The following is a 72,089-nucleotide window of genomic DNA, read 5'->3' as shown; positions in this document are numbered from 1 at the left end:
AAACCATTTCCAAAATTCCCGCTTAGTTCATCACCTATGTTATGGAAACTGGTCACCCTTTGACACCTTTTGGTATGGGAGTTGGTGAAATTCGTTATTCTACAAACCAACTCATCTTGTTTTGAAATCACCCTTTCTTTAGGGAGTAGAGTTCCCTCCTCCTGGTGACATAGCATTTGATGTCAAAAACTTTTGTAAAAGATAAAATTTTAAATTTTACTTAAAAGCCTTTTAAAATTGTCTTCTCACACAATATTATGTCTTTGCTTTATCTTTAGTACCTCCCCGAGTGAAAGGAGAAAATTTCAAGTTCTAGTTACCAATCAATGGAAGAGGAAAAATGAAAAGTCTTGGATATGTGCAATAAAGAAAAATCCTATGAAGCTGAGGAAGTCAAGACTAGGAAATGCAATTGACTTTGGTGATTAAGCATCTAAAAGGATTTGGGCGGAAAATATCATGAGAGAGAAGCCACAATGCTCTATAAGATCTTGGCAGGTAGCAAAATGAGAGTTGAGAGATGGGCGTGGGGCTTGTGTAGTCGTTCCTCTAGGCCAGTAATCAAGAATACCGAGTAGACATATAGGTGATTTATGTCTATTCCGCGAAGATAGTGACTTATGAACCTTTTGCTCGTCGAACACCTATAAGTTGAAACGGGTGGGACACGTGATAAAGCTACACATATCCACCAAAGTGGTGGAGCTTCGTATTAGCCTTCCGGGCGGGGAGGTATTCTCTCAAAGGGTAAGGTCGGCTTAAAAAGAAAAGCACGAAAAAAAATCGAAATGCAAAAAGTCGAATGTAAAAAAAAAAAGAAGAAGCAAAAGGTGTCTGCCAAGAGATGAAAAGCATGAAGGCTGAACTCGCAGGAATTGAATGTGACAATCTTTCGTGGATGTGCAATTATAGGGTCTATATATTTTGCTCTTTTTGATTACCTAAGATGTTGAGGGTGATTCTTTTATGTTCATATTTTGGAAATTGAATGACATCCCTTCTAGAGATTCGATGGCAGGGATGCGAAATAAATCCTGGTGCTTGTACGGTACTATGGATAAATGAAGGGCATGTTATTTGCACAACACAAGCACTCAAAATTATGAGCTAAATTGATCATTTTGAACTATTTCAAATTTAAAACTTGACATCTCTTGTTTTGTTTTGATGCCTCCTAGGCATATGAGGAACTAACCAATCCCCTTGGACTTCAAAGGTGTTTGTCATTTCAATACCAAACCACTAGGCCATTCTTGGAATGGATGAAACTCCTCAAACACAGGCCAATTGTGCTGAATGTGACAATTTGTTCATCTTTTCCTCTATCTTGGGAGAGATCATTTGGGAACCTGATCCATTATTCCCTCTTAATTGAGTGTCTTCAACCTGGTTTTCAACAGTATAATCTAGACTTAGGGTTGAGACTGTCATAAAAAACCTCCTATCTCTTTTCAAAATAACTGGTCGATTTTTGAATTATAACATTTTTGTCAAAGTGTTATGAGTTTTGTCCATGGCTTCATTTATTATACAAGCTAAAAGGGGGGTGGAAAGCTCCATATCTCTTGCCTAACCCATCTCCACTGATCGACCTTTTTCTCCTCTACCCATCCTTTCTCCACCCTTCTTCCGCTTGGCTGGCATATGCTTTTTTCAATAACAAAAATGGGCAGCCAAGGGTGGAGGTATTCTTCATCACCATCAACTATCCAGCCGTGCCTTTGCTTTAGCAGGGTCCTTCATGCCTTTAGACCAGGTTAGTACTCAGTTTCTTCTTGTGTCATGTTAGTTGAGTAGATGCCTTAGGTATTGTACTTGTCCAGTATAGGTCAAGGTTATTGGTTCATTTATTTTCAGTAGGATCATATTCTTTCTTAGTTAGATTATTTTAGTTTTGCTGAGTTGGGCAAGTGTTGGATTGATTTATGGTAGTTCAATCGTTTTACTTTATGTTCTGCTTTAGTGGTTTTCCAGCATAGTGCTTGTCAAGTTAATTTTCACTTTCATTGTGGCATGGGTTGTTTAGAAGCTTTGTTCACATAGTTGCTTGGTTTTTTATTTTTTCTGTCTTTGCTCAATTCTTTTGATAAATAAAACTTGATCAAGTTCTTGGGTCTAGCGGTTGCGTCACATTCTTGATGTAGTCATTGAACTACATGTCTACATTGCTTAAGTTTGTATGTTGCTTGATAGAATTGTAAATCAGACCCAAATTAGGCAAATACTTCAAGAATATCACTCTTGAATCTCCCACTAGCTCAACAAGGCAATACACAAGAGTCCTCTAACAAGAGGATAAAGAAAATATATTGATCTTCAGCCAAACAAGGCAAAAACTACAAGATGTGGCTTAACAAGCCATACATTAAAAGGGGACAACAGTCCCTTATTTATAATACAAGGGAAGAAGAGAGGAGGAGAGGAAATGTCTGTTGGGCCATTTCCAATGGCTAGAATTCTAGCCATTGGAGAGAGGCCCAACAGCTAGTTCCTCTCTTAACTAATAATAAAGGTGTAAAAAGAAATAGAAAAATACATAAAAGAAAGTGAAAAATTACAAGTATGACCTAGGTACTCTCTTAACTAATAATAAAGGTGTAAAAAGAAATAGAAAAATACATAAAAGAAAATAAAAAATTACATGTATGACCTAGGTACCCTAAAATATACACATATCTATATATGTAAGACATATATTAGCACACTAATATATGTAATGTACATGCACATAGATATATATATATATATAGAGGAATACATACATTCTAACATCCCCCCTCAAACTTACGGTGTGATAACCGAAAGTTTGCCAAGGAGAAATTGAAACCTCGCAGCAGCAAGAGCCTTGGTAAAGAAATCTCCTAGTTGATATTCAGAGGGAACATAGGAGAGATCTATGTTTTTCTGAAGGAAGTCTTCACGAACATAATGACAATCCATCTCTATATGCTTTGTTCTTTCATGAAATGTGTGATTGCTAGCAATATAGATTGCGCTTTTGTTGTCGCAGCAAAGCTTGACAGGATTCATGATATGAATTCCCATGTCCTTCAATAAGCTTTTGAGCCACACTATCTCCATTGTTGTAGTTGCCATCGCACGATACTCAGCTTTTGTTGATGATAGTGAAACCTTATTTTGTTTCTTGCATCGCCAGGAGATTAAGGAATCACCTAAAAACACACAAAAACCAGTGGTGGAGTGCCTATTGTTGGGATCTCCACCCCAATCAGCATCTATATAAGCAACTAATTCTAATATAGAAGAGGAAGACGGAAATAGTCCTTTGTTGATAGTGTTTTTCACATAACGGACAATCCGCATTGCTGCTCCCATGTGCACTGAGGTGGGTCTTTATTGAAATTGGCTTATCACATGCACAGCATGAGCAATGTCAGGTCTGGTGATGGAAAGATACGAGAGAGCGCCAACTATTTGTCGAAAAGTAGTGGGATTCTCCAATATCTCTCCATCATCAATTTTCATTTTTACTCCCAGTACTTCTGGAGTATCCACAACTTTGTCATCTGAGATACTTGTTCTGTCAACTAATTCACTGGCAAACTTCATTTGAGAAAGAAGATAACCCTGTTTGCTATAAGCAACTTCAATTCCAAGAAAATAAGTTAGTCTTCCCAAATCAGTCATCTGAAAGCATTTGTTAAAAAAATCTTTTACCTCTATAATCCCTTTATCATCACTTCCAGTAATAACCATATCATCAACATACAATAATAAAACAATTACACATACGGAGGTGGTTTTTACAAACATGGCAGTGTCAGAGTAGCAAGATTGAAAACCTTGATTGAACATGACACTACTAAACTTATCAAACCAGGCCTTGGGAGCTTGTTTTAAACCATAAAGGGCTTTCTTAAGAAGTAAAACTTTGTTTTGAGGTAGATCAAAACCAGAGGGAGCACTCATGAAAACTTCTTCCTGTAGGTGACCATTTAAGAAAGCATTTTTAACATCCATTTGAAAAATAGTCCAATGTTTAACAGAAGCAATGGCAATAAGAGTTCTAACAGTCATGCGAGCAATAAGAGCAAAGGTTTCTTCATAATCAATCCCATATTCTTGAGCATATCCCTTGGCAACAAGTCTGGCCTTGTATCTTTCTAAGGTTCCATCACTTCTAGTTTTGATTTTATAGATCTATCTACATCCAATAGTCTTTTTCCCTGTTGGTAGAGGCACAATATCCCAAGTCTCATTGCTTTCAAGAGCTTTAAGTTCAAGATTCATGGCTTCAATCCAATTGGGATCTTCCTTAGCTTCAAGGTAAGAAGATGACTCATAAAAAGAATGATGTGCCATAAGACAAGCTCGAAATTTTGGGGAAAAAGACTCATAAGAGATAAATCTTTGAGGATGTCTAGTGTGCCTTTGGGATCTCCTAGGGAGAGATTGATTAGTTTCTTGATTTTGGGGATCTCTTCTTCTATAAACTAAGATCTTTTTTGGATGAATCAAATGAGTAGAATTGTCATTGTTGACTTCTTCAATTGGCACTTCTACAACTTTATCGGGTTCATTATGATCAATATCATCATCATCATCAATATCATTAGTCCAAAGAAAAGTATAATCTTCTAGTTTCTTGGGTTCATCTTTGAAACCATCTTCATCTTCTAGAAAGATCACATTTCTAGAAACATAAACTTTATCTCTTTCAATATCATAACATCTATAACCCTTTTGAGTTTTGGAATACCCAATAAAAACACAAGAAATGGCTTTGGAAGAAAGCTTGTCATCTTTGTCACTTAACACAAAACATTTGCAACCAAAGACTTTAAGTCTATTGTAATTAGGTTTAACATGATGAAGTTTTTCAAAAGGAGAAATATGTCTCAAAAGTTTGGTAGGCATTCTATTAATTAAATAGGTTGAAGTCAAAACAGCCTCAGCCCAAAAATTTTTGGAAACATTTTTAGATAAAAGAAGGGCTCTAGTAGTTTCAATAATGTGCCTATGTTTACGCTCGGCCACTCCGTTTTGTTGTGGAGTGTTAGGACAAGATCTTTGATGAACAATGCCTTTTTTTTTTAGAAATTTTTAAAATTTATTTGACATAAATTTTCCTCCCGAATCACTTCTAAAGACTTTGATGTTTGAGCCAAATTGGGTATAGGTCATATTGTAGAAATTCTTAAAGTTTATGAAAACCTCCGATTTGTGTTTGAGAAAGTAAACCCAAGTATGCCTAAAATAATCATCAATAAAAATCACATAGTACAATAATCCTCCTTTCGACATAATAGGAGCGGCCCCCCACACATCCGAATGCACTAAATCAAAAGATTTTTGGGCAATAAAGTTTCTATTATCAAAAGGTAAGGCTTTCATTTTAGCTTTGATACAATAATTACAACAAAAGTTCTTTTGACAAAAATTCTCCATGAAAGGAAGATGAGACATTTTTTCTATATTGGTATGTCCAAGTCTTTGATGTCAAGGTTGAATGTCACATTCTTTGGAGATATTGCAAGATGGTCTTGAAAGGTTCAAAAAGTCTATGTAGTAGAGATCTTTTGTTGTAAAACCTTCCCCAATCGTCTTCTTGGATACTCGGTCCTGTATCAAACATTTGGATTGTGAGAAGATTATAACAAAACCAAGGTCGGCTATTAAAGTTTTAGATCCAAAATCTAGGTCAAGATTTCCAATAAAATCAATTTCAAGAAATAAGAATCATTTTTAGTGCATTCGGTGAGAAGGGATCCACAAGGTGTCATATGAAAAATGCACCCGAATAAATAATCCAAGAATACTTACTTGAAGAAGTAGATGCCACGGTAGCTCCCAAAGTTGAAGGTGTGCCTCCTCCCTTTAGAAACGGTTGGAGAGCACTTATGAGTTGATCAAGTTGGAATGAGCTTGCTTCTTTTCTTTCTTCTTGAATTGGAGCCGCAACATTGCTTCTTTTGTCAAAAGTTCTAAGTTTTGGACATCTTGGCTTGGTATGTCCTTCTTCTTGACAATGATAGCAAATAACTTTTCTTCTTGCTCCTTCATTTGTACGATTGAAGTGAGGAGGTCTATAAGGTCTCAAATGGGCCCCCGGCCTAGATGTGGCAAGCACATTGTTGACTTTCTCTTTATCAAGACAAAGACGATTTTCCTCCATTTGAAGCTCCGCAATAGTCTCATTCATAGATGGTGTTTTAGAACGATGAAGTAAAGCGGTTTTGACACCATCAAATTCTGGTCTAAGACCTATGATAAACTTGTAAAACTTGTCATGTTGTATTTGCTTTTCTCTAAGAATAAGATCTTGTGTCCAATGTGGTTCAAAAATACTCAATTCATCATACAATTGATCCATTTCAGCCTCATAATCTTTAATAGGTCAATCTCCTTGTTGAAGATTGTAAATTTTGAGTTGAACATGATGCATATAAGCAACATCTCTCATGGTATGAGTTTTCTTTAGATATTCCCAAGCTTCTAGGGCAGAATTTAATTTAGAGATTTGCCCGCTAGTAGCATTGTCAATACAAGTCAAGATCCAAGTAATGATTTTGTGATGACCAACACTCCATTCTTCCCATTTCTTGTTGTATTCAGTCATTACCTTTTCTTTTTTGGTTGAATCCAATTCCATAGCCCTTCCATCAACAACTTTCGTAAGGACTAGTTGTGGTTCAAGTTTTGTCCCACCAACTAGTCCCCAAAGGCTTTTACTACGAATAAAGTGTTCCATAGTTCTAGCCCATTGTATGTAATTTGTTGATGAGAGTTTGGGAAATGGAAGAGAAGAGACTTTGTCATCCATGGGCACAATCAACAAGGTAGATCCACTTACAAGTTATGAAGAAGATGGCAGCCACGTGAAAAGAAGTCCACGGCAAGGATAAAAACTCAGCAACAATAGAAACCAGTCACCCTTCCAACAGCCACGAGCTCACCACCAAGAGAGCTAAATTCTGTCAAGAAATCACCAAAAAGAAGCCAGCAAAAACACTCTTATTCTTGTGAAAAACAGCAGCAAGCAATATCTCGAACACTTGGAGTGCTTCACAGCTCCAACGTGGGAGTAAAAACTGAACCTTCAATCTTGAATGGCAGCAAGACAAAGAGCCAAAAACCTGGCTCTGATACCATGTAAATCAGGCCCAAATTAGGCAAATACTTCAAGAATATCACTCTTGAATCTCCCACTAGCTCAACAAGGCAATACACAAGAGTCCTTTAACAAGAGGATAAAGAAAATATATGGATCTTCAGCCAAACAAGGCAAAAACTACAAGATGTGGCTTAACAAGCCATACATTAAAAGGGGACAACAGTCCCTTATTTATAATACAAGGGAAGAAGAGAGGAGGAGAGGAAATGGCTGTTGGGCCATTTCCAACGGCTAGAATTCTAGCCGTTGGAGAGAGGCCCAACAGCTAGTTCCTCTCTTAACTAATAATAAAGGTGTAAAAAGAAATAGAAAAATACGTAAAAGAAAATGAAAAATTACAAGTATGACATAGGTACCCTAAAATATACACATATCTATATATGTAAGACATATATTAGCACACTAATATATGTAATGTACATGCACATAGATATATATATATATAGAGGATATGGTTGCACAGGTGTGTGTGTGTGTCGCTAATATGTTTCTTTTTCATTCTTTTGTTATTTTATTGTGTATTTCATTCTTTTGGTTTAATGATAGTTAAGAGAAAGGTTAGGGAAGTAAAGATGAAAGAACTGCAAATTAGTCTTTCTTTTTTCATTTTAAATTATTTCTCAAGTTTTGTCTGACTTGTAAATGTAATGCTAGTGGTGCTCTTGTGTGTCGCTGTATTATAATAATGTGTGACATTCTTAGGTTTCAGACTTCATTGAGGAAAAAGGGGGCAGGTTTTTAGTTGGATGTCAATTGGACTTTCTTTGCCCATATTCATTTATTTAAAAGAAAATGAGTGGCTTTGGATCTTGCTTCTTAGTTGAGAGAGGCCCCTTTCATGGCGACTTGACTTTCCCACTGTTTCACTCAAAAGAATTTCCATAGGAGCATTAGCTAATGTAAGCAACACCATGATGGTTTTCTAGATGAAATGCTCCCTAGCGTGATGATAAGGGAATTGTGGCCACAGGGAAAGGTGCCAGATGCGGCCACCTTAACATGCATAGACCCCATCAAATGTGTTTCCAAAAGTGTTTGCTTGACGTGGACATGAGTGTATTTCACTTGAATTGCTTGGGCAAACAACGAAGAAGCATCTGCAGCTGTAAATAGAGAGGTACGTTCGATCACGAAGCTGAACCAGCAATATAGTGAACTGGCCTTCTCTGTCTTTTCTGTTACAGGTTGCAGAGGGACACACAGTGTGAGAGCAGGAGAAAGCTCTATTACTCATTCAATATGAGATACCAATGGCTACTCTGAACAACATTGCTCATAGTTTAGAGCATCTTAATCACCGGCTGCACTGGGTTTCCAGCAAGAGTAATGAGAGCAACATCTCTCTCTCTCTATCTCTCTCTCTCTCTCTCTCTCTCTGATATGTGTATATTCATGAGTAGTTCATGACATGGTGGGTGCAGTATTTATGGAGAAGATAATGGGTGCAACCATGGGTGAGGTGCTTGTACCTACTAATGCGTGCCGCTGATGTCAAATCTTCCAAACATGACTTCGACACCCAGGTAAGTGCTTGGAATGTAAATGGGTTTAGTTAGATCCAAAGCAATTGGAATAGACCAAGACAAAACCTTTCCCTTTATCAAACAAACCATATATATATATATATATGGGAAAGGTTTTGTCTTCGTTGTTCTGGGTGAAATGGGAATCATTAGTGATATTGTTGCCTCCAAATTTTTTTCCCCATTTTTTGTAATTAAAACATGGAATGTGATATATTGATTGCAAATGTTAGAAATTGTATATGTGATTATGGTTTTGTCCTACCAAGAGACTTGATGGATTGGTGCCCTGGTTTTGGCATGTTAGAAGTTAGAACTTATTAGTGGTACTCCTAATGTAGATGATTGGCATATGGAGTGTATGCCTTTGGGAACAGATGGGCAATCAGAGAAAGTGAACCTTATTGAACTTGGACCTGAACGTGGAACTCTCATGACTGATATTCCATGATGTCATGTTTTTGTGCTTGCCATGCCATATCCCTTGTAACCAGGCCTACGTGCTTTTTTTTGTGTTTTTGATATGCTTCTTTGTGGGATTTTATTTTTTATAATCATTTGATTGTTTATCTCACAGTGATTTCCTTTTAGAGATTCCTCCCCCTTTTAATTCCTCCAAGCAAACCTCGTAAGTGCTAAAAAAAAAGAATAAAAGAAAGGATACCTATCAAGAATTATAGAGTTATGGGGGCCAAAATCTCAAGTATCAAATGTGAAAATCTTTTGTCTTTTGCACATGCGAGATTCCAACCTCTATGTTCATATCCTAGGGATGTTAAGAGGTCCCTTCAAGAAGCTTGATAGCATCGGCTTGAGGTAGATTTTAATACTCATTAAATATTTTGGGTAAAAGAGAAATTGCTTGGGAAATGGAAGGGATCTCAATATTTAGGTGGTCAGTTTATTCCTGTTGGTGGTATTGCTTACCACTTACTGCACCATCAAGAAGATTATTTTGTTTATCCATTTCCATGCATTTAAATGATGTGTTTCAGTGCTGTTTTACCTATGCTTTTCCAAGCAATATTATTCAAATCTAATAACTTGAAGATGCATTGCAGCCTGGCAGATATGGCAGCCAATACATTCCATGTTCTTTTCTTTATTGTTTTTACGCTATCAGCATTTTCACTGTTCTGAAAGACTTGGATAGAAGTATCTGGCTCCTCTGCTAGGTTTGTTGGCAGGCAGTTGATGGTGAAGAGTTTTCTTTCTTTGATATTTCTCATTTATGCCAGCTTTTATATTAGTCTCCAATGAGCCTTTTCTTTTGTTTGTTTGTTTGTTTTTTTCTTGCTGTGTTTTTTTTCCTGGGATATAGACACACTGGGGTTAGGTACATATAGACTGAGGTTTGTTTGCTGAGGTTTTGCACTCTTGACTGCCTTCAACGTGAACGTCTCATGTCCAACATCTGATATGGTTGTCAAAACCTAAATGCCATTTCCCTCTGTTGAAATGGCACCTGCATATTTCCCTAGGGCAGTTGTCTTTTGTTGTGATCACCGTAAGACTTTCGTCTAGTAAGATTTGTTTTGAGCTTAAAGGTGGACCATAAACTACAGAGATACTAAAGAGATGACAATTCTTCAATTCAGATGGGAATCATAACGGGGTCCATGTTCATCAGTATCCATATTAGAAAAAAAAAGTGTGCAAGGAGAGAAAGACATGACAAAAGATCAAAAATCCTAACAATGGGCTTTTCCCATATTCCAAAAGATAGATGTTGTTTTATCAGTCTTGGTATAATGTTTGAACCTAAACAGGCCCAACACCAAGCTCATTAAGAAGGTAAACACTCCAGCTCCAACATGGTGGTACTGAACATGATCATTTAGGAAATAGAAGTTAAACGCTCACGAGCTCCACACCTTTTATTTCCCTAAATAATACCATGCTGGTGCACACGTTTGCTTAATGAGCTTGGTGTTCTGTCTTTCTGTCAAATGCATTAAAAAACTATAGGCATCTCTCTTTCAGAATATGGGAAGAGCCCATGGAGGGTTCCCTTGTTAGGATCAAAAATTGGGTTTTTCTCTCATGTCCACACTTCCTGCTGTTGGTTCAGCTAATGAAGGAGAAGGGAAGAAGACAATCCAAGGAAAATAAAAAGCTCATGGACAATGTGAATGCCTGGAAAAAGCCGCTTACTTGTCTTCTGCATCGTCCTACAACTTAAAGTCTCAACAGATCCCTATCTGATCATGCCAAGAGAGTGCGCTTCAGGGAATTGAACTCTATTCTTCAAGTCAGACTGGAATCATGCTCCAAGGGCACCTTTCTCTCAAGACTTCTCCAAGGGAACTGTTGTGATATGTCTGTGTGGTATTGTATGAGCAAAAAAATGGAAAAAAGGACGGAAAAAGAAAAACTATTTTTGTGATGCATTGTTGCTAAGAGATTGAGAGAGAGAGAGAGAAAGAGAGGCGGAGGAGGTCCTCCATCTTCAAAGCGTATACGTCATCCTTTCTTTATTTCTCTCCTTTACCACTACAAAAATTACACTAGATGTGCAATGGTGTTATATTGGCCATGCAATGTGCACTAGTGGTCTGCAAAAATTGACTTTTGTACATTTTTTTGTTTTTACTAAAAGTAACTCCGTGTTTCTAGTTTCTAGCGTTGCTTATGGTACTGCAGATGGCTTAAGGTAGCTTTTACATGTTTTGTAGTTGAGTTTTCCTCATGGGGTAGTGCTGGTTTTTCTTTACATGTTATTCAAAAATTGATGATAATTGGAGTGCTAGAACATGTTGTTAATAGCATCACTGGATTCTGGCATTTATGTTCTATAAGATATGGGATGATTTGATGTTTGTATTACTTCTTTCGTAATAACTTACAACTATAATTTCTGTTGTAAGTGCATCTATGGAGTTGGGCTAAATGATGGGTGATTCTTTCTGGATTGGCTGATTGACTCTCAACTCAGGCCATTCTACAAAAAAATTGGTGGATTTTTTGGACTCTTGGACTTGACCCTTGCATCTGATTGAGTTTTCTTCGCCAATTCATGCTGATTTGGACCAATTCTTATTGCAATGGGTGCCGCCATGTTGGTATAAATTGGGGGGTTCTGCCTAACTCTAATTTGCTAGCTAAAAAAAAGGAGAAGAGAGCCTTATTAATTTCCATGCACTTTTTCTGCACTTTCTGTGCATAGGATTTTTTTTGTGCACTTTTTGTGCACTTTCAGGTGCTCGAACACTAAATTTGTTTCAGCGTGTGATCTCTCTTTGACAATGGTAAGTGAGACAAAGTCTTGCTTTCTTACTCCATTTCATATGAAATTCGGATTAAGTGCAAGGGACAGGCGGGACGCCACAAATTGGCCTCTGTGGGCAACTGCCCACACAAACCCATTGGTGCTGAAGTAAGAATGAGGCCCGATGGGCAGGCCTGGTTCAGGCCGATGGGGCTAGATCCATAATATTAAAAACATACATTTTTAATTTAATAATATATATTTATTATTTAAAATACAATTTTTATTCAAAAAATATTTTATAATTTTTTTTTATTATAACCGAGATGGGCCAGTCAGGACCGGCCCAGACCCTCTACCTGAATATCATGCCCGGGCCACACACGGGAACAGGCCCGAATTTTGGGTTGTCGGGCTCGACCCGGCCCGACCCGATGCCCACCTCTAGTAACAAAGCCTTCAAAATCATTTAAGAATAATATTAAAAAGAAATAACGTATGACACCTGGAGCTAATACATTGGTTTATAAATTGAATTGATTTTTCACCATTCTCCGGTTTAAACGTGGCGGAATCACTTGTCAACTTAAATTACTTTTTTGTTTTGAAAGGACATATATATACATATATATATATATATATATATTGGTGCTTTACATATGAGTATTTCTATACGAGTGATTTTTCTCTCTCCACCACTGGATTTAACTCATTTTCTCTTTACACGGGCTGAAATATCGTTTTTTCAAAATTTTAATATACGACAAGTAAAATTTTATATGTAAATCTTTTTTTTTTTTTTTGAGGTGGGGTCAAGGCCCATGAGGGCCCCCCTTGGCTCCGCCCCTGTTTAATTCCTCACCTACTCAATGCACACTTTCTCACTCCTTTCATCCATTCATTGCTTTTCACCGAGGTGGGTAAGAATTTAGATGCCCGCATAAGGAGAAACACCAGAGTGCTATTTCTTCAAGTCCTAGTTAACTAATACAGGCCAACAGTAAGATTCTGTTCTCAGGAATAACAACAACAATAATGGGAACGGAATTACAACATTTTTGTACTCTAGTTACCCTCTCTCGTTCTAAGGAATTTTCATTTTTCTTTCTAAAACAACATGATTTTATCAGGATATATATGTTTGCATAAAGAAACTAAAATAGTTTGTAATTTTTTTCTTAAAAAAATAAAACTTATGTAGCCTTATTAAAAACATTGGTTATAGTAAATGTATTCCTTTTTTTTTTTTGATTAACAACAAATCATACAAGAACTCGGTCAAAGGCCTTGTGTTAATTCCCTTGTAATTTTTATTCTTACGGAGAGTGTTCTCCCCTTTTTTTTGCTCGAGCGCTCTCGAGCCCCATACATCGATTTCGTCTGATCATATTTACTTTTTTGTTCATATAGAGAGAGATTCCACTTTTTCTTGTTAAGTGGTATTTTGGGGGTTTAGGTCACCAGTAATAAGTATACTTAACCCGATCACCATTTAAAACGTATTCCCATGGCTTAATGTATCAAACCAGTTCTGTCCCACCTCCTAGTTCCCAATGCATGTTACTCCTAATTAACTGCTGGTATCTGAATCCCAATTCAACCTACCAGGCAAAATGACAAATATACCACTACAAGAACATGAGGTTTACTGACGGTATGAAAATGACCCGTCAATAAAAAGAAAGTTTCACCAACGAAGTTGAAGAGCTATTAGTGAATAACTTTTTAGCGATGGTGCTGGCAGGTCATTAGAAAACTTTTGATCTGTTTTCTTTACTCTAAATATGTGGTCAGGTTTATGCATTCTATTGCCGTGTTTGTTCATATCTAAAATTAAAAAAATTAAACTGAAGGTGTTCAATAAATGACTAAAATGGCAAGCTCTTATTCTTTTGCTGTAGGAAATATTTCCACCCTAGCACCATTCCAGCAATCTGTAAATGGTCCATATGGTTCTGCAGCTCATCACACACACCCAATATCAAATGACGGTAGTGGACCTTCCTTTGTGCCCCTTCCAAGTGTTGGAGAACTCCAGATGCCATGCACAAGCCTGAATCTGAGACCTGTAATGCCAGTGCCATCCTATCCATCGGCTTCAAATCCTGCTGCCCTTGTATACTTGTCTGATGGTGATTAATTTTCCATTAACTAATTTCATGTCCAAATGAAGGCTGACTGCTGGAGATACCTCGCGTTTTGGTCTTTGCCTGGTTGGTCTCATGCCATTGAAGGATTAGTGCGCTCTGTCGGGTGGACAGGCTGCTGCACTGAGGCGATGAAGGCTCTGTATATAGTGTACAATATTCAAATGTAATTTGTTAACCATATTTAGTGCAATTTTGATCCCTGGAGTCGAGGTTGGTGCAGCCGCTGTAGGTTTGATTTGTAGAATTTCAGGGGCCGAAATATCATTTTTCAAAATTTTTAACCAATTTCCAATTCTTGTGTTTTCCTTTCTCAATTTATGTGATAGGTTTTCTACGCAGGCTAAGATAAGCAAGAGATATCCGCACCCTTACTCGAGTTCAGCCCTCTTGAACCTGTTTGCAGCCATTCAATCTACATGTGTTGCCCCTATCACAGATCGGGATCCATCTGGATGGGAGCTTCGTTGGGATGTTAACCTTTTGACGATCATCTACACGGTACATGGTTCCAATTATATATATATATATATATATATATATATATAAGATTGGTTAGGTGGATCATGTTGTGATTAGTGGATTGGAGTATAAGTTCATTGATGTTATCGGTGTCATCACAACTAAGCCTCGGCACAGGCCGGGCCACCGGTAGGTACCCGATACTCAGCTCGACTCAGACCCATTCCCATGTACCATAAAACCATTTATCGGGCTGGTTTTATCAGTAATGGCCCAGCCCGGTACTAACGGATCGGGCTCGGGCTTGGAACTCTACCTATCAAGGTCCCAAGGAACCTGACGGTCATTAATTTTTTTCTTTTTTTTTCAAATAACATTAGGTTAGGATTTTGACAACTTTGAATGAACAGAGCATTCGTTCTCCTATGTGTTTGCAAACACACACACACACACAAATGACCAACCTTTATGTTGGATGGTGTTTTCATATTGTGTGATGCTAAAAACAGTCACAAATGGCGCATTCCATGATACCAGTTGATTGAGTACGGTTATATATATATATATATATATATATATATTGTTAACGCCCCAAATTTTTCAACATCAAAATTGAAGCAATATGAAAATTTCACAAAAGGATTGTGAAAATTTGCAATTTCAAAGCCAATTTCGAATCTAAAGAATAATTAGATTCAAATCGTGAATTTAACTCGGGACACGAATCCCCATGCAGGATTACAAGTCCAAATCCAATTGTAAAATTTAAATTTTGACTTAGATCCAAGAATTGAGTCTAGAATGCTACACGGGACCCACGTGTGGGCCCCACCTAGCCCGTGTGGTCAAGAGCCCCCAGGGGCCACGCGCCCCTCCATTTAAAAAAAAAATAAAATAAACAAATATTGAAGAAAAGTCATTTTCAAGAAGAAATAAAGGAGAAACCTAGGAAAAGAGAAACATTTATGTTTCTCTCTCTTCTTTAACCAGGTCCTCCTTAAAAAAAAAAAATCATTTTCAAGGAAGCAATTACTATACTGGTCAAACTCACCTAACCTACTTAATCCAAGTAGGTTTGACCCGGGTGCACCCAAAAGTGGTGCCAATTCCAGCTAGGTTTGGTCAGCACGGACTCAACATAGTCAAAACCTAAGTCTGTCTCATGATCCAATTAATAGACGAAAATAGACTTTGACCGAACCAAACCCACTTTGACTAAACTCAGTCAAAGTACAATTTAGCTCAATGAAGAGCTTTCTAGAACCAAATTTATCAAATTACCTCAAACAAAGTCAAACTACTCGCAAATGAGCTTTGACTTTGGTCAATTGGTCGAAATTGATCAATTTGAACAATTTTGCCCTTCTGCGGTCAAATTGAGATTAAAAAGCCCAAATTGGTTTAAGAAAGACAAATAAACAATTTAATTTGTCAAATGCATGAATCAAATACCAAATTTAAATTGAATTTCTCAAGTGAAAGTTTGATTCAGTTGAAATCCATTTTCAATCAAGTTTTGGACGAAAGTAACCTTTTCGAACCAAATTTGATAAAATTTTCAAATTTTATTAAAATTTAAATTTAATTATCATAATTCAATGGCGTTTGGAGCTTAGTAACTAGGTTTTAACCTTACAAGCTCGATTTCAAACAAAAAATAAATAAATAGTACAAAATAAGGGCAAAACCCAATGCAATGGCATTTTCGTCTAAAATTTTGGTCAAGTTGGTCACCTAGGTCTGAACCCATGTTGACCAAACCTAGCCCAGCCCACCTAGCTCATGGAAATGGGCTGAGAAATGGTCAATTAGAGTCTTTAAAGCCTATTTAACTCATTTTACAAGTCCCCAAGGTCTTAAGCAAGTTCCCAAGGTGAGTTAAGAAGGTGGTTGAACTCACCTCCTCCTTTATATAACCTTCCCCTTGGCCACCAAGGAGGGGGACGAATTTTTGGAATATTTCATCAAGTGTTGCAGCCAAGGAGCTTGGAGAGAGAAGCCAAGGAGGAGCAAGAAGATTCCTCCAAGCTTTCTTCTCCCCTTTCTCTCATTTTCTTCTTCATTCTCTCTATCGAGTTTGCTAAGTTATGGTGCTTAAGTGAACCCTTACTTAGGATTTTCGTGGAGAGAAGCTCTCTCATTCTCCATTCTAAATTCCAGCAAGCAAGCTATTTCTTATTCTAGCTTTGCTAAGCTTGAATCCACAGTTGGGTTCTTGTTTAGGATTGCTCGATTTAGAAAACAAGTGAAGACGAAGGACAAGCATCAAGACCGACCGCAAGGTAGGTGATTTTAACTCACTTCTCTTCTACTTTAGCTTATTGTTGATTTATTTCAATTCCAGCAATTCGTGGGAGGGTTTATTTTCATTTGCTTATGGCTGAGAATGATGTCCAGCTAATGGAAACCTACGCTTCAATGTACATGTTAATGCATAATGCATGCATATGTCGGTTTTTCTTAAATATGAACCCACGTATCAAATTTTGAAATAGGCCCCAAGGCCACGTCCCATTCAAAGGAATCAACTTAATATCATTTTGAACTCCCTACCATGAGAGAATCCGACGGTGAGAGAGTGATTTTGCTGCATCATGTATGATGAAAATGCCTATAAGGGATTGATACGTTCTTATGAATGTGATCCACCCTTGCACGGCGAAATGCTGGATGAATACGCTTGAGCATTGTTTTATTTTATTTCTTATTCACAGTCATTTTGATTCATGTCTTTCAATTTAATTAATCAGGGGTAGTAGGGGAGATGTGAAACAAGTTTTCAATCTTCCTACATGAAAGAACCCAACCATGAATCCTCATGATTCATGAATCATGCGGTCCCTTGATAAAATTTTATTTTGAAAAGTAAGGTACGTATATGTATACATGTTATATATGTACATATATGTATCTGATTTCTTGTAAAAAATTACATTCCTCTCTTAAAATCAGGTTGGAACATGTTTTCAAATCGGTTTTTAAGGAAATGGGCTATTTTTATTGATTTTCCTAGTGCAAGGCTATGAATCATTTTCATTTCATTTTTACTTAATTTCAGCAAATCCATACGTAAGATGTATGTATGTTATTGAAATCAGACCATGTTTCATAGTAATTGGTTTAAGAATGTCAAAGTTTACATATTTGAAATACCAAGTATCCTAGAATCATCCAAAAGAGTTGACGATCTCATTTCTATCAAATCTGGAATTTGAATCTATTTGAAAGACTTCTTATTTCTATCTAAGAAACAAGCCCTTCATTGGAATCATTGTCTACAATTTTCAGCTATCTAAATCAACACAAGGTCTGATTTTTAGCTATTTTGAGACAAAAGTGGATGTCATCCACGTCTCCCATCCATTTCAAAGATTGAACTTGGCATCATTTATATATTTTCATCATTTTGATAAATTTTATGTCAAGCCTCAAGCTTATGGACTACATCTCTAATTCGTGTGCTTAATCATATAATAAGTACATATAGAGAAAGTCCTACATTTTAATCAATCTTTATGCATAGATTGTATGACGTGCAATATGGACTTTGAGAGATTATGAGAGGGAGAAGAATGAATATTCCATATAGTTTTCCTTCCCGTTTCATGCATTCACCTTCACTCAAAATCAATAGCACCACATGCACATTCTCAAGACGTTAAGTGATTCAAATTTGTGTTGCAAAAAGTGACCAAGTCATATTGTAATGAGAGTTTGTAAGCCTCACTTAACTTCAAAAGAAAACACAAGCAATGCATTCATAATCTTTTGGCCAAAGTGCGTTTGAAAAACAACATGCTTTCTAATGATTTGGAACCCATGTTCTTTCAAAAGAATGAATTCTACAAATCACATGATTTGACAAGAGTTCAAAATCAATTTTGATCATAAGATGATCATCATCACCTAGAGTTCACAACGAAGAACTCAATTCCAAATCTTCAAAATCATCAAGAATTATGTATTTCAAATCGAATACAAAGGTTCTAAACCAATTTGAAGACCCCCCAATATTCAAATTCATTTATTCAAAAATGAATTTCGGTTCTTGAATCGAAAACCTCAATGCACAAGCACCTAGGATTTGCATCAATAACTCGTATATGATCCAAATGATCCTTAGTCTTTGGTCTAATTACTCCTGTTAAAGGCGGCAGGAACGGTTGGAGCTCGTACCGATGGGCGGATCCATTTCTCTTGAAAATTTTCTCAAAATCTTAATTTTAAAAGAAGTTTGCTGACTCGCATTTCGACCTCCTTAAAAAAAGAGAGGGGTGCAAACAGATGGCACACCCGGTGGGACCCGTCATTGTTTGTCTAAGGACTTATTTGGATCATATATGAGACATCAATTGCATAAAAAAAATTCGCAAAAATGCATACCGACATCATGTAGTGTACATTGAGGAGATTTCATGAACCTCTTTCATTTCAATTTATCCTACCCCTCCTCAATTTAGGGATTGTATACAGCCCATGTATGCTCTCAAAATTTCAAATCTATCTCTTAGGAATGTATGCAATAGAGCCATCTATTTCACATCTTCTCATGAATTTTGAAAAACAAATCCTTACCTATATCATATCACGGTCATCATGTTGCTAGGCTATTTCTAGGACATTAGTCCAAGATATAGCCTTACAACTGGACCACCCAATTGGACTGAGAAGTCCCCCCATTAGTACCGAAACGGACAATAGTCCCGGTATATCAATGGGTGAACAAGGAGAAATGGAGAGCCCAAATCTAGAAAACCCTTGGAGGAGTCTATGTCAGTACCATAAACTTGGTATATAGGCATACCATAAATTTTGGATAAATAAAGAACCATTTACCCATTTATTCTCCATAGGTTCCAAGACCAATTTTCAAAACAATGCATACAGCCAAGAGTCCTAGGGATTGCATTATCAATTTTTCATTAATTGCTTGGATGCATATGATGTTTTACTTTGCCTCTAAACCCATGTCCAAACCCAATGTCAAAGCCTTTTTTGAGTCTCTATTGGGTCAATCCATGTCAAAGTCCAATACTTTCTCTTCTCTAGATGGACACAGAAAGCATTTTCTCATATGATCACATCCTATTTGGGTCATGTCAAGGCCGATCCGGACTTCGCATCATCCCAAGTGGAGTCTACCTACCTCAGTGGTATCTTTCATGGTACCCAACTTTTCGGTGCATGTACCCGGACCACTTAGAGGATTGCAGTCTTGAAGAAGCAGTCAGTCTTGCCATGCAACCTTTCAATGGCAATCTAATCCACGCAATTGCTGAAAGATGGAACCCAAGAACCAACACATTCTGGTTTCCATGGGGTGAAATGGCAATCACTCTTGATGAGTTCTCCAACATTATGGGTTTGCCAGAGCCAAAAGGTGATCCAAGAGGTCCAATTGAAGACCAGTTCCTTGTAAACCAAGGTCAAGTCAAAACTCTAGAAGTGATTCGTAAACTCACAGGGAAACGAAGTTGGCATTTTCTAGAGAAAGATGGACATCAATATCTTCAACACTAATAGCCAGTTATCCAGTATGGAGTACTACCGTAGGAAGATGGAGGAAGTGGATGACTCCACCATCATTTGGGACTTCTTTGATTGGGAAGTCATCAAGTCAAGATACACCTACAACCCAGTCAGAGGAAGTCTTCTATTGGGGCCATTCTTCATAGTCGAATGTCATCCAGAGCGTTGCCTCAGGCAATTCTCACTGCGTCAAAGGAAGGCATATCTAATTGAGTCGGAAGGAGCCATCGTGGAGTGTGAACTAGACACTGAAGAGTGGTCCGGGATATACACCTATGCCCAACAACGTTGGGAATCATTTGCTCACTTGTATCTTGTCCTTGGTCCAGGAATGGGTCCCGAATATGTAAAATGGTGGGATGAAGTCCGCCCATCTATCCTTCTGTCTTAGATTGTCATGTCTAGTTCAATGTTGTCAAGCCAAAATTTGTCAAGTTTTGTCAAGTTATGTTGAACTTTGTCAAGTTTTGTCATTCTCAACTTTCTTTCAATATGCAATCAAAATTTGTCATCTCTCATCAATTCACATCCTAACATTTTTTAATTTTTCTTCTTGCAAGGTGAATATCCGCTTTATGGTCGAAACCAAAAGGCAACAAAGAAGAAGGATTGAAATGGAGCTAGAGCAAACTTTTATGGGAGACAAGAGAGAAGAATCCTCCTCAGAAACACCTCCCAAGCTAGAAATGAATGATCCAGAATTTGAAGAATATAGAAGATTTCTGAGATACATGATTATGTTCAATGAAGAACAAGCTCAGGCAGAAAAGGCCAAAAATAAAAGGAAGAAGACAAAGAAGTATTCATCAAGTAGTTCCGACTCTTCTGAAGATACTACAACAGAATCCAGCAGTGAGAAAGAACCAAAAACTCCCAAGAAAAAGAAGAAGGGAGAATCCTGGAAAACAAAAATTCAGGAAGTTGAAAAGAAGTTGAACGCAGTTCAACTCAAAGGCAAGAATAAAAGGAATTTTACGTGCGAAGATTTCAACGAAAGCTTCGAAAATGACAAGCACATAAAAAACTTGCCCAAGAAATTTATCAAATTTGATGGTCATGGAGACCCAAAGGCACATTTGGCTATGTTCTTTGTTGAATGCTACAAATTCCGCCACAATTACAGGGCCCTCTTTCGATGTTTCCCCAGAAGCCTAGAATGAATTGCAGCACAGTGGTATCAGGAACACATCTACCCAGTGGAATTGAAGAATTTTGATAAGTTAATCAACCTTTTCATTGAAAGGTTCATTCAAAACGTCAAAACTGCACCAACGATCACCACACTATGCTATCTGAAGCAGAGACCAGGTGAAAATGTGAGAGATTTTATTCAAAGATGGAGGTTTTCTTGCAAGAAGATGAGAGACCCAATCTCTCAATCCCATGCATTGGGACACATCGTAAACAATTTGACACAACCATTAAGGTGCCTCATTTCCAATGCTCCAATAAAGTCTTTCATCGATCTCACCAAAAGGGCAGAATGCATTGAAGCAGGAATTGAAAATGGAGCTTTTGATGTTGTCATCCAGGTAAAGGTTAGAGAAGATACAAAGAAGAATAGTAGGAGTCAAAATGCTCCAGCCAACGTCGTAGCCAACGCCGCCACCTTCAAGAAAGAGAGGCCAGAATATCCCAAGAATAAAGGGCTAATGGACAGAGCTAGTGGCAGTAGCAGTGGCACTAAAAATAAACATCATGGATGGGGATACGATAGGAAATTCACCCCATTACAACAGAGTTATGAAGAGGTCATGCACATGTTGATCGAAAGAGGTACTCTGTTTCTCCAAAAAGTCTCCAACCCCCCACCGATTATGGAAGAGCAATTTTGCAAATTTCATCGTGCTCCAGGACACGAACAGAAGACTGTCTTGTACTTAAAAATATTGTGCAAGATGCAGTAGATAAAGAAATCATCAAAGAAGTCAGCGAACAACCAGACATTCTCAAAAACCATTTTCTTAAACATGGAAAATGAATAGTTTCGATGGTCAGATTTTCAACAGGTCGTCAAATTATGGTGACAAACAAAAGGGATATAGCGTCCCTGGATTTCTTTGGATTACTTTTCAAACATGATAAATGATCCATCAATGCACAAACCGGACTGGTTAAACAAGACCATCTGATAGAGATTGATCAGAAGTCACAAGTGTGCGACCCTGAATCATTGGAATCCATTTTCAAGGAATTAGACCCCTTACCCGAAGTCAGGAAGGGAGGATTTAGCTTTAACCAAGGAAATAGATGGGCATTTGAATTATGTGAAAATGGTCTGATCATGTTCTCTGATAAAGATCTACCAATTGGAGGTGCATTGCATAATGATGCCTTGCAGATAGTAGTAGAAACAAGGGGAACCAGAGTTTCTCATGTTTTAATTGATGGTGGAGCAAGCCTGAACATTTGTCCACAACAAACAGCTCGTGAGTTAGGCATAAGACAGGCTGACTATACACCATTGTTGATTTTCATCCATGGATATGATGGAACAGGACAACCATGCCTAGGATGTATATGTCTAGATCTGAATATCTCTGAGACGTATCATCGGGTTTTATTTCATGTGGTGGATATAGAACCCTCATTCAACCTATTGCTTGGCAGACCGTGGATCCATGCTACCAATGCAGTTCCTCCCACTCTACATCAATGCATCAAATAGACTCACAATAGGAATACTATAACCATCTATGCAGAGGATAGAGAGAGTCGGCTTGTGCACCCAATGATTCTAGTACCAACATATACAATTGAGGTACCTAGTATTCGAGTCTGCAAAGAAAAAGAAATATCTCAAAGTCTTAGCAGATTGGCCATTTAGAAACCAAAGAAACAGGTGTGGGTGAAAAACGGTACCAAACCTGAAACAAGTTACAAAAGTCATCCGTTATTCAAGAAATTTTGCCAGAATGAGAAAGGATTGGATTTATTCATACGTCATGGCTACCAGCCATTTACTGGTCTTGGCAAACATGAAAATGGAATCTTGGAACCAGTTACCTTGACAGGACAACGAGGCACTCAAGCCTTAGGATGCCAAAGCTATGAAAAAGTGGATACCGAGGAAGAATTCAAGCCAATACCTTTTGTCAAGAGCAATACCATAGGCAGATGTTCACCATCAAACTGAATCAATAAATTTGCTATCATTTTGTCATCTAGTCATCATTTTGTTATTTTGTTATCATTGTACTCCAAATAGGCGAAGTGTCTTCATTTTGTAATACCTTCAAAGATGCAATGACATATGCAATTTACTTTCATGTACAATATCTCAAATCTCATCTAACTTCTTTATATTCTTTAGGATGGCATCTGAGGATCAAACAACAAAAGTCTTTAAGGAGGTAAATCCAGAATTCACTGAGACAGTGTCCAGAGTTCATCCAAATAAGAAAGCAAGATCAACCGTCACCTTTGATGAATGATCCAATTGAGGAAATTAATATTGGCATGGAAGAGAACCCAAAGATTTTGCAAATCGGAACAAGTCTTTCAGCCGGTGAAAGAAAAGAGTTGATAGACTTCCTCAAAGAGCATCAAGAAGCCTTTGCATGGACTTATGATGACATGTCAGGACTCGATACAAAATTAGTCGAGCATCGACTACCATTGAAACCATAATGCAAGCCAATCAAACATAAGTTTTGAAAACTAGACCCTCGTCTTGAGGGGCAAGTTAAGGAAGGCCTAGAAGACCTACTAAAGGCAGGGTTCATCCGAGCAATCGACTATCCTGAATGGTTAGCAAACATTGTGGTGGTCCAAAAGAAAAATGGCAAAATTCGGCTCTGCATCGATTTAAGAGATTTAAATAAGGCTACACCAAAGGATGACTACCCACTTCCAAACATCGACTTGTTGGTCGATAGTACTGCAGGCCACGCTTTGTTCTCCTTTATGGATGGATATTCTGACTATAACCAAATTAAACTGGCTGCTCAAGATCAAGCCAAAACATCGTTTACAATCCATGAGGCACTTTTTGCTATACGGTAATGCCGTTTGATTTGAAGAACGCTGGGGCAACATATCAAAGAGCCATGACAGCTATTTTTCATGATCAAATGCATCAGATCATGGATGCATATGTAGATGATCTACTAATTAAGTCAAAAACAAGGGAAAATCACATCAATATTCTTTCTCAAATTTTTGATAGACTCTTACAGTATAAGCTTAGGTTGAATCCACAAAAATGTGTATTTGGTGTGGAATCTAGTAAGCTTTTGGGATTTATGGTTAGCAAAAAGGGAATCGAAAAGGATCCCTCCATAGCAAAGGCGATCATCGAAATGCTGCCACCAACAAATCTCAAGGAGCTACGTAGCTTGCAAGGCAGAGTTCAGTCAATTAGAAGGTTTATATCTAATCTTGCCATGAGATGTGAATCCTTCAACCATTTACTACGGAAAGGAGTCAAGTTTGAATGAGGACATGAATGTCGAGTCTCATTTGAAAAGATCAAGCAGTGTCTTCTTTGTCCACCAATTTTAAAACCACCAATTCTGGGGAAACCTCTACTTCTTTACGTCACAGTCAACAATTCAGTTTGTGGTGATTTTTGGCTCAATATAAAGAAGGATGTCGAATAGAACATGCCATTTATTTATTACATCAGTAAGACATTTGTGCAATATGAAAAGAACTACTCGCACATGGAAAAAACTTGCTTGGCCTTGGTATGGATGTGTCAAAAATTAAGACATTACCTATTGGCATGCGAAGTTAAAATTTTATCCAAACTTAATCCACTCAAATATATCCTTGAACAGCCATTTCTGAATGGAAGGATAGTAAAGAGGCAGGTTTTGCTGATGCAATATGATTTAGAATATGTGTCACAAAAATCAATCAAGGGGCAAGCCATTGCAGACCAATTGGCAGATTTTCCTCTACATGAAGAAATTAGAACAAATGATGATTTTCCAAATGAGCAAATCCTAACAACTGAACCAGAGCCGATTTGGGAGATGTACTTTGATGGATCTAAGAGCACAGCTGGGGCAGGCATTGGGATACTTTTCATTACACCAGAAAGGGAAATGATTCATTACTCTCTCAAATTGAATTTTTTATGCACGCATAATATGGCAGAGTACGAGGCCCTAATCCAAGGACTCAAAATGTTCCTCAAATTTAGAGTGCAGAGAGTTCACATTTTTGGAGATTCTCTCTTAGCTGTCAGTTAGGTCAATGGAGATTGGCAAGTCAAAGATCAGAAATTGATCCCATATCAAGAGTTAGGAGCTTCCCTCTTAAGACAGTTCAAGGAATATCAACTCTTACATATCAAAAGAGAATTTAACCCAATAGCAGACGGTTTAGCCAGTTTAGGCTCTACCATTGCCTTCAAACCTGGAGAATCTATCAGATCTTTTGAAGTTGGAAGACTCGAACAACCATCTTTTGTCATACCAGAATAGGTATTGCAAGCAGAAAGTAGAGAAACACCACGGTATCAGAACATCAAGGATTTTCTCCAAACTGGAACACTTCCACCAGAAATATCTCGAAAGGAGCAAAGAGTTTTGAGACACATGTCTTCAAGATATTTCATTTTAGTCGACATCCTATACAGAAGAGGATTCAGCACAGAATATGCTAGATGTCTCGATGCAAATGAGGCACTAGAAGTCATTCAAAAAGCCCATGGAGGAATTTGTGGGGGACATGTAGGGTATCAGACCCTCGTCAAGCAGATAGTCAAAGCAGGGTACTATTGGCCCACAATGCAAAGAGACTGTCACCAATTTGTCAAGAAATGCATCAAATGTCAGTTGCATGCACCATCAATTCATGCTCTTGCAGCGTACCTTCATCCGGTCAGCTCACCATGGCCATTCTCCATGTGGGCCTTCGACGTGGTCGGACCAGTCAATCCGCCTGCCTCAAATAGACACAGGTATTTTCTTGCAGCTACAGATTATTTCACCAAATGGGTCGAAGCAATCACCTTAGAAACAGTCGAAGGACAACATGTAGTGTCCTTCCATTACATGTCAAAAAACCAGCAACGAAATTTGCTGCTCTCATTGAACTCCCAATTAGCAAGTATAAAAAAAAGAGACTTGCTCAATTAGACCTCTTAGACGAGAAAAGACTACAAGCGACAGAGCATGCCGAAGTCTATCATAAGAAAGTCGCCCGACATTATGCCAAATCAGTCATTGAAAGAAAATTTCAGGTAAATGATCTTGTTTTAAGATCCATAGTTCCACTCAGGAGTAGACCTAAAGGAAAATGGGCACCGAACTAGGAAGGACCTTATGTCGTCAAGGAGGTTCTACCTCACAATTCTTATCGGCTGATTGACGCCGATGGAGTCGAAATCCCTGATCCGATTAATGCTTTGCATCTCAAGAAATTCTATACTTGAATTTGCAAACCAATGATTTCGAAACAATTGTGCTTTAAACACATTTTTGCCAATTTTCAAACCAACTAAGGGGCATAGTATCCCTCAGTTTCAAAAAAAAAAAAAACGTCAAAATTTCCAAACTCAGCCCATGTCTTGAAGACAATGGCGAAGGCATTGGCTTGAAATATGCAAGAAATTTCAATGAAATTGAGGGATTAATGTAGAAAAATTAATGTTGGTCTCGACAATTGGCACTTGTAAGGGTCTAGCATGAGATGCCACAAGAAAAAGTCCTTGTGAGCTAAAAGACCTTGGCAAGATGCAAGAAAAAGCTATCAAGCAAAATGAATTGAGCGATGAGCTCGGGGTGAGTGTAGTTGTTCCTCTGGTTCAAAGCTCTGTAGGCACGGGTGGGCATATGACCTATGCTTACCCCGTGAAGCTAAAAAGTAATCCATGAACGTTTTGCTTATATGAAGTCTCCTAAAGCCTTTTGAATTCGAGCAAGTAAGTCCGATGAGTGTTTACACTTGGTACCCTAAGGCCAACTGGTCTAGGAGTTACCGGTCCAAAGCTTGTTACAAGGGTTCAGAAGAAAGCCCGATAGACTTGATATTACACAAAGCAAACTACACAAAACCGCCAAAGCGGTGGAACTCCGTAGTAGCTTTTGGGGTGGTGAGGAATTTCTCCCAAGAGTGAAGGGTGGCTCAAAAAGAAAATCAAAATTCAAAAGCAAAAGCGAGTATGTGAAAAACTAAGTAAAAGGAGAGAAAAAGCACTTGCCAATGGTCTAGAAGCCATCAAGAGCTAAGTTCTCTAAGCATCAAATGCAAAAACTTTCACAATTGCAAAATTTTTCAACCAACATTAATTCATCTACAAAGTCTCCAATGAGATGGAGAAAAATCTTCTTATTTCAGGTCTATGCCTAGCATTTCCCCTCGAGCGAGCATGGTTCAACATCATTTAAAAATAGATTTTCCAAACGATTTGCAAAAATTTGGTTCGTGAATCTTTGCTATTAAGCAAATTATTCAACTTGCTTAACAGCAAAGAGGGGCATCTGTTAACACCCCAAATTTTTCCACATCAAAATTGAAGCAATATGAAAATTTCACAAAAAAATTGTGAAAATTTGCAATTTCAAAGCCAATTTTCGGATCTAAAGAACAATTAGATTCAAATCATGAATTTAACCCGGGACACGGATCCCCATGCAGGATTACAATTCCAAATCCAATTGCAACATTTAAATTTTGACTTAGATCCAAGAATTGAGTCTAGAATACTACACGGGACCCGCTTGTGGGCCCCACCAAGCCCGTGTGGTCAAGAGCCCCCCAGGGGCCACGCGCCCCTCCATTTAAAACAAAATAATAATAAATAAATAAATATTGAAGAAAAGTCATTTTCAAGAAGAAATAAAGGAGAAACCTAGGAAAAGAGAGACATTTATGTCTCTCTCTCTTCTTTAACGAGGTCAATCATTTTCAAGGAAACAATTACTAGACTGGTCAAACTCACCTAACCTACTTAATCCAAGTAGGTTTGACCTGGGTGCACCCAAAAGTGGTTCCAATTCCAGCTAGGTTTGGTCAGCATGGACTCAACACAGTCAAAGCGTAAGTCTGTCTCATGATCCAATTAATGGACGAAAATAAACTTTGACCGAACCAAACCTACTTTGACTAAAATCAGTCAAAGTACAATTTAGCTCAATAAAGAGCTTTCTTGACCCAAATTTATCAAATTACCTCAAACAAAGTCAAACTACTCGCAAATGAGCTTTGACTTTGGTCAATTGGTCGACATTGATCAATTTGGACAATTTTACCCTTCGACGGACAAACTGAGATTAAAAAGCCTAAATTGGTTTATGAAAGACAAATAAACATTTGAATTTGTCAAATGCATGAATCAAATACCAAATTTAAATTGAATTTCTCAAGTGAAAGTTTGATTCAGTTGAAATCCATTTTCAATCAAGTTTTGGACGAAAATACCCTTTTCGAACCAAATTTGATAAAATTTTCGAATTTTATTAAAATTTAAATTGAATTATCATAATTCAATGGCATTTGGAGCTTAGTAACTAGGTTTTAACCTTACAAGCTCGATTTCAAACAAAAAATAAATAAATAGTACAAAATAAGGGTAAAACCCAGTGCAAGGGCATTTTCGTCTAAAATTTTGGTCAAGTTGGTCACCTAGGTCTGAACCCATGTTGACCAAACCTAGCCCAGCCCACCTAGCTCATGGAAATGGGCTGAGAAAAGGTCAATTAGAGTCTTTAAAGCCTATTTAACTCATTTTACAAGTCCCCAAGGTCTTAAGCAAGTTCCCAAGGTGAGTTAAGAAGGTGGTTGAACCCACCTCCTCCTCTATATAAACCTCCCCTTGGCCACCAAGGAAGGGGACGAATTTTTGGAGTATTCCATCAAGTGTTGCGGCCAAGGAGCTTGGAGAGAGAAGCCAAGGAGGAGCAAGAAGATTCGTCCAAGCTTTCTTCTCCCCTTTCTCTCATTTTCTTCTTCATTCTCTCTATCGAGTTTGCTAAGTTAGGGTGCTTAAGTGAACCCTTACTTAGGATTTTTGTGGAGAGAAGCTCTCTCATTCTCCATTCTAAATTCCAGCATGCAAGCTATTTCTTATTCTAGCTTTGCTAAGCTTGAATCCACGGTTGGGTTCTTGTTTAGGATTGCTCGATTTAGAAAACAAGTAAAGACGAAGGACAAGCATCAAGACCGACTGCAAGGTAGGTGATTTTAACTCACTTCTCTTCTACTTTAGCTTATTCTTGATTTATTTTAATTCCAGCAATTCGTGGGAGGGTTTATTTTCATTTGCTTATGGCTGAGAATGATGTCCAGCTAATGGAAACCTACGCTTCAATGTACATGTTAATGCATAATGCATGCATATGTCGGTTTTTCTTAAATATGAACTCACGTATCAAATTTTGAAATGGGCTCCAAGGCCACGTCCCTTTCAAAGGAATCAACTTAATACCATTTTGAACTCCCTACCATGAGAGAATCCCATGGTGAGAGAGTGATTTTGCTGCATCATGTATGATGAAAATGCCTATAAGGGATGGATACGTTCTTGTGAATGTGATCCACACTTGTACGGCGAAATGATGGGCGAATAAGCTTGAGCATTGTTTTATTTTATTTCTTATTCACAGTCATTTTGATTCATGTCTTTCAATTTAATTAATCAAGGGTAGTAGGGGAGATGTGAAACAAGTTTTCAATCTTCCTACATGAAAGAACCCAACCATGAATCCTCATGATTCATGAATCATGCGGTCCCTTGATAAAATTTCATTTTGAAAAGTAAGGTACGTATATGTATACATTGTTATATATGTACATATATGTATCCGATTTCTTGTCAAAAATTACATTCATCTCTTAAAATCAGGTTGGAACATGTTTTCAAATCGGTTTTTAAGGAAATGTTCCATTTTTATTGATTTTCATAGTGCAAGGCTATGAATCATTTTCATTTTATTTTTACTTAATTTCAGCAAATCCATACGTAAGATATATGTATGTTGTTGAAATCAGACCATGTTTCATAGGAATTGGTTTAAGAATGTTAAAGTTCACATATTTGAAATACCAACTATCCTAAAATGATCCAAAAGAGTTGACGATCTCATTACTATCAAATCTGGAATTTGAATCTACTTGAAAGACTTCTTATTTCTATCTAAGAAACAAGCCCTTCATTGGAATCATTGTCTACAATTTTCAGCTATCTAAATCAACACAAGGTCTGATTTTTAGCTATTTTGAGACAAAAGTGGATGTCATCCACGTCTCCCTTCCATTTCAAAGATTGAACTTGGCATCATTTATATATTTTCATCATTTTGATAAATTTTATGTCAAGCCTCAAGCTTATGGACTACATCTCTAATTCATGTGCTTAATCATATAATAAGCACATATAGAGAAAGTCCTACATTTTAGTCAATCTTCATGCATAGATTGTATGATGTGCAATAAGGACTTTGAGAGATTATGAGAGAGAGAAGAATGAATGTTCCATATAGTTTCTCTTCCCGTTTCATGCATTCACCTTCACTCAAAATCAATAGCACCACATGCACATTCTCAAGACGTTAAGTGATTCAAATTTGAGTTGCAAAAAGTGACCAAGTCATTGCAATGAGAATTTGTAAACCTCACTTAACTTCAAAAGAAAACATAAGCAATGCATTCATAATCTTTTGGCCAAAGTGCGTTTGAAAAACAACATGCTTTCTAACGATTTGGAACCATGTTTTTTCAAAAGAATGAATTCTACAAATCACATGATTTGACAAAAGAAGAGTTCAAAATCAATTTTGATCGTAAGATGATCATCATCACCTAGATTTCACAACGAATAACTCAATTCCAAAACTTCAAAATCCTCAAGGATTATGTATTTCAAATCTAAAACAAAGGTTTTAAACCAATATGAATTATGTATTTTATCAACACTCACATTAACATCGGTAAACATTTTTATCAGACATTCTAGTGGACGTGGGTTAAACATTTTATGGACATGTTCCCGAACACTAGATCAAATGCCCCATTGAGTATTGTCTAGAATGAGGACATGGTAATGAAGTTTGATCTCTAATATTTGTAGGCCAAGATGAACGAGAGGTATCCACATCCTTACTCCAGCACAGCCCTCATGTGCCTGTTTTCAGCCATTCAGTACACATGTATTGCAGGCGTTGTCGATAGGACTCTATCTGCATGGAGGCTCAGCTGGGATGTCAAGCTCTTGACTACCATTTACGGGGTATTTGTTCTCTCTCTTAATTGTCAATGTTGAAAAGATCAAATTGTTCCCTATGGGTCTAACAAGTAATTAAGGAGGCGTTTATATACACAGAATCATGGAATTTTACCATCAAAATGCTTATTTTTCAAAAAGTTAGAATTATTAAACAAATTGGGTATTTTGTTTCTGGAATTAGGATCACATAAGTTTGAAGCATGTGACTTAAGAAAGCACTTGGAATTTGATTGAGTCAGTTCTTTCATCTCAATTTTCTCTCTTCGGGTTATGTAGGCCATGTTCGTCTCAGCGATGGTGTTGTCTCTCATGTCATGGGCCGTAAAGAAAAGAGGGCCAGTGTTCGTCTTTGTGTTCAGTCCTCTCTCACTTGTTATCACTGCCATCTTGGGATCCATATTTCTTGATGAGACTCTCACTTAGGAAGGTAAAAATTTGGAACCACTTCATTTTTCAGATCCTATTTATACAAAAATGGTTCTTTTCCTTAAGAATAGTCTCTTTGTCGAGCGGTTCTGCAATTTTTTCTGTTTTTCGTATTGTTGTTTTAAGTTTTGGTCTCAAAGGATGGTTCTTAGTTCTCAAAGGATGCATGGCTCTCCAAACTGAGGATCTCAAATCAAAGGCCAGACCTATGATCAACATGAAAATGCCTGATTTCTGACATTAAATCCATGGATCTCAAAGTCTTAAGATATTCATGTTGGCGCACTCCTTTGATTCACACTCAATCACCTCCCTTTTGGTAATGGCAAAATGAGGAAAGGTGACCGTAGGCTGCAACACACCAAGGAGACGGATGCAGAGTGCAACAGGGCAAAGAGTACACGGCAGGGGAGAGAGAGAGTAACGAGACAGTTGGAGAGAGAGAGTGGAGAACGAGAGGGGACTTCACGAGTAGAGGGAAGAGGTTTAAGGAAAAAAAAAATCTTTCTTCTTTTGGGCATACTTCCTTCAACTTTCTCTAACAACTATATACAGAAAAACAAAAACTTGACCATCATGCTAATAACCGTTGGTCATTCCATGATCTCCTCCATTTCAGCCCTCAACTTAGTAACCGCTGGTCACTCCCATGATCTCCTTCTTTTCTGCCATCAAGTCTCGCACCATTTTCTCCATCACCCAATATCTTGGGAACCGCACACACATTCACAAGTTTTCCTCACGTCTTCACTTTTCACTCCCACCAATTTCTCCATTTTTTTAACTACTCATGATTTGGAACCGATGGAACTCACGTACCCACGAGCTCCTTCACGCACTCACACTTACACACGTTTCCACAAGCTACAATCACCTCTTCTTCTCTTCCTCTAGTTGTTTGCATCTCAAAATTTTCATTGGTTTTGTAATGCTTCAGAAAAATGAGGTTTGTTTTGAAATAGGAAAGAAAATGGACTAACCCGTCGGTATGAGGATTGACCATTCTCGGCGCCTTTACCGGGAGCAATCAATCCAAGGGCTATGTTCATCATTGATGCATTTCATTTTTACTTAAACATCATTTTGATTCTATATGCGGTGTAGAAAATATTGAAAGTTTGATGTTTCAAACTTTTGAAAAGACTCTTGAAGAGTTGCTTGAAAATGTAAAATATTTTGAGGAAAAAGTGGAATTAATAAATATCATTTGAAAAGCTTGCGAAATTATTTTGAAATCGCTTTAGTGTTCTTTTAAGACTTTAAGTAGGTTTAAGATTTTGCTATAATTCGGTTACCACCTAGTTACAGCTTCATCCCCTCTTGCTTAAGTTCTTTTGGAGATGTGCTTGTGATCATAAGTGAAATAAACTGGGTGAGAATGCATGGATGCATTTATCCTATATGAGTGGAAGAATGTAAAACATTCCTACCACAACATTCATCTAATGTCATTCCTATCACAACATACATCTAAGATTTTTGTTTTTGTAAATATCATATATATGAAAGAAAAGTTTTCAAATGGACTGGGATTGTAGACCTATCAAGCATGAATCCAATATTGGGTCATTACTTGGTTTGTGGTCTTGATGAAGTCGGCAAATGAAAAATTAAAATCTCAAATGGTAAGATATTGAAAGAACGGAAAATATGAAAGACTACATCTCAAGAGAGATATAGAGAAAGAGATCTTGAAAATCATAAAATCAAAGATTTAAAAGAAAGAGAGATATGTATTCATATACATATATATATGTACATATATATGTATATATATATGTATAGATACGTATATGAAAGCTTGTAAAAAATGATGTTTAAATCAAATAGAGAAGAAAAGATCATTTTCGAAAGAGAGAGAGATTTAAAAATGGAATACACGTATATATATTTATATATACGTATATGAGAGTTTGTAAAAAAATATGTTTAATCATAAAAAGAGAATGACAAAAAGAAATAGTCATGTATACATATACATATATAACATGTATATACGTACTTGTCTTCATGATAACTAAAATCAAGAAATGAATTAAAAATAGCCAACTTCAATTTTTGATATAGGCCGGAGGGGAACTTAGGCTCATGTAAGAACCTAAGTTAAGTCTCCAAGGCCGCATTAGAGAAGTTTCTTTTGAAAGTGTTTTGGAAAATATGATTCATATCTAAACATGGAATGTTATGATTTGGTTTGCCACAAGGGATATATTTCTTCCACCGTTGGGTATAGAAGAAAATCAAGCAATATAACGAGTAACTCTTTAGGGTTCATAATGGGGTGATTTGGAAAGAAACTAGCGCAAAATTACATGCAAAATTAGAGCCAAAATTCAAAATTCAAATTCAAGATTTAATTCAAGAGGGAAGAGTTTTGGAGCCAAAATTCGAAATTCGAATTCAATATTTGTATTTAAGAGGGACAAATTTTAGAGCCAAAATTCAAAATTCGAATTTAGGATTTGAATTCAAGAGGGAAGAGTTTTAGAGCTAAAATTTGAAATTTGAATTCAAGATTTGAATCCAAGAGGAAGGAGTTTTGGGGCCAAAATTCAAAATTTGAATTCGGCATTGGAATTTGAGTTTGGAATTCTCGATTTGGATCTAAACTTGGATTTAAAATTTGGGGTGATTACACTAGTGTATACAAGACCAAAGTGGATTGTGCCGTTTAAATATCACAAAATCTGCTACACTGCCTTGTGGTGCATCACTGTCGGTCTCTCTACGAATCTACTAGCTACACCGACGGCATACAAAAGATCTGGTCTTGTGTGGAGAAGGTACCTCAGACATCCGATGACTCGTCGATGCTCTGTTGCATCCACCCGCTGTCCTTCGGGATCCTTGTGCAGTCGCGACCTTGGTTCCATGGGAAGTTTTGTGGGATTACAATCAAGCATACCAAATTGCATTAACACCTTCTTGGCATAGGCTGTCTGCTTGATCTGAATACCTTCTTCGCCTTGTGCCACCTCAATCCCAAGGTAATTGGTGAGTAGGCCGAGGTCGCTCATCTCGAACTCAGCTATCATCTGCTGCTTGAATGCAGCGATCGCCTTCGAATCCTCCCCTGTTACAATTAGATCATTAACATAAACTCCAACGATGATGCCGGCGCGGTCTCTTCCCCTCGTATACATGGGTTGTTCCAGCGTGCACTTTGAGAACCAAAGGTGCTTCAGGCTTCGATCCAGCCACGTGTTCCAAGCACGAGGTGCTTGTCGGAGACCGTACAATGCCTTGCTTAGTTTGAGCACCATATGCTCCTTGTTTTTCACCGTGAAACCTTCTGGCTGGGGTACATAGACCTCCTCCTCAAGTTCTCCATTGAGGAATGCTGATTTGACGTCAAGGTGATAGACTTGCCACCCACGGCCGGCTGCGACGGCAAGGATGACTCGTATCATGTCGAGCCTGGCGACTGGCGCAAACACCTCCTCGAAGTGGATCCCTTGCCACTAGACATAGCCTTTCACGACTAATCTAGCCTTGTGCTTGATCACCTCTCCGTCTGAGTTTTTCTTCAATTTAAACACCCATTTGAGTCTGAGCTTTGGTTTCGGCTGGTAGGGTTGTCAGCGTCCAGGTCGAGTTTTTTTCAATGGACTCAATCTCCTTGGCCATCGCTTCCACCCATGCCGGCTGACCAGATACCTCTTGGTAACACGACGACTCCTCTGTTGCCGCAAGCATGGCCTCTTCTTCGATGTCTTCATCGTCGAGCTCGACGCACTGAGCGTCCCTCATGATATCTTCGATATGTCTATATCAAACGGGTCCGTCATTGCTGTCCTCCATTTCTGAGGCTGCGGCATTTTCATTTGCTAGCAATCTCCGAGCCAACGTCATCGTTGGTGTTGCTTCACCACCCATCGGTGTCGATGAAGAAGCCGATTTTCCTAGCTCCATGGACACCAACCTTCCTGCTTGTGCGCCTATAATTGAGTTGCCTACTACCGAATCAGTATTAGACTCCTCCTCAACAGTGAAATTCGACGATTCACTGCCTCCTGCATCCATGTTCGAATTCCACTTTAGTTTTTCTTCAAATTTAGCATCACGACTTACATGGCTTTTTTCACGCCGTAGATTGAATAGTCGGTGTGCCTTGCAGCCATCCTCGATGCCGAGATACACCATTGGCTGGCTGCGATCATCAAGCTTCTTGGGGTGTGGCGTCGTCACCATGGCATGCGCCATGTAGTCGAACAATCGAAGATGTGCAAGATCCGGCTTCATACGGGGTGTGCTCGCCCATGGCCTTCGTAGGCAAGCGGTTTAGTATGTAGACTGCGTGTCGTACCTCCTCCCCCCAAAATCTTCCCGTCATGCTCATGCTCTTGAGGAGAGATCTTGCCATTGCCATCACTGTCCTGTTGCTCCTCCACCACAACATTTTGCTGTGGTGAGTATGGCGCAGTGAGGTGCCGCACAATGTCTGCCTGTTCACACACATTGGCAAACTCGAGAGAGAGGAACTCGCCACCCCGATCGGTCCAGAGCGTCTTGACGTGATGCCCGCACGCTTTCTCGGCCAGCGCCTTGATCCTCATAAACGCTGAGCATGCCTGGTCTTTTGCTCTGATCACGCACAACCACATCCAACGAGTGAAGTCATCAACGATTAATAAGAAATAGCTATTACCGGCAGGGGTGGGTGGCGTGATCGGGCCGCAAAGATCAGCGTGCAAGAGTTCAAGTGGCTCCTTCGCTCGATAGTTGGCTGTCGACGGGAACCGCTGTCTCATCTGCTTCACCACCAAACACTCCTGGCATAATTGAGCGGGATGAGTGATCGGCCATCTTCTTGTTTAAAAGCATCTTTATTCGTTGAAAGTTGACATGGCCGAGACGAGCATGCCACAACCATGCCGGATCCTCGAGGTTTGCCAGGGGACACACTGGCCTTGCAGTCTGTAGCTCGATGCGATAGAGACGATTTGGCATGCGGTCTCACCTTCATGATCAGCTGCCAGGGATTTTTGATGAACACCTTCAGTTCGTCCTCATCCATAACCACCTTGTGGCCTACCTTAGTGAGTTGCCCGAGACTCACGATGTTGCTGCGAAGCCTTGGAATATAATATACTTCCTGAAGCAGCCATTGATCATCATTTTTACATCTAAATAGAATTGAACCCTTACCCATGATCTGCACTGATGAGCCGTCGCCGAACTTCACCTCCGGTGATTGCCTCGACCAACTCCCGAAACTTGACCTTGTCTCCGGTCATGTGGTTGATGGTGCCGTTATCTAGGTACCAGACATCAGTAGTTTTCATGCCCTACTCGGTCCCGTGCAGTTCCGGCCATACCTGCTCATCATTCAGCAGAATGACATCCTGTCGATCTTGCCATTCTAGTGGTTCAAGTGCTGCGGAGACCACTTCTTCCAACTCTGAAGCAATAGGGCTGGTTCGGTGTCGTCAGCTTGTGTAAGATGCGCCTCCTCCTTCCTTTTGAGAGCCTTCCACCGGTTCGCATAATGCCCCAATTCGTTGCAATTGAAGCAACGGATGTGACTTTTGTCACGACCACCACCCCCAGAGCTGCCTGCTCTATCATTGAGTGGGAAGTCACCGCGTCCACCTCTCCTGCGCCCTCTGCCGTGTCTGTGTCCACCCCGACTGCGAACCGCTCCTTCCCCGTGAGTCCTCTCCTTTCGGGTCAATGATGGGTCGCCGCCGCTTCTCTTATGTCGTGCCTCCCACTCGGCCTGAGTGAGAAGTAGTTGAGCATCACCGTTGCCACCGGTACCGAATGCTCGAGGACGCGACCGTTCTTCGTAGGTCTTGAGTTGTCCCAAAGCCTCTTCAAACAACATAGTGTCGAGGTCGCAAAACGGCTCTATGCCGGCGATTACGCTGAGAAACCGATTTGGAACAGTGTCAATCAGCTTCTTCACCAGGGCGGCGTCGCTCAGGGTTCCCCCCAAGTTGGCATACTTGATAGGCATGCTGGTGAGTCTACCCGCATACTGATCTAACATCTCTCCTTCCTGCATTCTCATGGCATCAAAGTCACTCTTCAAGGTTCGCAAGTGCGCATTCCTCACGCGATCTGTCCCGACGAATCTCTTCTTGAGGCAATCCCAAACCTCCTTCGCCGTCGCCTTCTTTTCCACTTGCATTAGGAGATCCTCTGGGAGGGCTTGGAGAAGATGCGACCTCGCCTTCTTGTCCTTCCTCATGTCGACAGCCATAGGCCGTTGGCTCGATTGCCTCCAAGACGCCTTGATCTTCCATCGTGGCTTGGACCCTAATCACCCAGCTGGTGTAGTTGGTCGCCGTGAGCAGCGGATACTGGAACGTCCCACTGACACTCTCCCGCGCTGCCTTGTTTGTGATGATCGACATTGACTTGAATCGAGGGAGCTTTGGCATACAACCTGGAAGCTCTGATACCAAATGTTGGCGCACTCCCTTGATTCACGCTCAATCACCTCCCTTTTGGTAACGGCAAAATGAGGAGAGGTGACCGTAGGCTGCAACACACCAAGGAGAGGGATGCAGAGTGCGACACGGCAGAGAGTACACGGCAGGGGAGAGAGAGAGAGTAAGGAGACAGTAGGAGAGAGAGAGTAAAGAACGAGAGGGGACTTCACGGGTAGAGGGAAGAGGTTTATGGAAAAAAAATTTCTTTCTTCTTTTGGGAGTACTTCATTCAACTTTCTCTAACAACTATATATAGAAAAACAAAAACTTGATCCTCACGCTAATAACCGCTGGTCATTCCATGATCTCCTTCATTTCAGCCCTCAAGTCTCGCACCATTTTCTCCATAACCCATGATCTTGGGAACCACACACACATTCACAAGTTCTCCTCACATCTCCACTTTTCACTCCCACCAATTTCTCCATTTTTTAACTACCCATGATTTGGAACCGATGGAACTCACGTACCCATGAGCACCTTCACGCACTCACACTTACACATGTTTCCACGAGCTCCTCCACAACAGGAGTTAGAGCAACAATTCATACCTGATAACATCTGACATGACCCACCAAACTTTTTAATGAACGATCTAATTGTGGTTTCAGTGTGGCTTGCTGGTGGATTTATCATCTTGGGACAGTACATCGTGTTGTGGGGGAAAGGAAAAGAGATGGAGCAACTTATTGCTGAGCTTCCTACTCAATTGTCATCTGGAGATCCCGCTAAAGCTTCGTTTGGAGGCATGCTTCAGGAGTCTCTGGCCTCACATGATGAAGGAGAGACAAAGTGCAAAGGAAAAAAGGAAAATTCAGTTGGTGTTCAAGTTGGTTGAGTCGAGAGAGCATGGCTCCCTGCTGCAACTCTGTTCAACCAAAAAATCGCTCTTGATATGTATTAGCAAATTAAATCAGCACACATTCATGAAGCAACACTGCCGTAGGCTGACTCATTCCCACGACACTTAATTCTAAGAGATGGAAACTAACATGAGCTTGTGCATGGTGAAACACTTCATCGTAGAAACGTTTAGAAGTGTAAACGTTGCCGGTGAATGGATGAGCCAATTTGCTTGGGTTCATTCAGAGTTGTGTGTAATACTGATAATCGAACAAGTTCTTGTCGATTGATGAGGAGCATAGTTGGTAGTGAATGATTTTCATTATACAGTAAATTATTGTCTATGTGATTATGATTATGATAATGGCAACAGATCTTATGCATGAATGATTGACACCTAAATCCTAATCAGGATCAAGAAAAGCTCATATATGCAAGCCAATGTGTAAGCTATAAATTCTGATAGATACAAGTTCTATTAACTTAAACTAATTAATCATGTAGTTCAGTTCAGATACGCATGCAGATTGATTTCATTAGGATTAATTCTTACATGCAATATGCTGGAACTTTACTTGCTTATAGGATTTTCAGGTGATTAAAAAATGGATGGTTGTGAAATGCGGCATCCAAAATAGACATTAAAAATCTCCAAGTAGCTGCCACAAGTTCTCTGAACTTCTGCACTTATTTACCTCTAGCACAGAGGACATGAGTAATCACTAAAACTCAGCAGCTTTGTTGGGATTTGCATATAAGAATGTGAGCCAAATACTTGGAGATTAGATGAGAATTGTCAGTGCTTAGCAGCTGGATGAGAAGTACTACTTGAATCTTCTTCATTTCTAGTTTTCTTCATTATCCGTTGGCTTATTAGACATTCTTGCATTTTCCTAGAAAATCCAGCACAGAAAAACAAGTTGGGATGTTAATCTTTCAAGTTTGTGTAAGAGCAGAATCATCTCCTTTTTCAAGTTGGCAGGAGTACAATTCTGTTCTCTGAACATCTGACTTTTTTAATGTGGAACCACCAGTTGCTACGGTCACATAGTTTCTTGTTAGTCTCCAATCAGCAATCTGGCAAGTGGATGTGAACCACCAGTTGCTACGGTCACATAGTTTCTTGTTAGTCTCTAATCAGCAATAGACTGTTCATTCTTGTTAGTCTCCAATTAGATAATTTGGAACTACAAACATGTAAAATCTTAATTATCCATACGACTGACAATGAGATGGAAATGCTGGCATCCTTAATGTTTAGTTCAAGAACAAATCCAACAAGTGTATATATGTAGATTGGATAGGTATAAATGTTTAAACAATGTGGTGCCTAGTATGAGAAGCTGATAGGATGAGTCCGAATCCCAATTGGATTCCCATTTGGTAGAAATTTGGCGAATCTGGTATGAAGCTTCACTTACTTAGAACGGGGAACTTTCTTCTGACATTGTTCACTTTCACTTCCCCTTTTGTCATTTCATTTTTTTCTTTGTTGTATCCTTTTTTCTTAATGTACCTTGCGATTTTTTACAGTATCATAAATGACATATAATAACATATGGTTTCAAATTACAGATATAGATGAAGCAGAAGTTTAACAGCTTTTAATTACTTTAAACTTATAACTTAACTACAAAATTCTTGAAAGAATTACATTTTTCTCTCGACCTTCGACAACTGTCCTAGGCAACCTCCTCAGCACATTCAGTTCTTGATACTTCAGGGTCGCACATATAACCATCCGATTGAAAGACACTCTTTTTGGATTACACGGGATGAATTTCTTGTCATTCATTTGAATTGGTTTGAAACAAATTTTCTCACATCCACTTCTATCAAATATTTTAACATCAAATTCCATATCACCATCATATCAGAAAACAAGAAAGTCCCCGAAATGTAAAGAATGATGCTCAACAAATGCATGCCAACCATTGTGAAGAAACATGCAATAACTGTCGTCTAAATGCCCTCAAAGTGGGTTTGAAACACAAACCCTATTACAGGTATAGAAATTGCCCCTAAATGTTTTTCTCTTGGAGCTGTTGGCATTTGCCACATGAATGTAGAACATGAGGAACTTCAAAAAATTCAGGGAAGCCATCTTCTTTGTCTTAAACATTCATAGATACCTGAATTCAGATTTACTGCGACAAGTAAATTATTGAGACAAACTTTACCATTGTATAACTGAAACATTTTATATCGCAATAGCTTTTCCATTGCAAACTGAGTCACTTACAAATGTCATACTTTAACATCTAAGTGTTGAAACTGTTAGTGCTATAGTTATTACCCATGCTGTATGTTGTTATTTTTTTATTGTTCTCGTAGAAAAGATTAAAAGTGAAAGGTGGAACCGATGAGTGACACGGATATAGTAAAATTAATGCCCCAAATAGAAAGACAGTAGGCCAAACCAAATTAGAGTCAGTTTACAAAAAAGAAAACCTACAGCCTTTCCTTTCTAAGCAACCGTCTAAACAATGTGGTGCCTAGAGGGATTCCTATTTCTACAACTGCCATGTGAGTGTTGCAAGCCTTTTTAGCAATTTAGCAATGGCGATGAGTCTTTCTCTCTCTCTCAATTATCTTCAACAGGGATGTTGTCCTGCTAAGAGTTGGGGAACCAGAAAGAAGTTGGTAAAAATAGTTTTTAACAGCCTTTTTGCTTAGCACGAGAACATCCCTGTTGAAGATAATTGAGAGAGAGAGAGAGAGAGAGATTTGTAGACACTAGGAGTTTTAATCTTGATGTTTATGTCTTTTTTTTGCAATTTAATTGCACTGATATGATCTCAAAAATCGGTTGATGCAAAACATATGTTAAGTTGATCATTTGTTAGGCTGTAAGTATGTTCTTATAATAAAAAAAAAATGAATGGCCCTCATAACATCAACATTTTGACCACAAATAGAATCTACATTTTTCCTAAAGCAACTTAAATCAAAGCATGTTTTTATAAATATATTAATATGTTTATATTTTATATAAAAATCATTTTTAACAAAAAAATAAAAGGTCTGGTTATCCCTGACCTAAGCATCTAGTTTCTACTAGTCTCTCTCTCTCTCTCTCTCTATATATATATATATATATATATACATATATATATATATATACATATTAAGAGAGAGAAAGAGATATGGCGACTGAAGTTTTTATTAAAATGTATTTAAACAAAATATGGACATCCTAACATTTCTGTAAATACTAATTAGTCATAAAAGAAGTCTTAATAGAAGTTGTTTTTCCAAAAAATATTAGTTTTTCTACTAGTAAAATTTTGATGTTATAAAAGTAATTGTTTTTTCAATTGCTATGAAAACACTATTTGACTCAAAAGAATAATTAACTTAATATGCATATTTCATTAAAGCCTTCTTTAGATCATATCAATATGGTTGGTGCAAAAGTTGTAAACCATCTGTTCTGAGTGGTTTAGTTTTAGTTTTATTCCTACCCTAGTTTTCTGGCTTTCACCCGTTTTGTCCCGAACCGGATCCGACGGTGCCGACATTCTGCGTGAGGCCGATGGACGGCCAGCAAAACTTTCTAAAATTACTGTTATTTTTCATTTTGGGCTCTTCGGTTCTTACCCCTGTACTTTAGTCAACATTGGCCGGAAATCTTCAGCCATTTTTCAAGTGAAATTTCAATAAGAACCCGTATCAATTTGTCCATGATCGTTTATCATGGTTGTTTTTCTGGCTTTTAACCATAATCTTTTTACTGAAATATTTGGCAGTATTTTTTCCGTAATGGAAATCTGTTCCTAGTGACACTCGTACTTTCGTACCTGGCAATAACCTCTCGCATTTGTCCTTTAACCATATGGTTGTGTTTTGGATTCTGTTTAAAAATCAGATTCAGGTTTAGTCTTGTGAATTTCAACACCAGATTCATACATCGTAAACTCAGATCTGGATATGGTACTATAAAATTTTTCTTTATTCATATTCAAATTTCAATCCAAATCCTAATAATGTGAATACTCACATTGAAAACATACATGATATGTATTCAATTTAAACCTGATCCGTTGACATCCCTGTTTTTTTGGGTGGGCTAGCGATCTGTAGGCATTTAGTGACTTAGGTTAAAGCTCTATGAGTGTCGGTACAGCGGATGCCCACACTGGCCCCACAATTCATGGATTTATTAATAGTGCCTTTCAGCCAAAAATTTCTTAGTCACTAGTGTCAGTGATGGTGCAAGCATCTTCCAGGGAGTGTCATATAGCTGGATTAGAAGTCATCTACCCAGGTGGACCTTGCACGACGGTTCAGTTGGCAGGTTTTCATTATCAACAATATTAATGCAAAAATAATTGATCGTTTTCTGGTCAATCTTTGATATATTTCATTGTATCCCAGTTTGCATCACTAAAATTTTTACAAACCAGTAGATTTCAATCATTTATTTGAGGTTAAATGATGAGTTTTAGCCGAAGTAACTTATTATCATAAGCCAAAAATTAAGAAGGCTCATCAATTTTCCTTGATTTTTGCTTGTGCCTAAATCCTAATCAAGTTAAATGATGATCGATCCCACGGTTTAAAGGGATTTTCAGCTTCAGATTAAGAAACCAAATGGAGATCAAGAGGAGAAGGCTCATACTTGCCTCTGTTTCCAGTTGCTGCCAAATCTTAGAAAAAAAAACACGAATAGTTCATGGCTCTGATAATAAGCATCCAGAATAAAATTCGGAGCGAAATTTGAGAAGTAAGACCACGTATTCGAATTATCTGATTGTTAAAACTCATGATTCCAATCCAAGGATGGGCTTCGATGGTGGATTCGATACATCGAGAAACATGCATTTGGTAATGAAGTTGAGATCGATAGTTGTATCAGATATATATATATATATATATATATATATATATATATATATAACGAAAGATACTAACTAAGGTGGTGTTTGATAGCCTCAAGGTTTCATTAAAGGTGTATATTATACGATCTTCAATTTAATTAGACTAAGAATTTTAGTAGTGTGGACCTCAAATTCATGTTACATATAAAAAAACCATAGATTTGAAGTCAAAGAGGGGGAGGGAGAAGTATCGATCCTTAAATCTTCTGATCTGAGGTTAAACAAACACACCTTAAGCATATCACGTTCAAGGTGGTACCGTTTTCAGATTGATACTTCTGAAACTAAATCCGAATCCAAATTTGAATATTACATCTCTTTTTCTAAATCTGAATTTTGGCTTTCTATTTTATTTTGAAACTATTTTCCATATCCGACTGATTTAATGTGGTCTGATCAGGCATTTAAGTATCCCTATCTTGTTCGTTGACATCCTTATCACATTGACTCGAGCATAACTACTCTTACGTATAATTTAATCATTTATTCTATTTCAAAGAAATAACTATACACGCAATAGGATTTCTCTTTGCCATCACCAAAATTAGATCACAATTGTTTGACAAATTTATTGAACTCGTAGATCAATCTGCATAGAAATGAGCAGAAGCGTCTATCATTTTCTTCGTCTTCCTCGTACCACCAACCCTTCAAGGCTTTACCTCTTGCCGACCTGCCACACTCATCATCCACACAGTGCCATGATTGAGGCTGCAGGAGTCCATCTGCAATCCACAAGTCCCTTATCATTTGCAAAGCCATCTTCCTGCTCTTGACCAGGCCAGCAGCTCCGCCACCGCTGGCTTTAGTGGCTCTCTCCAGCCATTCCATGCCTGCAGCTGTTGATGGCCATTTTTTTGGAAAGATAAAAATTCCAAGAGCATACATGGCTTCCATGCAGCCTTCCTCTGCAGCTGTTGCTAGGTGTAACTTACCCTTTTTCCTTTCTCTTCTTATTATAGCATTCAACCTATAGCTCCACCAACACAGAAAGCATATTAATGTCAACTTATCATTATATAAATTAGAATGCAAAAACATATTATACATACACCACACATTTATGAAAAAGGAGAGAGAGATGCAAAATTGATTTGATATGGTTTTAAAGAGTTTCTCATCTTTGACATAAGAATAAAAGGCGTGGAAAGTTTCATATATTGCTAAAATTTAGTAAAGTAATTATTCTTTTCCTTAATTCAGGGACGCAATGCAGTACTTGCTGATAGCTTATAAAACATTGTTTCAAATTTGGCGTGTGTTGCAACCTATTAAGATAAGAGAAGAACATTATCGCATAAAAAGATTTAAACTTGTGATATGGAAAAAAGAACCACAAATTCATACCATGCCTAGAACACATGATGCTAGTTGATTTCCCGCCTCTGCACAATCTAATGCCAATGGCCATAAGCCCTGTCGATACAGCCACCAGCATAGCCTTCGATATTTGTCCACAATGGTGGCCCGTCTGAGCATCCATCTATCCCTTGCAGCTTCACACAGCATCTTGCACCTGCACACCCCATTTGAATCAAACCCTTTAGAGAATCCATGCAGAGTGCTTGAAAGTTGAATCAGTTGGAGATGACAGAAAACTTACGTGATCTTTATTCTGGCTAGGTCAAGAACTGACGACATGGCCGGCGACGACAAAACAATGTGTGCTACAATGTCTGGATCGACTTCTCCTTGAAGGGCATCAAGAGTCACTGGTCTCTTCATGGCAGTCTTATTCATGATCTTGCCCATGGTGCTCCTCCTCCCCTTTCCTACTCAATTCCTCAAACGCATAAGAACCAGTCTCTCTTTATCTCTCTCTCTTTCTTCTATATTTATGAAGAGGTGGTTTCTTCGGTTTGGAAGCATTGAAGGTGTCTATAAATAGGCAGGTCCACAATGCTTCCTATTTACTATCAACCTTAATTTGAACTCCAAGTTGACGATTTTTTGCTTGAAGTTTTTTGACACGTGGAACGAATGGAACACGCGTGTTTCACTTAAACCATTTTTTCACATCAATCACCAGTAATAGGTACAGCTTATGGAATGTGGAATCTCTTTCAGTCTTGTGAGTTAATGGCACTAACAATCTCTTGCCTCAGTGGCTTGTGGATAGTTATGAGGAAGGGCCAAACACGAAGTTACTGTGTTGCCATAGTTGTTCCTCCCATTCTTCTTCGGTGTTTTGGTTTCTTCATTTACGTAGTGGCACTGTCCAATCTCTAGTGGGTGAGAAAATCATAAATATTTGCAGATATCATATTTATCTGGTTCAATTTTTAAGATGTAAATTTCACATACAAGTACATATACAGAACTGGACTTGCTGTATATGTATATACACATATACGCCTCTGCATGTGTGGATGAACTCACATGTGTTTGCCCGGGCTTGTCCACTATAGGGATGTCCACAGACAGGATCTAGATTGGTTATCCAATAAAACACATTAAATTAGTGCTATGGGAAAAGTTTTCAGATCTGAATAGAAAACTAAAACGGATTTGGATTTGGACTCGGATTTGCTTTCATGTAGCTGGATTATGAATATCATCTTGAATGTGATACACTTAACCTCCTGCATGTATAACCATATCTAATTTACCTTGTACTCGATCCACCACCAAAGTCACATTTCAAATCCAATTGGTTGCAATTTCACTTAGAAGTTTCACAATCATTCTAGAATTTCTCCAGCCTCTAGATGGTTCCCTCACTACTTTTATGACACATTAGGAAAAGAGGTATGTGTGCGCAAATAAAAACAAAATGATTTCTACACCTTGTAGCACAAAAAAGAATATCAGTTACTAGTTACACCATATGACCAGAAAAATGTTATTTGTTACTAGGTACACCACATAAATGAGGCAAGTCCATACGATTGTTCATGTTCATCCTGTAATGAACAGACTAGTAGGATTTTCCAAGTTGAACAGTGGGAAGTGTTGCTATATTCATAATGCGAACAGCTTGGCTGCTGAATAGAGTACGAAGTCAAGTTGAAATCACATCTGGTTCCATATAAAGCAATAAAGGCCTTGCTATTCGCAACCTTAGTTTTTTTATGTGTGTGTGTTATTTCTTGTTGGGTTTTAACTTAACATTTCAAAACTATGGCAAGTATACAAGAGCAGCCGGACTTGAAGCCGATGGCTGGGATGGCACCGGCTTTACAGGTCCCAGATTCAGGCTTGTGCATGGCACCTGGAGGTCTCCAACACTTGGAGGGGGCACAAAGAAAGGTCCACTATGGTTACCAGATGGATCGTTTCCAGATTGCCATTTTACTCATTTATTGGGCACCTTTCGGTTTCATTTTTTTTAATTTTAGATATGAACAAACACAGAAATAGAACGCATAAACCTGACCACATATTTAGAGTAAAGAAAACAGATCAAAAGTTTCTAGTGACCTGCCCGCACCATCGCTAAAAATGTTATTCACTGACGGTATGAAAATGACCCGTCAATAAAAAGAAAGTTTCACCAACGAAGTTCAAAAGCTGTCAGTGAATAACATTTTTAACGATGGCGCAGGCAGGTCATTAGAAAACTTTTATATCATTGAATTTTCGAAAAAATTTCATGAGTAAAGACCTCCTGAGCAAAGAAAACATAAACATCAAGATTAAAACGCCTAGTTTTTATCCCTGACCCATCATTCTGGTTTATATATATATATATATATATATATATATATATATATATATATATATATATATATGGAAGCTTGATTTCTGCGTTGCCTTTGGTTTTTGGTTTCTTCATTTAGATAAAAGGAAGGAGCACAGGAATGAAGGGGAGGGAACAGATTAGTAGAAACTAGACGCTTAGGTCAGGGATAACCAGACCTTTTATTTTTAAGCTAAAAATGAATTTTAAATAAAATATAAACATATTAATATGTTTATAAAAACATGCTTTGATTTAAGTTGTTTTGGGAAAAATATTTTAAGAATAAATTCATCTTTTTTATATATATTTTAACATGGAACAAGGGGATTGGTTATGTCATCTGACATAAGAGCTGAAGAGGGGGTGGAATCCTTAAACACTTGCATGGACTGATTTCACCTACCGGTTCTTACGCCAGAAGATGGAAATTGTTATCTGGAATGTGTGTACGTGAATTATTTTATAATATGGAACGGTTATTTACAACTTTTAAATCATGAGGTGGTTATTTAAAATAGTTTAAATATTGAGTGGGTATCTGTAAAATATCATAAAGAAAAATGAACCCCCTTTTGAAATAACGGTACTTGAAAGACTGGTTTACGTGAAATTGCCCGTGATTAATTCATCAATGTGAATAATCGTCGAAGTGTGCAAAAACAATAAGAAGATAACGGACAAATGTCTATCTTGAACTTGAGTACTTGGTAAAAAACAAGATCAAGCTGAAAAATTAGCGGCGTTGAATTTACACAGCTTTCTATTGCCACTTCTTATCTAAAGGTTAAAATAAGAGCCATTATAATAATGACTATGTTAAATGCAGCAGCATAACATATTAGCCATCTTATCATGATGCAGGTAAGGTAAAAAAAATAGCGGCAGCATAAATACGGTCTTTGTTCTCACCATTCTCTAATTAACCCATAAAAAACTAATCAATCCATTTATGTTTAAATAAATATCCAACAACTATATAGATATGATATATTGATTCTTCCATCAAGCGATGCGAGTTTAACCGCAGCTAGCAACTTGTTGTGTTTATTTTATCATCAACTAGATACACTAGCCGTAAATTTTTCTTTATGTCAATCACACCTTCCCAGCATTTTCACCTTTCATTCCAAATCATTTGTTATATTGCATAAACACTGTATGCATCTTTTCTCATCAAATTTACTTTCAGCAGTTCCATGTTTGGCATTCACTGTGAAATCCTCCTCCAGGCATTCATGTCACTTCACTTTTTAAAAGTCATTGTGGAGGTTGTCTTTGCTGTGCAACTGAAGAATGGGAAGAAGAACTAAGGCAACACAGAAATCAAGATATATATATATATATATATATATATATATATATATATATATATATATATATATATATATATATATATATATATATATATAACAGAATGCTAGGTCAGGGATAAAACTAGGCGTTTTAATATATATATATATATAACAGAATGCTAGGTCAGGGATAAAACTAGGCGTTTTACTCATGAGGTCTTTACTCGTGAAAAACATTTCGGAAAGTCAATGACATAAAAGTTTTCTAATGACCTGCCAGCACCATCGCTAAGTTGTTATTCAGTGACGGCATGAAAATGACCCGTCAGTAAAAATAGAAAGTTTCAACGACGAAGTTCAAAAGCAGTCTTGCGTGCCTGACTCTCAACCGCTTAATGAACTGCAGTTGCAGTTTGCTTGCTGCTCAAGCTGGACGATCATGTAAATAATTGGTTCATATGAATTTATTCACGGTGCAGTAGCGGAGCCATCGTGGGGCACGCGTGGGTGCCTGCCCACGCCAGCCATAGAAAGCTCCACAGTTAAGTGGAGGCTCATCTGCCTCATGCCCGTGTGTTGACGCCGTGCTGCCCACGCCAAAAATGGATCGGGTCCAGGCCCAGCAGTCCAATTGATCCAGCTCCAGAAAACATAAAGCATTCTACCCGCAGCCCGCCCAAATTCACCCGAAAGTCGAAACCGAAAGTAGAAGGCGATGAAGGGGCGAACCGGCGAGTGAAGAGCAAGGCTGCAGCCTGCAGAGGGCAGGCCCGCAACCGCGCAGGCTCGCAGCAGCGCAAGCCGCAAGGGTCAAGCCGGTAGCTGGTAGGGTGCTTCTTCTTCTTCTTCTTGAATCATGAATGAATCGTTTCTTCTTGAATGATGTTGGCCCTTCCATTTGTTTTCCCCCTTTTCAATGCTTTTGAGTTTTGCCTCATGCATCTGATTTTTGTGCTAGAGATAGAAGAAGCGGCTGAAGCGCCCGGAGAATCAGAGATCCACGGACCCAACTCCCACAGTGGTTGCTTTGTGACAACAAGCTACTGCTACCCTCCCTTTCTGAAAAGGTAACCTACCCTCCCTTTCTGAACACCGTTGTAAATCTATAGATGTGGTCCGCCCATCGCCAGTTGGGCAGTTGAAAGTAAGATTAGATTTGTTTGTTTAAATGTTGGATTGAGATAAGACCTTGATTGTGATTAGAAGCTGGTATAGGTTTTCTTATGATTATATTCGATCCACATATCTGACCATCCAAAAGATCAATTATGGTAAATCAGATTTGATATGATTTGTTGAATTGAATGTGATGCAATTGAACTAATTTCACTCTAGAAATCAATTTTAACTATTTTATGAACTCTTCCCTGTGATAAGGTGAAAAGCGGTGATGGATCTGCAAAATTTTCAATTGACCACATCGTGACCATGTACACAACATAATTATGAATTCTTACATGACAATTTTGATTATTTTTTAACACTTGGAACAGTAATTTTTGAAGTTGAGTTCTTTTAACCCTCGCCTTTATAGGCAGCTTTGCTGCTTCATTCTGTGCTTTGAATTTATCCCTTATGTTTCCCATTGTGGGCCACAAGAAATCGTTGTTGAATATTTGGGGACTGTAGGGAACTAGGAGTATGATCTTCCATACTGTATAGATTTATCTAACTTCATATTTGAGGATGTAAATGGATGTACATACCCTTTAGTTCTAGATATCCTTTGTTTGAAAGAAGGCCAGGATGACAGGGATGTTAATAGTTTGGATTTGAATCTACTAGCTACTTGAGGAATCAAATCCACATTGAGCTTGTACATTTGAAAAACAAAACCTTAAACCAGATCTGAACGTTTATAACCATGAAGATTGATGCTGTGAACTCAGAGGAGAAGTTGATAATGCAAGATGATTCAAGGGGTCCTTGCCTTTTATTAATGACAAATTTGGGGGAATTTACACCAAAAAATGGGGATCATCAATAGATAGATCCTGCCTCAATCTTGGGGTTCCAGGGAAGGATTCCAGTCTCCCTTTGGGCATTCTCAATATTTACAAAATTCAGTCTTCAGAAAGCAAAAAAGAAGATGGGCAGCCTCAAGGACGGGCCAGCCTTTAACAACAGAAATATTAGGCTCTGAGCATTGATCCTGAGCATTGTCTTCTGCGTATAATTAGCCATTTTTCACAATGTGTTGCAAAGTGTTGATGATTATGTTAATATTGACTGAATGAGCCTGTTGAATAACACCCAAACAGAACAAAACTGCTTCCATGCTTGAATTGTAATAGCCTGTCTTCTCCCACCTCACCATCGCTTCCATGGAACCTTGAAGGGTAGGTTTCGCCAGCAAATCGCCACTCCAGTTCGACCATCTTTAAATGGCACAGCCACAAGTACGTTGAGTTGTGCTCCATCTTTCCACCACCAATCCCCTCACAACATTTTCAGCCAGTTGTTAATAATATGTGTGTCTGGCCATCCAAAAGCACATGGATGACCATCCAAAAGATCAATTATGGAAAATCAGACTTTTCACCCTGTGATAAGTCTCCTTATCACAGTGCCCTCTAGTTTGGCATGTTGGTGGCGTCCCCAATTCCATTGGAGCAATCCTTAATAGAGAGATAGGACACGTGGGTCTAAGGCTTGTCACTCATGCACTTGAGTTTGGGAAATGTGATTTGGATTATGGTGGTTAGGAGAGGCATCAGATCTTGGGGAGGATGGATTCTATTTGTTACCCAATTTCTAAAGAGGAAAATATTGGGATGGATTATAGCTGTGCACAGCCGAATTTGGGTCTGGAACCAGTACGCAGATATGCAGACACATATACATCTTTGCTATAACCATTTATGCAACTGATCTCATTAGCGACAGCAAGAGAAAAATAAAGTGTACTTCATAAAGGACATAAACATTGAAAAGACGAAAACGCATTCTGAAATTCTCAATTATTTTAATGAGATGGATAAGGACTCACTTTCACATGATTCATTAAGTGAACTCATTTCACTCTGCCCTAATTATGAGTTCATTGTTGTTTCAAACAAAGACGAACTTTTATGTGTTTTGTTTTTGTATTGAACAGGACTATTCATTAACCAAAGAGGGCAAAGTCGAAGACTTTCATGAGAAGTTCCCAAAGATATTAAGCATATTAAGGTATAATGAAGTTGTTATGATACATGTTTTTTACATGCTTTAGTAGAAGATATTTGTTTAGGACAGGAGATAACTGAGACAGGCCAAAAGCCTGCAAATATGGTGTATATTTTTTTACATGTTTTAGTAGAAGATATTTGTTTAGGACAGGAGACAACTGAGACAGGCCAAAAGCCTGTAAATATGGTGTATGTTTTTTAAATTGCTTTAGTAGAAGATATTTGTTTAGGACAGGAGATAACTGAGACAGGCCAAAAGCCTACAAATATGTTGTATGTTTTTTTATATGCTTAATAGACGATATTTGTTTTGGACAGGAGATAACTCAGACAGGCTAAAATTCTGCAATTATGGTGTATGTGTTTTTATTTTTTACATGCTTTAGTTTAAGATAATTAAGACCCGCCAAAAGCCTATATTTATGGTGATATTTTAACCAATGATTCAATTCCTGCAAACGTTTGTTCATGAGAACAGAGCCCTAAGAAAATTAAAGAAATAAAATTATGAAAACTACATGTTCTTTATATATTAATTATTTTTTATTTTTAATGAATAGGCATAGATAAGTTTGTGGTGTGAATCCCTACATCTGATAAACATTGTTCAAAAGGAGAAGAAATCAAATCAAGAAAAGAAGGAGAATCAAGTGAGAAGCAAAATGATATGGAATTTGACGAAGCAGAGTTGCCTGCAGATCCTGCGCTTCGTCCTCCTATGTCAACTTATCATCCAAATGTTCGGGAAAGTATATGCAGAGCTTATCTTCTGCAAGGCCCTTGTCAGCCTCATAATTGTGACTTTCATCCCAACCATCAAAAGTGAAAGTTTAATCCAAAATGGTTTGATGAGTATAAGAATTGGTTGGAGTACAGTCCAAGCAAACATAGGGCATATTGTCAATATTGCTACCTTTTCAGGGCAGAACATACTGACAGATTCATTACAGAGGCATTTATATCTGATGAGTTTAACAATTGAAAAGAGAAGAAGAGATTTGATTTACATATTGGGGGCCCTAACAGTCATCATAATGTAGCATGAATGAAGTGTACAAGCCTAATGCAGCAAAAAAAGCATACCAGTACAATGCTTCAGAAGCAAAGTGACCAACAGAAGAATGAATATCAAATTCGTCTTTGGGCAACTGTCAATGTAATAAGAATATTGTTAAGGCAAGGATTACCATTTCGAGGGCATGATGAAAGTGAATCCTCTTTCAATAGAGGAAATTTTATCGAGATATTGAAACCATTTGCAAAGATCAGTAGCCAAATTGATAAAGTTGTATTGAAGAATGCTCCAGAGAATAACAAGCTCACATCTCCCGATATACAAAAAGATATTACAAGAGCTTGTGCAATAGAAACTACAAATGCTATTATGAAGGAGGTTGGAGGTACTTTTTTTTCTATATTGCTTGATGATTCTCGAGATGTATCAACTAAAGAACAAATGTCTATTGTATTGCAATTTGTTAATGAAAAGGGTCAAGTAGTTGGGCGATTTCTTGCCCTTGTACATGTTCTTGAAACAAGTGTTGTATCATTAAAAGCAGCAGTAGAAGAAACATTTTGCAAGTATGGATTGAGCATAGCAAGCTTACGTGGACAAGGTTATGATGGAGCAAGCAATATGAAAGGAGCATTTAATGGACTGAAGACTCTTATATTAAATGATAATGAGTCTGCATATTATATTCATTGTTTTGCACATCAACTCCAATTGGCACTAGTTGTTGTTGCTGAACATCATCCTGTAACTGGGTTATTTTTTGGAATATTATCCAGATTGTCAAATTTTTTCTCTACTTCTTGCAAAAGGTCTGAGCTTATTCGGGAAGCAGAATGCATGAGAATTGCTGAAGCACTTGAGTTAAGTGAACTTCAAACAGGACGAGGATTAAATCAAGAGATGAGTCTCAAACGACCTAGTGATACTCGCTGGAGTTCTCACTATGATGCCTCAGTCAATTTAGTCAACATGTATCCTTCTCTGATTAAGGCATTAGATTTTATTGCAGAAAATATAAGTAAAGGAAAATGGGAGGCACTTGAATTGATACGTTCCTTGCGAAATTTTGAATTTATATTTGGCTTACATTTGATGTATACAGTTTTGGGGATAATTGACACGGTTTCACAAGCACTCCAACGGAAAGATCAAGATATTGTAAATGCTATGAATTTAGTTATTGTATAGAAAACATGCCTTCAAGATTTGAGAGATAATGGTTGGGACTCTTTTATGAGTGAGATTTCTATATTTTGCAACAAATTTGATATATCTGTGCCTGATTTAGAGGAGAACTATACACCTGAAGGACGACCCAAATGTGGACATGAAAGGATTATATTTTCGCATTATTATCGTGTTGAAGTATTTTATGCCATTATTGATATGCAACTTCAACAGTTGAATAGTCGTTTCACTGAGGCAAATACAAAGCTTCTTCTTTCAGTGGCATGTTTAAGTCCAAAGAATAGTTTTTCTGCTTTTGACAAGCACAAATTGATTCGTCTTGCTGAGTTTTATCCTTAAGATTTCAATGGAGCAGACTTTTATAAACTTGAAAGTCATTTAGATGTATATCTTGAAGACATGAAAATCACTGAGAGTTTTCAAATTTGAAATCTTTGACTGAGCTATCTAAAATGATGGTAACAACTGAAATGCACATAATATTTCCTCTGGTGTATTTGTTGATTAAATTGGCACTAACTTTACCAGTTGCAACTGCAAGTGTTGAGAGAGCATTTTCAGCTATGAATATTATCAAAACTAGGCTTCGTAACAAGATGGGAGATGAATGGGTTAATGATGCTTTAGTCACTTATGAATGGGTTAATGATGCTTTAGTCACTTACATTGAGAGGAACACATTTGATAGTATCAGTGACGAAGCAATCATGCATCGTTTTCAGAATATGAAAAACAGACAAGGCCACATGTAATTTTGTACATGACTACAGTTTTTTTGACTTGCTTGTTGAGGCCAATTGTAAATTTGTTTATAACTATAGTCATTTGATTTATTTTTTTTTCCTAATTGTAATTTTGTTCATATTCAGTCATTTAATTGACTCTTTTGATGTCATTGGCCAATTGTAATTTTGTCCATAACACTAATGATATGATTTGCTTGTTGGGACTCATTGTAAGTTTGTTCATAACTATGTTTATTTGCTTTATTTTTAAAATAACATATATTTTAGTTTGAAAATTTTTTCACTTACTATGTACTAGTGCCCCATAGCCAAAAATTTCTGGCTCCGCCACTGGGTCAGAGTTGGCAGGCAGCATTCGCCAGGGATTGCTATTTCTACGAAATTGACCATTAGCTTCGTCATGTGAGCAGCTTCAAGATGAAATCGAGCAGCTAAACAACTTCCCCTTTTTGGTAGAGCTTTTAGTTAGTCTTTTGCTTCTTTCATCTTGGGATTTCTATTAATAAACCAACCAGTAATAGCAGCAAACATCTTGGGATCATACCCTAAGTGTCTCTGATCTTGTGATTATCTTCAAATATAAAAGAAAATAAAAATTATAGTACTGTTGATAAAATATATGGGAAAAATGTTTTCATTTGGATAACTAAGAATGTCATTGCTCCGATCACTTAAGTGAAGTAAAATATCCACAATCATCGCTTACAAAAATTCGAAGCTCATCAACCACAATGGTGCTGCAGGCCTATGTACATTCATCCCTGGCAGCACTCTCCTGTTTCTTGAATTCCTTTCTCAAGCCAGTTCTATCCCACCTCCTATTTCCCAATGCATGTTACTCCTACCAGGCAAAATGACAAATATACCAATACAAGAACATGAGGTTTACTGACGGTATGACAATGACCCAGAAAGTATCACCAACGAAGTTCAAGAGCTGCCAGTTAATAACATTTTTAAGGATGGTGCTGGCAGGTCATTAGAAAACTTTTCATCTGTTTTCTTTACTCTACGTACCTGGTCAGGTCAGGTTTATGGGTTTGATACACTCAAAAAAGTTTCAAAGAATGCAGCCAGAACATTCTGAATATAGTATTTGCCCCCAATAAGACTACCATTTCAATGTTTTAAAATGAAGATATACCCTAAATCCCCTCTTTTTTACCAAAATTTTTCACCATACGCTTAAAATAATAGTTGTGCACGTTTCAGTTTGTTAAAAATAAGTATTTCAATTTATTTTTTTTAAATTTACACATAAATTTTAAAAAATTTCACTTGTAATATACAAGAATTTTGAAAAATGATATTTTGGCCCATGAAATTGTACAGATCAAACCTACAGCGGCTGCACCAACCTTGACTCCAGGGATCAAAATCGCATTAAATGTGATTAACAAATTACAGGCTGAACATGAACAATCGTATGGACTCGCCTCATTTATGTGGTGTACCTTGTAACAAATAACACTTTTCTGGTCATATGGTGTAACTAGTAACTGATATTCTTTTTTGTGCTACAAGGTGTAGAAATCATTTTGTTTTTATTTGCGCACACAGACCTCTTTTCCTAATGTGTCATAAAAGTAGTGAGTTAGAGGCTGGAGAAATTCTAGAATGACTTTGCAACTTCTAAGTGAAATATGGATGTCTAGGAAAAAAGAATTAACCAAGAAGGAGTCCATCTCACAACTATCAAATTAAAGTGTTGCTCATCTTAGACTAGTGTCCCAACAATAAGATCATGTGTTAATAAGCAAAAGTATCAATCAGGTTGGAGAGAAGGCATTCCATTAGATAACTTGTAAGAAAGGAAAACCGCCTACTGATTTTCAGAAGTGGTAAATGAAATTCTGAACTAAATGCTGATGGGCAAGAGAAACGCCCGGTGATTAAAGGAAGGAACGGAGACAGGTGTGGGCAGTTGCCCACACATGCCTTAAAATGAATTCTAGTTTTTTTAAAACTTTCATGCTAAGGGTAATAACTTTTATAATTTAGTAGCAATGAACCCTGAAATAAAATTTAGAATGATAAAACACAAGATTTTAAGGAAAGACGACATTGAACACCTCAAGTCTGGAAAAAGCAGTTAAAGAAAAAAGGTTATTTTACATTTGGTGGCAGAAGATGGGACAGTAATATTCTTCTTATAGTGGAAAAGAAAATCTCTATGGAGGGAGGATTTCAGAGCATATATTCTAAAGAAAATCTCTATTTAATGAGACAAATTATGAGGCCAAGCAGAGTCTTAGATGAGACAAATTGTGTGTGTATATATATATATATATACACACACACACACATGTTCTGGAACGTTATGATTATTAAGATGGTTCAAAGTGGTCACAAGATGCTGTATATGTATTGGTGACTTATATATATATTTTTTTTCCTTTTTTCTTGAGCTTGCAGGGCATTCTGTTATCAGGCTTGGTTGTGGCTCTCATTTCATGGGCTATTCCGATGAGAGGACCACTGTTTGTCTCAGCTTTCAACCCCTTGTCCCTTGTCATTGTTGCCTTTTTTGGGTCCATATTTCTTGATGAGGCTCTTCATCTAGGAAGGTAAAATAGCACTCAAAACACCCTTAAAGGTTGGAAAGAAAATGAAACTTTCTTAGTCATTACCAAGGCAGTATATATAATGTACGGTTATATATTATATTATTTGGTTCCAGTTATATATAATATATGGTACATTCCAATAACATAAAGTTACCAAGATGCGGAATGGAAATTTGAAACGATATACAGTAAGCAGAAACACCTTGTGCTTTCAGTGTGGTTGGTGCTGGATTGATCATCTTGGGACTGTACACTGTGCTGTGGGGCAAAGGGAAAGAGGTGAAGGAACTTGTCCAGCTTCAGGCACACAGATCTGCTGGAGAAGCAACTAAACTGGATTCAGATGGGTTGCACTTGAACTCGGCTGGTGCAGGCATTGGTGCAGATCAAGTGCCAGAGCACAGCATAAAAGAAGATCAGATAGACTGTTCAGTTGTAGCTAATTGAGTCAGGAGCATGCAGCTCTCACAGCCAGTTTTTCCATGCACTTAAGAAGTGTCCAGCATTAAGCACTAGCATGTAAGGAAAGTGATGCTAAACAAGGATTATAAATGAGCCAATATCTTGTTTGCAATCACATGTATGCACACAGAGAAATCTAGTCTGTTCATGATCAAGGATGTCACTGGATATTGAATCTGAATTGATTGAGCAAAATTGGAAGAGCAAATGAGCATATACCCTGGTTTGGATTTTCCGTTTCTGAGGTTTTACTGTTGAAACTGATCCTTCGATTATATATATATATATATATATATATATATATATATATATATAATTCCCAACAAAATGGGTAAGGACGACAAGCAGACTCCTTAAATTTGTGTTAAAAAGTGTTTTAAACAAAATGTGAACCAAATAATGTGTTTGTAAACACTAATTTAATGTAAATTATGCTTCAATTCAAGTTATTTTTGTCAAAATATTGAACTTTCTAATATCAAAATTCATTTTTATATTATTAAAAAACCATTATTAAAGTAAAAAAAGTAAATAACTAATTTAATATACTGTTTTCTCAAAATCACTAAGATCATATCCATAAGGTTAGATTGAAAAAAAAGAACTTTAATAATTAGTTTTAATGGGTCTGGTGTGCGTGTGTGTGTGTGTATATATGTATATATATAAACATACACACACCTACATGATGCTTTGCATAGTATGGGTTATTTTAATTTTAGCATTTTTTTTTCAATTTTGGCTATATGGATGTGACTTAAGGCATTTGATTAATGGGAGCTTATTGTTTGATGCCTACTTTATAGTTGGGTTCTTCAAGCATCATATTCTTTATTAGGGGAAACTTTCCAGGGTTTTATTCCTGTTAAGATTACCTGTCAAGAGTACCTGTGCGTTTAAATTAAAGAGAAAAGGATAGTTCACTTAGCTATCAGTGGAGGGTAGGATCAGGAACCAACTAATCACCATGAAAAAGGAATGATAATCTTCCACAGGGCTTGGCGATCTAAGTGTCTAAAATCTGCTTGAATCGGCCGATTCGAATCGAATTGACAACAAGTTCAATTTACCGGCCGCCACATGTCACGATGTGAAATATTTTGGTTTTTTCATTGTTATCGTTTAATTTTTCTTTTAAGTGTAAGGATATATACTTTTTTTTTTTGGCCGATTCGCAACCTGTTCAGCTGAGCCACTGGGATGGCCGGTTCGTTAGTCCACCCTCCATAAAATTTGGAACAAATAAAAGAGCATAGATTGAATGCACGGTTGTGACAATGCATAAAATCAGATTATGTTCTTCTGTTCAACATATATGATGGCCCTCTAATTATGCGGGAATCGCTGTCTCCCATTTTATGGTTGTAACCCTAAATAACAGTAAGGAGGGACCAATTTACTTAACTATTGCCCAAAAGTTCTAAATAAGTTGAGGAAAGTCAATCAAGTTCTAATTAATTGTGCCTCCATTCTATCTTCATTTAAAGTTTTTTACATGTCTTTAAAAAAAATGATTCCTGCTGTACAGGAATTTTTTGTTACTGCTGTTCTTCCATATGTTTTTGTTTGTATTTGTCAAACAGTCCCCAACAGCTATTAGCCCTTTTGGTAAAACTTTAAAAAAATGGATAAAATAGACCTTCTGGTAAAAACTTAAAAAAAATTGATGAAATGACAATTTGGCTCTTTGAAAAACAAAAAACAGTTTTACAAGAGGAAAGTTAGATTTGGAACCCTCTACTTCAAACTCAAATTTTCACATCATTCTTTATGAATAAACCTTGATGAAGATGTGATCGATGTGTTTTGAAAACTAAAACTTGACATAAAAAATGTGTTTATTATTGAAAATAAGTAGTTACTGTGCCTTTATATACCATATTTAATGGGAATGATATGACTCATTGATTCTAAGTACATCAAATGATGAAGATTAAGTTGAAAATGTGGAAATAAAGTATTTTTCCAAAAGACTGAAATACTTCTCAAAAGAAACAAGTGCCTTTAATTATTGAAATATATACATACATATATGATACATATATGAGTATAATTGGAAGCAATATAATATTTTGACCATTGCTTCATTAATTTCTACAAATAAATTTGTCATACTTCAAATGGGTTTTTTAAAAAGTCACACTATCCCTGAAGGGGTTACTGCAACAGACAGAGAAGGGGCTATGTAGGCAGCTAGTCTTCATTTCGAGTTCCTATGGAATCAACTCCTTCTGCTACCAAAAAAAGATCACCAATATATAAGTTAAAACATAGTGAAACCATCATCCGAGGTAGTATTGAAAGCAAGTGCATGAATTCCTATAGAGATCAAAGAAGTGTGGATCTGTTGTCAAGCCTGCAGATAGGATGAAATACTTTTCCTACTAACCCTCAAAAAATCATATTCTTTACAAGTTAATAACAAGCACGGTTTTTATTTTTACAACAACGTAAATGCTATACTTTTTTCCTTTTATGTCCCTACGTACTACAAGTTGCATATGCCCAGGAATGGAGGCAGGGGCCTTGGCCCACTCAAATTTTAAAACATTCAAAAATTTATATATGTAAATTTCAACTCAGTTCAATGTATATAATAAAAATTGAAAAATTATATTTCAATCCTTGTTAAAATTTTGAAACTATAGTTTAGCTCTTAAAAAATCCTAACTCGGCCCCTACTTATACAAGTTAGATTTTGGCACTCGAAAGCAACTCTACTGGATGGCAGCCTTCCATCAATTTATGAGAGAGAATATGTAGCAATTACAGGAATAAACTTTAACAACACTACTCGATCGATTCTTACTGAATGTGTCGTTGCATATAGAATGCAATTGGGAAGGGAGATCTGGTTCCTCATGGAGCTGCCTATTAAAGCGACCTGCATCAACCAATTAGGTGTTAGAAGAACACTTATAAGCCTATATATACTGTACTTAGGCTGAAGCAGTCCTTCCATCTTCCAATTCTTCCTTGAAGAAGAAGAAGAAGAAGAGTAAGTTGTAATAGTAGTAGTAAATGGAGGAAAAGCTGACAAGCTGTAGTAATGGAGTGGAAGGGGCCATGCCGGCGGTGGCCATGGTGGTGGTGCAGGTGGCGTTGGCCGGAATGAACGTCTTCTACAAGCTGGCGGTAGACCGAGGGATGAGCGTCCTCGTGCTCATCACTTATCGCTATATTTTTGGCTCTGCCTTTATTTGCCCTATTGCCTTCTTCTTAGAGAGGTAAGCCCATACATGTGAAATCCATGCTAGTGTTCAAACTGCCGATCTCCCAAAACGTACCTTTCTATTCAGCCTCGGATTTAATCTATCAAATGCAACCTTAGTGTTTAAGTAAAATAATGTTTTAGTATACATATATGAATTAATCATGTTATCATTCAAGTTGTTTTCATGAAAATTGTTGAATTTGTTTTACTGCAAAAGTTTTGACGTTGCTCTAGCCAGTACATTGTTTATGGTTAAAAGAATAAATTTGAACTTGAAAAATGATTCATGACTTAATATTTGATTCTTATGAAATCGATCATAAAATCATATATATAAGCTTATATTATACAAAAAAATGTTTAATAATATCTTTTAAGAGTTCGTGAGTAGCTACTAGCAGCTAGTCCATGGACCAGTCACATATTTCTAGAAAATCATATTCTTTAGACGTATAAAATGAGTTTTATATGCTAAAAAGGTCCTCACTGGTGATTAATTATAAACTTTAGAGAATATCAGTTACACACTCAAAAAACGATGGAGGCGCTTTCGGTGAGAAAGAGAAAGGAGCCCTTTTCATTTCGCCCAGTGGATCTATATAGATTACTGGCAATTCTAATAAAAAAATGCTGAATATATCTCTCTGTATATACACCATTATTGATGCACGCAGAAAGGGCAGGACGAAGTTGACTTGGATTGTACTTGGCCAGGCCTTCTGCAGTGGACTTTTTGGGTAAGAGAGAGAGAGAGAGAGAGAGCAAAAATGTGTGTGTGTGTATGTGTGCATGTTTAGGCCTCTTTTTGTATGTGCGTATGTGTGTGCGAGAGAACATGCTCGAAGGATGTTGAGGCACTGAATTTTGAGATTTTTCTAAACAAAAAGAGAGAGAGTTGCATATGTCATGTACACATGCCCAGCCACTTATCACTGTGGATCTGAGATATGCGGAGATCTAAGATTTATGAATTTAAGGTTCCCCATATTTCAAATCTATGGTTTTTAACATGCATACGAATTTATGCGAATAAGGTCCCCCATCTTGTTCTTCTTTCTTTCTTTCATTCATTCATTCATGCGAATAAGGTTCTCTCTTGAATTTAATCAGTTAATTGGATACCTGCAGATCATCCTGGATCATGGTTCCATAGCCTGTTTTCATCCTTTAAGCAGGGACTAATGCTTCAAGGATTTATTTATCTTAAGGGTAACTAAAACAATGGTTAAGCCATGTACTTAGAACATCAAGTTAATGCCCTGGATTAAATGTTTGGGCCCCAAACACAAAAAGAGAGTGTTTGTTAGTTTACCACATATCTAAGGTCACTTAGGTCCCTTTTGATTACAGTGGATCTCAAATCCACGGTTTTGTGGTCCGACCCCACCTTCCCACCCCCCAATCAAAGAAAAATTTTTTACACTACAGCATGGATTTGAGATCGACATTGGGGGTGGATGCTATGGTTTGATAAGACTATGAATTCGGCTATCGTGGATTGCAGATCCCCACGGATTTGAAAGATCCTTGGGGAACCATACTCAACCTTAGCATCACAATTCCATGGATTTGAGGTCCGACCCCCCTTTCTCTCAACCCAATTTCTTATCTATGCTTTTGGCCACATACCAATGATTTTGAACTCCTGTTTTTATCTACTCTAATATTTATGTGTTTGATCATCTCGGATCTCAGATCCAAGACTGACCTAAAATCCCTTATATGTAGGGCTCATAAAGTACAAGCACTAGATTTCAGATCTACAGCAATATAAGAAATTGAGATCCTTGATGTGTAGCCAAAGCCTCTTAGTGATCTTATCTGAAATCCGAAGTAAACAAATGCTGTCATGGTTCTCATATAAAAATTAGGATCCCAGATTAGCTTTCCTGGTCCGAAGCTAAGCACCTTCATGCAACCTCCCAAAAAAAAAAACACACAACAACAACAGCAAAATTGGAAAAAAAAATTCTTAGGTTACATATGTTCTGCCCCAAGATACAAGTTTTTTATTATTTTCTATTTTTTAGAACAATTGAGAAATATTTTACCTTCTACAAGGGCGCCAAGTTCCAGCTATGGCCGGTTCACAGCCAGTTGCTTCACCATCAGCACAAGTCAGGCAATTTTTGCTATTGCCTATGCTTTGACCTATGCAATATGGCTGATAATCCAGGTGCCTTAATAAGCTACCGAAAAAAAAAAAAGTAAATTCAACAAAGGACGAAAAATGTCCGTAAAATAGGAAGTAATGTCGATACAACTTTTGGTTGTCAGTGAAGAGAATGTCGATGAAAACCATCACTGACACTTGTCGCACGCGTTGTTGTGCCCATCGGTGTAAACATTTTCATCGATACTTCATAAACGTAGTTAAACAAACGATTAGCGACGACCAGAGGATTTTGGTAATAATAAACTTTTAACGACAATCCTGCGAACGTTGGTAAAAAAAAAATTTATCGACACTCACATTAACATCGGTAAACATTTTTATCAGACATTCTACTGGACGAGGGTGAAACATTTTATGGACACGTTCCCGAACACTAGAACAAATGCCCCATTGAGTATTGTCTAGAATGAGGACATGGTAATGAAGTTTGATCTGTAATATTTGCAGGCCAAGATGAACGAGAGGTATCCACATCCTTACTCCAGCACAGCCCTCATGTGCCTGTTTTCAGCCGCTCAGTCCACATGCATTGCAGGCGTTGTCGATAGGACTCTATCTGCATGGAAGCTCAGCTGGGACGTCAAGCTCTTGACTACCATTTACGGGGTATTTGTTCTCTCTCTTAATTGTCAATGTTGAAAAGATCAAATTGTTCCCTGTGGGTCTAACAAGTAATTAAGGAGGCGTTTATATACCCCAGAATCATGGGATTTTACCATCAAAATGCTCATTTTTCAAGAAGTTAGAATTATTAAACAAATTGGGTATTTTGTTTCTGGAATTAGGATCACATAAGTTTGAAGGAGTCAGTTCTTTCATCTCAATTTTCTCTCTTGGACGCAGGCCGTGTTTGTCTCAGCGATGGTGTTGTCTCTCATGTCATGGGCCGTAAAGAAAAGAGGGCCAGTGTTCGTCTCTGTGTTCAGTCCTCTCTCACTTGTTATCACTGCCATCTTGGGATCCATATTTCTTGATGAGACTCTCCACTTAGGAAGGTAAAAATTTGGAACTACTACATTTTTCAGATCCTATTTATACAAAAATGGTTCTTTTCCTTATGAACCATATTGCAATAGTCTCTTTGTCGAACTCGAGCGGTTCTGCAATTTTTTCTGTCTCTCGTGTTGTTGTTTTAAGTTTTGGTCTCAGAGGATGCATGGTTCTCCAAACTGAGGATCTCAAATCAGAGGCCAGACCTATGATCAACATGAAAATGCCTGATTTCTGACATTAAATCCATGGATCTCAAAGCCTTAAGATATTCATACCTGATAACATCTGATATGACCCACCAAACTTTTTAATGTCCGATCTAATTGTGGTTTCAGTGTGCTTGCTGCTGGATTTGTCATCTTGGGACTGTACATCGTGTTGTGGGGGAAAGGAAAAGAGATGGAGTAACTTATTGCTGAGCTTCCTACTCAATTGTCATCTGGAGATCCCGCTAAAGCTTCTTTTGGAGGCATGCTTCTGGAGTCTCCGGCTTCACATGATGAAGGAGAGACGAAGTACAAAGGTAAAAAGGAAAATTCAGTTGGTGTTCAAGTTGGTTGAGTCAAGAGAGCATAGTTCTCTGCTGCAACTCTGTTCAACAAAAAGAATAGCTCATGACAGGTATTAGCAAATAAAAGCAGCACACGTTTATGAAGCAACACTGCCGTAGGCGTGGAACTTAATTCTAAGAGGTGGAACTAATATGAGCTTGTCCATGGTCAAACACTTCATGTTAAAAACGTTTAGAAGTGTAAACGTTGCCGGTGAATGGATGAGCCAATTTGCTTGGGTTCACTCAGAGTTGTGTGTAAATATTGATAATGGAACAAGTTCTTGTCGATTCATGAGGAGGATAGTTGGGAGTGAATGATTTTCATTATACAGTAAATTATTGTCTATGTGATTATAATTATGATGATGGCAACAGATCGTATGCATGCATGATTAACGCCTAAATCCTAATCATGATGAAGAAAAGCTCATATGTGCAAGCCAATGTGTAAGCTATAAATTCTCATAGATACATGTTCTATTAACTAAAACTAATTAATCATGTAGTTCAGTTCAGATATGCATGCAGACTGATTTCTTTAAGATCGAATCTTACATGCAATATGCTGGAACTTTACTTGCTTATAGGATTTTCAGGTGATTCAAAAATGGATGGTTTGTGAAAATATTTTCAAAATTATCTTATTAATAAAAAAATATCCTGCGAAAGTGATAGATTGGAGCATCGCTTCTTAACAAATCAACCATATAAATAATCTCTGCAAGGTGATTTAATCAAAATTATTTGTCGGGTGCATATATACATGCTTGTTCTTGAGCTTTTAGTACATCTCATGAATCTAAATCATGAATAAATGCAGCTCCAATAAGCAATCGGAAGCGCAAGCTGCAGCAAGTCATGCTACAAAATCTTGTATTGGTGTGTATGAGAGTGAGAGGGCATACAGTTAAATACGCTTTCGGCTTGAACACAGGCACAAGCACAGTACTAAACAGATTCCATAATATGTTATTCCTGTGAAGACTCAATACAACTTCAAAGAATTTCTGAAGAAGCCAAGTTGGGCCCCTTTGCAAAGTACTTTCACTTCCTGAGAATGAAAAATCATCACTTATTTGATGGTGGAGAAATGCGGCCATCCAAAATAGACATTAAAAATCTCCAAGTTCTCTGAACTTCTGCACTTATTTAGTTTTAGCACAGAGGACATGAGTAATCACAGGAAATTAAGCAGCTTTCTTGGGATTTGCATACAAGAATGTGAGCTAAATCCTCTGAGACTAGATGAGAATTGTCAGTGTTTAGGAGCTGGATGAGAAGTACTACTTGAATCTTCTTGATTTCTAGTTTTCTTCATTGTCCGTTGGCTTATTAGTCATTCTTGCATTTTCCTAGATAATCCAGTACAGAAAAACAAGTTGGGATGTTAATCTTTCAAGTTTGTGTAACAGCGGAATCATCTCCTTTTTCAAGTTGGCAGGAGTACAAGTCTGTTCTCTGAACGTCCGACTTTTTGAATGTGGAACCACCAGTAAGTACGGTCACATAGTTTCTTGTTAGTCTCCTACGGTCACATAGTTTCTTGTTAGTCTCCAATCAGCAGTAAAATGCACATTCTTGTTAGTCTCTAATCAGCAATCCGGCAAGCGCATGTGAAACACCAGTAGCTACCGTCACATAGTTCCTTGTTAGTCTCTAATCAGCAATAGAATGTTCATTCTTGTTAGTCTCCAATGAGATAATTTGGAACTATATACATGTTAAATCTTAATTATCCATATGACTGACATCTTTAATGTTTACTTCAAGATCAAATCCAATGAGTAGATATGTAGATTGGATATGTTTAAATGTTTAATCAGCATTCAATCTACAGTTAGTCCGAATCCCAATTAGAATCCCATTTGGTAGAAATTTGGTGAATCTGGTTTCCCATTTGTGTGAAACTTCACTTATAATGGGGAACTTTCTTCTGACATTGTTCATTTTCACTTCCCCTTCTGTCGTTCCATTTCTTTCTTTGTTTTATCCATTTTTCTTAACGTACCTTTCGATTTTTGACAGTATCATAAATGACATTATCTTGTTATAGGTGTACAATTAATTTTCCATCAACTTTCCTTTTTTCTTATGGTTGTTCAGGCATGAAGGAATACTTAATAACGTTCCAAATTGACTTGCCAATAATCAAACCTTTGCCATAGATCTGTGGGAATATTCAGTAACTCCAGCAATATAAGGTGTGATCAGCACATTAGGGTGCTTAAGAATTGGATCATCTGGATCAAATGGCTCAGTCCATGCAACATCAATTCCCAGACCACCCAAATGTCCAGATTCAAGAGAGGATTTAACAGCTTCATAGTCTAGGAGACCACCACGAGCAACATTGACCAGAATAGCACTCTTGAGATAAAACAACAGTTTGTGAATGATATGACAGTAATTACAATCACTCAAAGGCGCTAATTAGCACAATTTTTTGACTTCAAAATTAATTAATGAATCTGGAATATCTTTAACGAGAAATATGTCAGCTAAAATTATATTCTTAACAGATGTTCTTATTTCATAATAAGTGCACCTTGGATTACAAGCTTGATTGCAAGTCACTAAAATTGTATTCTTAAGAGATGTTCATATTTCTTAGTAAGTGCACCTTGGATTACAAGCTTGATTGCAAGTTAATATATCCTTCCATCGTCCTGGCCAAATTCAACAATTACTAACAACATGACAACATTAGGTTGGTTAAGAATAAGTTATTGTCAGCATAAACTATTTCAGTTTTTCAAGTTCATATTTTTAACAAAAGAATTGTCAATCAGATCAAAGTTTAACCTTAACTAAAAGCAGTTTGAGTCCAAAGGGAACCAGCACCAATTGTATCTCATTTTTTTTAAATGACATTATTATATCGTGGCCAAAAATGATGATCTCTGTCATAATTGGCCATAAAAGTACACAAAAAGAAATCTTTGAGACCCACTAACGGAGTTTCTACGTGCAATTTAATCTGAAATTAGGAAGAATGCAACTATTAACTTCAGACAATGTATTGAATCACATGTTTGCACTCAAATCTGCAGTCCCTTTTAGAAAACAGGGCATAATGTACATGGAAGAAGCAAGATCCCGAATGGGACATTTCAAGAAGGACTGGACAACGACAGAACCTACTTATAGATACCATGGCATGTTCATGTTCCCCTAATAAATGGTCATTCAACTATTATATTGGTGGGAACCTAGACCCGGCTAGCGATTTCTACGCCCGAGAATAGATCCCAAGTCCAGGATCAACTCGCCATAGCCTAAAGTCCAAACTTAAGCAAATTATATTTACAAAACTTTTCCCGCCGAAAAGCAACCCCGGCTTAATAGTACCCTGGATATAAGATACAAGTATGTTTTCCTTGACCCAAGTCTTCAATCCTATTACAAAACTGAGGGGATTAAGGCTTGTACAAACGCGAGCGATACAGATGTAACTCTCACAACTCACTCATCATTCATTCACAAACCATTCATACAATCCCTAAGAACGACCAAACCATGCCCTTTCCCTTTGGTGGTCTAGCTACTCGCAGCCGTGTCCTTGGCAAGGTGCCTTGGAGGGACTACCGACAGTAGCAAATGGCTAGAGCCTGGCTTAGAAAGCAAATGCACCCAATAACCCCGTTCTATAGGATGTTTAGAAGTTACCTAGCCGATGAGAGATCGGCTTAAACAGCAATAGGATCCGAGAGAAAACCAGTGGCTCAGCCACTGTCGGATATCACAGCAAGGAGGTGGAGTGGAGGCTAGACCTGCCTGGTCTTCTAGTACGAACTGCCGAGAGTGATAGAGGATCACGACAACAGAAATGGATGGTGTACGGCTGCTGAAGGCCTCGGTCGGCCAAGAGAGACAGCAAAGTGATGGACGAGCGCCTGGATGGAGGCAGGGGCTCAGCCCACCTGGCTGAGGTCACCTTGGCGCCTAGGAAGATGTTCGGGAGATGGTTGCACCGAGGGAGGCTGCAAGATGACTTACTTGCTGTAGAAGAGATGCTAATTTGATAACGTGCAATCCTTGGAAATGGATCCTAACTAGTGGACTCCAAGGAGTCCGCCGAGCTCGGAACAAGGAGATGAGCTCGGTATGGGTTTAGGTAGGCTTAGTCTGGGTGATATGGGTCAGCTGAGCTCAGTATGAGGTGTGAGCTTCGGTGGACTAGGTTCAGGTGAGTGAAGGAGGTACGGTAGCAGGTGGACTTAGTCTAGACGAGTGGTGAGGTTATTGCAAGTGGATCGGTCATGGTTTAGAGATAGGCGAAGGGGCATGCGTGGGGTGATGGAGAGTTAAGCCTACGTGAGGTGGGTAATAATGAGTAGGAATTGTTCTAAGGAAGGTTAAGCCAAGAGTCATGCGAGTGAAGGGGTTCCTAATGATGAGGGGGGTCACTAATGACGAGGTAGAGGGTGATTAAGTGAGGTTACTGGAGTTACAGGGTTTGGGTCAGTCACGAGGGATGAAGAGGCTAAGGAGTGGCGAAGGGCCTCCTAGCTACGAGAGTGTAACTTACCTCTTTAATTCTCAATGATGGCACATGGGAATGCGCAATGAAGTGAAGGCAGTGCTGGCTCATACGTTCGAGACAAATGGCTAAGAAGATCTGGATTGAAGCCTCGTGGTGTGAATGATTGTGATTAAGTGCGTGAAAGAAGTGTAACTCCCAACTTAAAGATGAGAAGCTGCGGAGTGTAACGCTCGCAGCTCGCGTCTCCTTTGTGCTAGGTGGGTGAATGACGAAGCTGCCCTCGATTAGTAATTCTAACTTTGATATTGAATAAATCATACCATGGACAAACTAGGAAGAAGCAACAAATATGGAACTCCGTCGGGTTACGCCGGGAACGAAGCAGCGACCCGATTTTCTGGCGTGTGGACAAATTTTTGATCGGAGACTCGTTCTCAGCCGTGGATGAATGGAATCGCCTGAAAATTGGCTGGGAGCTTGCTAAGATCTGGGCAATGCTAAAGGAATCAACGAGAGAGTGAAAACTTCCTTGAATTTGCTTAGAATTGGTCCGGAACTTGCACCCAATTTGCTGATTGTTCCTGCTCAACCGAATGTGAAATTGTACTCAGACTTGAGGTTGGTGAGCAGTGGTTTATTCTCCTTTGTTGAGCGCACGGTCAGAAATGGAATTTGAGTTGATTGACGCTCGTTCGAAGGAGCCCTTACGCTGGTCCCCCGTGGAGCTTGTGAGCAACAACCAGCCGTCTACCGGTGAAGTTCCCAAACTCGCACAGGCTTCTCACCGCAAGAACACCAATCAAGCCGATCCTCAATCAGCCAGACTCACCGTCTATCCTCTGGTTTTGGGCAGAGAAGAGGGGCGACTTGGTTGATTTCGGATGGACTTCTGATTTCTACTAGAGGATGAAGAACCAAGGAGAACAACGATTCTTACCAAACCTCTTGCAGCCGGATGTCTCTAATCGAGTACTAGTCGGTCAGAACCACAAACCGATCTTCTCCAGCCTCTAACTTCTTTCGGGGATGAAGATGTTGCACTGTGAGAAGATGGCGACTAGGTCGGGGAATTATGCGTATGATGAAGAAACTCCAAGAGGAATTCCGGTAGCCTCGAGGAATGTCTCCAAGCTTGTTTTGCTTCAACCAGAGCCACGGGTTGGAGCCTTTGGATTCCGATCACCGGCGGTAAGACAATGAAGGGAAGAGAGAGGCAAGAGCCAATTCACACAAAAAAAAACTCAACTTCTAATTCTTGATTGCATAATGAAAAAAGACTTACAAAAGAGTTTAAGTACTTGAAATAAAACCGGTTCTTACATGAGAACCGAGACACCTGCTGAAATGAAAGGACTCAACTATAAAGCAAAATCATAAAAGGAGACCGAGACGAGACGTCTCGAATGTTTAGTGAGTTTGGCCTCTCCCTCATGGGTTCAGCCATATAACTTGCCTAAGTTAGGCCTTAGGCTTGCCACGCATGGACTGGGCCAGGACTAGACTCAGGGTTCGAACTCGCTATAACCGGATCTAGTTCTAGTTCTCGTGCCTGTTCTGCCTTGAAGTCTTCAGCCCGCTGCCCGCACTCCGCTGATGATGCTCTGCCCACACCGCCCGCTGCATCAACTTCAAGTTCTATGTTAGCCTCCCTTAGCTCATCTATGCTTTTCATCATGTTGGCCGATGGTGCCTGACTCTCTTGGCCTTGCTTGACCGTGCTGGCCCGAGTTCTCGGCCTCCTGGTGGGAAGGTCTGCTTCAGATCCTCCCTCCTTACCTCGAGCTTGCCCCCAAGCTCGTGCAGTGGGAAAGCGATTAACTATCTGCTCAAATTCTTCCCACGAAGTGCCGTTGTCTGGTCCTTCCCATTCAACCATAACTTCATGACATAGCCTACCATTCCGATGAACATGTCTATGTTTAAGAATTCGGTATGGTGTTGGTTGTTGTTGGCTCGAAATTTGTTCAATCTGCCTTGGCACTTCCCCAACGTGTGGTTTCAGCCGAGAAACATGAAAGACTGGATGGACTAAGTTCGTTTGTGGGAGGCCTAATCTGTAAGCTGCTTTCCCAATCTTTTGTAGCACCGGGAATGGCCCAAAAAACCTTGGTAAAAGCTTAGAGTAAGGCTGCCCTAAGAGGGACTTTTGCCTCATGGGTAATCTTTTAAGCCATACATAGTCTCCTACCATAAATTCATGATCCTTCCTGCCCTTGTCATATGTCTGTTTCATTCGATTTTGGGCTTTGATGATATTCTTTTTGAGTGACGCTAGCACCTCTTCCCTTGTGCGTAGCTCACAATCAACCTTATCTTCCTTTGCCGTGCCTTCTTCATATTTTGGAATTGTTGGGGGGGATTCCGTAGAGAGCTTCGTACGGAGTGGTCTGAGTAGATGAGTTCCAACTCGTATTGTAGGACCATTCGGCCCATGATAGATACTTTACCCAAGAGTTGGGTCTTTCTCCTGCAAAGCAACAGAGATATGTTTCTAAAGAACGGTTGACAACTTCACTTGGCCCATCAGTCTGAGGATGGTGGGCAGTACTGAATTGGATTGTTGTCCCCATCTGCTTCATATATTCTCTCCAAAATTCACTCATGAAGATTGAATCTCGATCGCAGACTATTGTCTGAGACATGCAATGTAGTTTCCCTAAGTGATCTTGGTACTTAGTAGCCACCATCTGTCCATGATATTTCTAAGGCGAGGGAACGAAGTGGCTGTACTTTGTTAACCTGTCGACCACCATGAGTATGGCTTCCTTGTTTTTTGATCGTG

The 72,089-nt window shown here is 38.2% G+C and overlaps 1 protein-coding gene and 1 pseudogene across 1 annotated transcript; both read left to right on the top strand.

Moving 5' to 3' along the window:
* Positions 1 to 27,021: 27,021 nt before the first annotated feature.
* On the top strand, positions 27,022 to 57,873 carry LOC116257684 (WAT1-related protein At1g09380-like; the record flags this gene model as incomplete). Its single annotated transcript, XM_031634637.1, has 5 exons — positions 27,022 to 27,046; positions 28,784 to 28,803; positions 31,025 to 31,183; positions 57,275 to 57,426; positions 57,642 to 57,873. Coding segments are annotated over 5 exons (588 nt in total), but the record flags the coding sequence as incomplete, so codon positions are not given.
* Positions 57,874 to 60,954: 3,081 nt separating this feature from the next.
* LOC116257683 (WAT1-related protein At1g09380-like) lies at positions 60,955 to 64,832 on the top strand (annotated as a pseudogene).
* The last annotated feature ends 7,257 nt before the right edge of the window (positions 64,833 to 72,089 follow it).

The sequence above is a fragment of the Nymphaea colorata genome, chromosome 7 (genome assembly GCF_008831285.2).
Source record: "Nymphaea colorata isolate Beijing-Zhang1983 chromosome 7, ASM883128v2, whole genome shotgun sequence".
In the NCBI taxonomy this organism is placed as follows: domain Eukaryota; kingdom Viridiplantae; phylum Streptophyta; class Magnoliopsida; order Nymphaeales; family Nymphaeaceae; genus Nymphaea; species Nymphaea colorata.
Note: the sequence above shows the minus strand (reverse complement) of the source record. Positions and strands in the feature narration are given on the sequence as shown.